The sequence below is a fragment of the Garra rufa genome, chromosome 24 (genome assembly GCF_049309525.1).
Source record: "Garra rufa chromosome 24, GarRuf1.0, whole genome shotgun sequence".
NCBI lineage: Eukaryota > Metazoa > Chordata > Actinopteri > Cypriniformes > Cyprinidae > Garra > Garra rufa.
Window position 1 is genome coordinate 11389177 of NC_133384.1, and position 60948 is coordinate 11450124.

General features: G+C 42.0%; 4 protein-coding genes across 4 annotated transcripts; all 4 read right to left on the bottom strand.

The window, feature by feature from the left end:
- Positions 1–7275: 7275 nt before the first annotated feature.
- LOC141300638 (E3 ubiquitin/ISG15 ligase TRIM25-like) lies at positions 7276–11722 on the bottom strand. Its single transcript, XM_073830933.1, has 6 exons — positions 11140–11722; positions 10720–10815; positions 10329–10552; positions 9937–10109; positions 9776–9835; positions 7276–9582 (listed from the first exon to the last, which is right to left on the bottom strand). Exons 1-6 carry the CDS (start codon positions 11719–11721, stop codon positions 9041–9043), a joined length of 1677 nt encoding a protein of 558 aa, XP_073687034.1. The 5' UTR covers position 11722; the 3' UTR covers positions 7276–9040.
- Positions 11723–27077: 15355 nt separating this feature from the next.
- On the bottom strand, positions 27078–33120 carry LOC141300204 (tripartite motif-containing protein 16-like). The gene is made up of 6 exons (XM_073830537.1): positions 32539–33120; positions 32355–32450; positions 31956–32189; positions 28120–28267; positions 27959–28018; positions 27078–27783 (listed from the first exon to the last, which is right to left on the bottom strand). The coding sequence occupies exons 1-6, from the start codon at positions 33118–33120 to the stop codon at positions 27212–27214; spliced, it is 1692 nt and encodes a 563-aa protein (XP_073686638.1). The 3' UTR covers positions 27078–27211.
- A 9182-nt stretch (positions 33121–42302) lies between these two features.
- On the bottom strand, positions 42303–45343 carry LOC141300713 (tripartite motif-containing protein 16-like). The gene is made up of 6 exons (XM_073831013.1): positions 44758–45343; positions 44253–44348; positions 43852–44085; positions 43456–43603; positions 43296–43355; positions 42303–43102 (listed from the first exon to the last, which is right to left on the bottom strand). The coding sequence occupies exons 1-6, from the start codon at positions 45337–45339 to the stop codon at positions 42534–42536; spliced, it is 1689 nt and encodes a 562-aa protein (XP_073687114.1). The 5' UTR covers positions 45340–45343; the 3' UTR covers positions 42303–42533.
- Positions 45344–49370: 4027 nt separating this feature from the next.
- On the bottom strand, positions 49371–52486 carry LOC141300712 (tripartite motif-containing protein 16-like protein). Its single transcript, XM_073831012.1, has 6 exons — positions 51895–52486; positions 51594–51689; positions 51193–51426; positions 50835–50991; positions 50674–50733; positions 49371–50488 (listed from the first exon to the last, which is right to left on the bottom strand). Exons 1-6 carry the CDS (start codon positions 52474–52476, stop codon positions 49917–49919), a joined length of 1701 nt encoding a protein of 566 aa, XP_073687113.1. The 5' UTR covers positions 52477–52486; the 3' UTR covers positions 49371–49916.
- Between the last annotated feature and the right edge of the window lie 8462 nt (positions 52487–60948).

The following is a 60948-nucleotide window of genomic DNA, read 5'->3' on the forward strand; positions in this document are numbered from 1 at the left end:
CTCATCCTGCCCTGCACTTCTCATGCGTGTTGGTCTTGTTTTAATCAGAGTGTGCATTTGTCTTCAGTGTTGCCAGATTGGGTGGTTTTGAATTTGATTGTGCAGGTAAAAATAGGCGGGTGGACAAAATTTGGTCTGGTTCAAGCTCAGTTTGGCGGTTTTTAAACATCTGAATTATACAGGCTAATTGGGTAACAAACAAACCCAAATGTGCATGCACTGCATCCAATCAGTCATCACAACGTTACTAAACACACACTGCATGATGATTGGTTTTTAGCGTGATAACGGATTACACCTGATTACAGCGAGATGACACGAAGGCTCTAATATCACTGCAACTTCGAAACCACAGTTTAGAAATTCGAAATCGAAACTAAATATATGGGTCTATACTTTCTTGTCTTTTTTTTTTTTAATGGTTCAGATAAGCCCTTAAAGTAATAATAATAATGCATTTTATTTATACTGCGCTTTTCTTGCACCCAAAGCGCTACAAGTATAATGCAATACAAAGTACATCCTTAGAATTGCACAACACAAAGCTGCTGGACTTGAATTAGGTTTTACTGTGCAAAGTTCTGTATGTTCTACAATGTACTTCACGAAGGACTTCATCTAGTTCTGTGTGAAATTGAAGTGCGACATGAAGGTAAGCGCATTATTGCTGTTCATTTTTAATTCGGATTATCATACAGTCTGTATCAATGAATGACACAGTTTGACTGTGATGGTGTGTGCATGAACAAGTGTGAAATACCTGATAATTAAAATCTGAATAATTTGTTCTCAAGAATTATTCACAGTATTTTGAAGTGCCTATGGTAACAATCATGCCTATTCATTATCGTGATATATCACATTACCGAACACCGCTGTTTCGCTCAATTCATTCTTCAGACTGAAGGAGTAAACCAGTGTTGGGAATTTCACCCAAGGAAATTTCAGATGACAATTACAGTTTGTTCCAACAATGAAATGTGTGAGATGTAGTTCCCACAATAAACATGCATTTTTAAAAACAAAAATATAGCAACCTCTGCTGAGTCTCTCACTGCTGGATCTCTGTGTTTGTGTTTCCTCGTGTGTGTTTCTCGTGTCACGTGATCAGAGCGAGCGACGTCTCCTAGGAAATACTTGTTTGTGTAATTCCCTGGCGATTACTGGAGCCGCTCCTCATTAGTTGAGTTTATACTCTCTCCTGTGTGTCTCATATAGTCACTGGATTGCTCTGGTTTGGTCTTCATTGCAGTGCTGCTCTTCTGCTCTCTCTCAGCTTTACAGGAGTTTATCAGTCTCTGAACACCAGTCTCACCTGTGGGTTACTGTCACAGCGAGGTCATCCCATCATTTATCGCTCTGTGGATTTATTCTCTTGACAGTTTTCTCTGTCTTTGAGTTTTAATATAGATTAGTCCTCATTTCTTTCCTCTGTAGTTTGGTCATTCCTCTATCACTCTCTGACAGAAAAATCAGGCTAATCCTGGAGCCAGCAGGAAGAACACTTCCACTCTTCAATGCTGATTCACATAAAATCAACTAAATCAACTCAATTCAACCAGTCGAGTCAGTGAGGAGATTTGTCTGATTTGTCATATCATGTTTATTTGTATAGCACTTTTCACAATGCATATCATGTCAAAGCAGCTTTACAGAAAGTGCATGTTTTAAATGCTACACTCATGAAGACAGAGGAGCCTTTGAAAAAGAAAAAAACTGATAATGATGTATTGGAGAAAATTTCTGAGAATCTTCAAACTTTTCAATGAAACTCAGCCTCTGGCAATGTAATGTAAATCTCCTCATGACAATAATATACAGCTCTAAGATCATACTAATCAGTTAATATAAATATAATATCTGGCAGGTTTTGAATGTCCATCCAAAGTTGACATCATTGAAGTCTTCAGTGGCATCATCTGCAAATGAGACTGTGTCCAATCCGAGTCTCCATCTGTGTGTCTTTACCTCGTTACGTTAAACTGGCCTGTCAATCATTTTGTCACAGTTAACATCCTCCACATTTAATTTAATTTATCATCCTGCCGTATTGGAGAGAAAAGTAGCACGTTGATCTGCCATTCGTGGGTCTTTCATGCCAAAAACTCATATTTCCGGCATAATGATGCATTTAAAAGTTAATGAGCAAGCGGTGTTTATAAAAGTTCACATTGCTGTTGCAGATAAAATATAACACAGATAAGATTAAATAAATATTTTTTTGCCAGGTTAAATGTTGATTATTAATAACTTAATCCCCTTTTTCATTTCATCTTTCTCACAAATGTGTCTGAGCATTTTCCTTCCAGCAGATGGCACTAATAGTCAATTTACTGTCACACCTGCTGTAGTCACGATGTTAGGTGCAAGATGTTGGAATCATTAGACACAGTCTGATCATGCATTTGTGATGTTTGATCTCTTCTATAGCACTTTACAATACAAATATTCAGTGCAGAATTCATTATGTTGCTGAAATAAATGAAAGCATGCTGCATACAGGTTATGAGTTCAGTGGGAGAGAGCTAGGACTTTGTTGCATGGGGTTTACAACATGATGAGTATCCTCTCCTGTCTGAACATGCTAATCTGATTGATCTAGAGTGTGTGTGTGTGTGTGTGTGTGTGTGTGTGTGTGTGTGTGTGTGTGTGTGTGTGTGTGTGTGTGTGTGTGTGTGTGTGTGTACCTGGTATTCATCACGTTGTGGGGACCAAATGTCCCCACAAGGATAGGAATACCAGTAGATTTTGACCTTGTGGGGACATTTCTCAGGTCCCCATGAGGAAACAGGCTTATAAATCATGCACAATGAGTTTTTTTGATGAAGTAAAAGTGTGCACAATCTCCTGTGAGGGCTAGGTTTAGGTGTAGGGTAGGTGTAGGACGATAGAAAGTACGGTTTGTACAGTATAAAAACCATTACGCCTATGGAATGTCCCCATAAAACATGTAAACCCAACATGTGTGTGTGTTGCAGCTTTTCTGCAGTGTCTTTTCATACTCTGTACTGCTGTTGATTTTCTCCACAGCGATTTCTGTTCGCCAGAAATTCTGATTTTTACAGGTGCGATGTCATCAAAGACATTCTTAACTTTTGAGTCAAAGGACTCCAGGAGAAGATCAACAGAGTCTGCAGAAATGCTTGGCATTGAAGATATAGCCTTCATAAATAGCACACTAGTGTTATTGTTAATGCATCTCTTCCTGACAGAGACAGATCTACATTCATTAGGAGCAGAGATCAATATATCAAAGAAAATGCAGAAGTGATCAGATAGTGCTACATCCTTGATAACAGTGGATGAAATGTTTAGACCCTTACTGATGAGTAAATCAAGAGTGTGTCCACGATTGTGTGTGGGTCCATCCACATGCTGAATCAGGTCAAACGTGTTCAAAACCATTATAATTTCTTTTGTAGCTTTGCTTTCTGCATTGTCTATGTGAACATTAAAATCCCCTGCAATAGCCAAACTCTGAACAAATCATTGATAGCAGTTCTGTGAACTCTTCAACAAAGACTGGACAGTATTTTGGGGGCCTGTAAATAATGATAAATAGAATGCGTGGGGGACCTTTCAGTACAATCCCTAGATATTCAAAAGACATGTACTGACCAAATGACACTTGCTTGCATTGATAAACATCTTTAAAAAGACCAGCTACACCACCACCTCTCTTGACAGCTCTGCAGACACTCATGAAAGTAAAGTTAGGAGGGGCTGCTTCATTGAGGACTGTTGCACTGCAGCTGTCTTCTAGCCATGTTTCATTTAGAAACATAAAATCCAGGTTGTTTGTGGTTATAAAATCATTGATCAGAAGTGATTTATTTTTAAAAATGCTAGCTTGATGGCATTACTTTTTGTCTCTAGAGCAATCTTAGTTTGATGCAGAATAGGCCTCAGATTAGATGGGTCAACCGTACGGCTTGAGATGGCCTTAGACTTTCTATCACATATTAAAACAGAAATAGGGAAAGCTACAGGCACACTGGGTTCCCGCTTGTTCTGTAAACATTGCTGAGTGTTGCTGTTATCATAGCGGGGACCCTACTCATATCACTGAGAGCTGTTATCAGTTGTTTTTGGTTCACTCACAGCAGACACAGGAGGGTTTGAGCCTGGCGTTGTGGCAGCGGCCGGAGAGCTCTCACTGGAGGAGGAGGGTGAGCTGGGCCCACAGGCTTTGGTGGTTGGGGTGCCCGCCGTTTTTTAGTTGATAACTGGGGGCTTGCAGCAAAAGAGTGGGAGAGTCTGGTTCCAGCATATACCAGTTCCTCCATTTTCTGTGAGAAGCTTAGAAGTGGAGATGCTGGAGAGAGGGATAATGTGTCTGGTGAATGGAGCTCTGGCTCTGGTGTTTCCGGTGGCTGAAAAATGTTGTCGTTCTTCGGTGCTGAGTCTTGGAGCTGTTGTAGTATGTCACAGTCTGTCTGTGATGAGCTCTGTGGGCAGGGCTCAGCCAGAAAAGTGTCCATAAGCAGTGCTTGTTGTGGCTGTGTGGTGTTGTCAGTGTCCTTGTTGGTTGTGTTGACCATATGATGACTCTGAAGCTGATAAGATGTCCTGTCGTCACGCATACACTGTCCAAGTGTGTGTGTGCCATTCATGTTGGGTAGACTGGCACATTCCACTGATGGATGCCGGAGTGAAAAATAGATGTTGTCTTTTAGCACTCTCGCACCAAGTTTGTCCAGTTTGAACAGTTGTCTATGGCCCCAGAAAAGATTGAAGTTGTCAATGAAGTTGACTCCTTTTAGACTGCAGGTTCTTTGTAGCCAGGTATTCAGTCCAAGCAACCGTGAAAACATGTTAGTTCCCCTTGCTGGGAGTGGTCCACTGATGAACGACTGAATTTCAAGTCTTTGAAGTGTTTCAATGAGTTCACCAAAATCCTTCTTTAGGAGTTCTGACTGCTCTTTCCGAATATCGTTCTTTCCCACATGGATGATGATTCGATTTGCAGTCTTGTGTTTCATTAGAATGTTCCGAAGTTCCTTGTTCACATCAGAGACGGTTGCTTGAGGAAAGCGGCATGTAGTTGTAGTTCTGCTACTGATATTTCTGATAATGGAGTCACCCACTATGAGAGTCCTGGGCTCGGCTGCGCTCTGAGCTGAGTGCCGCTGTCTGCTCGACCTTGCACGCCTGTTTGTAGCGATGTTAGCAGCTGGCTGATACGATCCATGTTCAGTCACATTTGGGGATTCCTCACCCACATTCATTAATGCTTCAAATCTGTTTTCAAGCAGTAAAGGGGGTGGTAAAACACCAGTTTTTGCAAGCCTTGTCATAGCTATATCTGGGGTAGAGGATGCTACCGCAGCAATACGAGATACTCTTGACAGTCTAATGTCTCGAGTGCCTTTGGGTCTCGCTCCCTATTTTTGCCATCGATTTGTGTGTCGATCAGTTTTGGCTTGTTCCTCTACACTTATAAACTGTCGATATTGACTAGATTCACAGGACTCACCGGCTGTATGCTGAGGGGGTCCGTGATGATGATCTTCTGTGTGTTCCGCCTGTTTTGGAAGTCCAGCAAGTAATTTTGTTTCTAAAACCACGATCCTTTGTAGAAGTCTGTGGCAGTTTGTGCAGCAAGTAGATTCTAGAAGAGGCATTTTTCTTTCTTGTCTGTTGAAAGTAGGCAGCTGTGTTTTCCCGTCTCCGGAATGTAAGCTGCTGGCAGTGGGAGGCAAAAAGTCTCCTTTTTCGTAATGTTTGTATCAAAAATGTGTTGTCTGAGCGCTGTGCTGATATGCTGAAGTTAAAATCTTAGAAAAATATGAGAAAAGTTCATAAGCAGGGAGCAGAGCGCTGAGCAGTAAGCAAAAGCGTCCGAACAGTAGCAAAGCCGGAAGCAGACCTTTAGGACATTTAAGTAATTTTTATAAATATGCTTAGAAAAAAAACATTACTGGTGTGCATCTTGAGACAAAAAAAGGCACTGATATATTTTAAGATCAATCAGTGCAAGTTTCTTTCAGCTGAAACAGCTCAGACTTACATTTTAGTCTAGGACTAGGCTTAAGCCCTGTCTGTGAAACCGGAGGTTAAAGTTTAAATGCAGAGAAACACTCAGCTGTGTATTATTTGAGTATTTGGTTGTCTATTTTTCTGAAATGCCACTTGTGTTAGAGTTATCAGATTTAATTGGGTGTGTAAATTCAATTAATGTGCATGGTGTGTATTTAGAGATAAATTGTTGTGATGTTTGCTGCTGATAATGAATGAATGTGGAACTAATAACAAATATGGTGTTAGTTGCTGTTAAAGAGAGAATATAATTAGCAATGCTATACCAAAACATAATGCTTGGTCAAAGGTTGGATAGGGTTGGTCCAGGGGCCTGTACCATGAAGCCGGATTAGCTGGCTAGCCAGGTAAGTTTCAGTTTAGTTTGCACCAATCCTGGGTTTTAGGTACCATGAATGTGGCTTGGCTTTTAGCAGCGTTCATTGCCATAGTAACTTACACTCCACGGCTAACCTGCTCCAGGGCAGGTTATGTTCTGGATTAAAGATCTAAAACTGACATCGGACACAAAAAACGTCACTTCCCTTAGTTTCTCGTGCTGCAAATTAAAGGTCACTAGTAAAAAAATTAATTAGTAAATAAAATTTTGACAAATAATGGTCTGGCTTTAATGATAATTACTTATAGTTATTTTATATGATTTATATAATTATTAATCCATTACACACAAGCAATTTTAGTTTAAGAGTTATTGTGAATTATTTATTTTAAATGATGTTAATATATACAGATCGTATGTAATATAAATAAGGTGTAGAATCAATGTATGTATATATATATATATATGTAACCCTGGACCACAAAACCAATTAAATTTTACCAAACTGAAATGTATACATCATATGAAAGCTCAATAAATAAGCTTTCTATTGATGTATTGTTTGTTAGGATAGGACAATGTTTGGTCGAGATACATCTATTTGAAAATCTGGAATCTGAGGGTGCAAAAAAAATCTAAATACTGAGAAAATCACCTTTAAAGTTTTTTTCAAATTAAGTTCTTAACAATGCATATAACTAATCAAAAATTACATTTTGATATATTTACAGTAGGAATTTTACAAAAAATCTTCATGGAACATGATCTTTACTTAATTTGCTAATGATTTTTGGCATAAAAGAAAAATCAATAATTTTGACCCATACAATGTATTTTTGGCTATTGCTACAAATATACCCCAGTGACTAAAGACTGGTTACTTAAATACACTTAACACGATTCACTTGTGAGTGCACTGATAGAGCAAGATAATATATTTTATTTGTACTCTTTTATAAACAAGTAATTTTTTTAAGTTTAAATGCGTTTAAATTCATCATATTCTTCAATCTCTTAAACTTTAGCTTACTCGTTAACATTCAACCAAGGCTTGTGATTGGCTGTTTACCACTGATGTCACACATTCATGTGCATGTGCTCCACAAACTCAGGATCAAAACCTGAGTTGACAAAGAAAGTTGATGATCAGCATCATGGTACCAACAAAGCTGGATGGGAGTGGTTTAGTTTTGTCAACTCGAAATTAATCCTGTAACTCTGAATTTGTTTAACTACCATCATGGTATAGGCCCCAGGTGAAGCAGGGTTTATTAACAAAAGGTAAACAGAAAAAAACAGGAAACAAGAGCATGGTCATTGATGACTAACAAGCACTGAAACACAGGGGTATATACACACAATAGGTGCGTTCGAGATGCACTACACTAGCCTGCCGCCGGCTGGCGAGAGCAGCCGCTTGCAGTCGGGGGAGGAGTGAAGAGACGGCCGTCAAGTCGGACACTTATAGACGATGAGACTGTATTTCAAACATACACAAAAAAAAGGAATAAAGAAAAAGAAGAAATGAAACTACATAAGATAAATAAATAAAAGAAAAAAGTTACCCTATCATTTATTCTATATGCTACAATCGTTTTGCTTTTTTGTTGATCATATCAAGTATGTGAGTTACTTTAATGTAATGAAATATGACGCTTATTATTTGTATCTTGGTTTTGTAGTTAGCTATAGGACATTTTTCAATTTTTATAAGCAGTTTATTCAGTGTAGTGAAGCCTCTCACAACATCCATTAAAAAACGGCCTCTGGTTGACCAGTTTTTTTTTTTTTTAACTCTTATACAATAAGAATATATATTTACCATATCGCCTAGTCTTCATTTTTATCAATAATGTTTTGTTTGAATATCAGATATTCGATATAAAGATTGATTACACACGTGAACTTTTTTAAGAAAAACACGCAGCACACGTCGTGCTTGTCATCACATAATCTGACCAATGAGAATAAAGTGTGTCGTCATCAAGGCTTTCGCAGTCGGTTTTAAGCAACTGCAGCGCCTGACCTCTGCGACTGCTCTCGTTTTGCTCTCACGTTACTTTGATGGCACACGTGATCGAAAGGCGGCTGCAGCGCCGATCAAAGTCGGACAAATGATCTTACCAGAATGCATTGTTTTGTAAGGCGGCAGCCGATTTCTTTCGGCGCCGCATTAAGTCGAACGCACCTATTATAATGAGGAAACAGGGAGGGTGGAGCTAATGAATTACCATGACAACAAATAAGGGGTAACCATGTAAACAAATAGTGTAACAAATGCAACAAGGTAAACAGGAAATAAACACAAGAAGAGAACAGAAAACACTTCATCTTAAAAGTCCTTAAGATGGGAACACAAGACTGGGATCGTGACACAATGGCCCGGTTTCACAGACAGGGCTTAGACTAAGCCAGGATTAGGCCATAGTTCAATTAGGACATTTAAGTCATTTTTATAAACATGCTTAGAAAAAAACATTACTGGTGTTTAATTGAGACAAAACAAAGGCACTGATATATTTTAAAATCAATCAGTGCAATTTTATTTTAGTTGAAACAGCTCAGACTTACATTTTAGTCTAGGACTAGGCTTAAACCTTGTCTGTGAAACTGGGGGAATAAGTCTGTCTTCAAATCTAAGTCAAGTCTTGAGTCAGATGTTCAGAAGTCAGAGACACAGACTCAAGTTTTCATCGCTGCTGTTAGGTCACACAGTTTCACTGATGATCCAGAACCAACAATAAACCCAGGATAGAGCGTCTGAGTGAATGTGGTGTGTTCTGTGTGGATGAGGCTCATTGTGTCAGAGACGCTGTAGAAGGACAGAGTTCCTGCTCTGTGATCCACAAACACTCCTATTCTACCAATAATGGACTTCACAGGGAGAGTAGCCTTTCTCTTATTGTGTATGAATAAATATCTGGAGGGAGAGCAGGCAAAACTCCAGGACTGATCATTACCTCCAAACACACACTCATCACCCTGTCTCTTCCTGCTGATGCTCTTATATGACACTGATATAAACACATCTCCACTCCACTCCAGCTCCCAGTAACAGCGTCCACACACACTCTCTCTACACAACACCTGACGCACACCAACAAATCTGTCTGGATGATCAGGATACGGCTGGACTGTTTTAGTGCCAGTAGCTGCTCTGTTTCTCTCAGACAGACAGATCTCTTTATTCACTGTGTTTGGATCCAGAGTCAGAAACCTGAAATCTGATGAAGATAAAATAAGACTTATTTCATGAAGTTCACACAAACAAACTCTTTCCAAATACATACAGTACATGTTTAGTTTTGATATGTTTACAGTGTTTTTAATAGCACTGTGTCTGTGTAGTTTTGTTAACTCCAGTGTCATATTATACAGTAATTTTAGTCACTCTGTGTGTGTTTCATAGTGTCTTACATTGCAGGAACTCTGGCCTGGACTTCAGTTCTTTGATGGGAATAATTTCGCTGTATGTTACTGTGGACATAAAGACACATCATTATTGTGATTCTCATGTGAAACATGGATCTCTCCCATATTGTTTTTAATAGTTTCTTCTGTGTAATGTGACACATTACCTCTGCCAGATATCTGTTCAATCTCTACTTTGCAGAAATCCTCCAGTTTTTCTTTTAGTTTAGAGACAGATTTTCCCATATCTTTGAAAGAGAACTGAGAACTGATGCTGATGGACTGCTCTGTAGATTCAGGAGAAATGGAGAAACTCTGCAGGAGACAAAAATACAACAAGCTTGTTTTTTTCCTCAATTTTAAAATCTTGTGTAATGCACTTATGCCTAATCTAATACTAATGTAAATACTCCAGTAATTAGCTCCATACACAGGTTTATTCCAGACACACTGAAACACATGAGAATCTCCAGTGTGTTTGTCAGATCTGTGTCACAGCAGGATGTGTCTCAAGTCCACTATGGTCCTGTTCTTCTAGATGTCTGTTACCTGCAGGAACTGGATGTGATCCTGTGTGTGTGAAAGCTGCTCCAGCTCAGCGTCTCTCCTCCTCAGATCATTGATCTCCTGCTCCAGTCGCTCCAGTCGTCCTTCAGCTCGAATCACTGCTCGCTTTTCCTGATCTCTGATCAGCCGTATCAGCTCAGAGCGGCTTCTCTCAATGGAGCGGATGAGCTCAGTAAAGATCCTCTCACTGTCCTCCACTGCTGTCTGTGCAGAGCACTGTTAGAAACACAGCACAATCAGCTCTTACTCAACATCAGTCTATCAGCTCTATATGAGTCTAATGTCTATACATCTATGAGTCTAATGTCTATACATCTATGAGTCTAATGAGTCTAAGAATGGCTCTTCAGTCTATCAGCTCTTGTTCTTCTGCACAAACTCACCTTATAAGAGTCCACAGTCTTTCTCAGCTCCTCAAGTTCTTTCTCTCTCTCCTGGATTCTCTTGCGATATTTCATTTGTGTCTCTTTCAGAATACTCTGTCAAAATTCACACAAATACACCAGCAATATTACACAAACTTGATAAAAAAGTTTGTCAAGTCAAACTTTAGGTTGGTTTAAGAAAGCCTAGGCTTCAAGTTTGAAAGTTGAAAGCAGTTTGCTTCAATCTGACTTTATTGGCATTTCGTTTCATGCCCTGATAACAGCTTTACACAATATGCAGTCTTTCCTGTCAAACACTAACCAGCGGCTAATGACAGACATTCTTTAGTCTTTAGATTGATAAAACAGTCCAAAGTCAGTGTTATTAGGATCTAAACAATAATGAGTCAGATTGTTTTAATGTGCTTGAGCTCATACCTGTTTGTCAGTCCTCTCTGCTTCAGCTGTCACAGTCTCATGGTTCTTGTGTTCCTCCATCATACACAGATAACAAATGCAGCGCTGGTCGGTTCGACAGTAGAGTTTCAGCTGTTCGTCGTGTTTTGAGCAGATCATCTCTCGTAGTCGTCCGCTGGCATCGGTCAGTTTGTGTTTCTTACTTCTGAACCAACTCTCATGTTGTTGCAGGTGATTCTGACAGTAAGAGTTCAGACACACCAGACAGGACTTGACAGCTTTGTGTTTGGTCCCAGTACAGACGTCACACTCCACGTCTCCAGATCCGGCGTCACCGTCGGCGGTTTGGAGTCTGGTCTTCTTCAGGTTCTCCAGCATTTCAGCCAGCAGTACATTGGTAGCTAAAGCAGGTCTGGGACTGAAGGTCTGTCTGCACTGAGGGCAGCTGTAGACTCCCTTCTGATCCTCCTCATTCCAGCAGTCTGTAATACAGCTCTTACAGTAACTGTGTCCACAGGGAATGGTCACTGGGTCCTTCAGCAGATCCAGACACACTGGACACGTGAACTGGTCCTGAGCCACTGGAATACTGGCTTCTGCCATTGTGTGTGAGTTTGTGTCAGAGAAACAGAGACAGAGGGACCGTCTACAGCTCTTCACTTTCACTTTCACTTACTAGAAAATGTGAAGTTATTTCCTGGTTTAGTGTTTGAGAGACGTGTGCAAAACTATGGGGCAATCCAACTTATCCAACTTATCATCTGGAGGAGTGCAGTTAAAGACATTCAAGATCAGAATTTATATTTATGAATTACTGCTTTTCTTTCATTGTGTTTTGTTCAGTAAAGATGAATCATTTTCATTTACACTGAATGAGATTAAGATTTAAATCTCACAGTGATGTTGGTGAATGTGAAGCGCCCCCTGCTGGAGACAGATGCATGTGTTCAGTGGTTACTCACACAGAGAGCAGGTTTGGACAGCAGAGGATCTCAACCAGAGTGAAGGAAACACATCTGGATGAATGAATGAGGCCTTGACATGGAGATCACACAATCATTTTCTGTTTGCTAATCTATTAACTGAATCATTTTTTTTGATTTACCATGTGATTGAACTGAATTATTTACATGATCTCACTGATTGAGCTTGTGTGAAATGTATATACTGTATAATTATTGAGTTATATCTGCAGTATCAAGAGATTCATTAAAAATTGTGACTGCAGATAAGAGAGAAGACAAGCTAATCATTTAAGGCAAACTTATTCATTACTTATTGTGAAAATGCCTGCACAATCCTTTAAAGAGATACTTCCCCCAAAAATGAAAATTACCCCATGATTTACTCATTCTCAAGCTCTATTCTAGGTGAATATGACTTTATTCTTTCAAATAAATTTAATTGGAGTTACATTAAAAAATATCCTGGCTCTTCCAAGCTTTATAATGGCAGTCAATGGGTGTTATTTTTCAATGGTCCAAAAGAACAGCAATAAAATGCATCAATACATCATACAAAGTGTTCCACACGGCTCCAGGGGTGAATAAAGGCCTCCTGAAGCAAATCAATGCATTTTACCCGTATTTAAAACTTTCATGTACATCACTTCACAACAGAGCTTGCGTTGTTTGACTGATGAAACAAAGCTGTGTCTGAGCTCATGAAAAGGGTGTTTTACAGCTCTGGTTCTTTAGGTCATAAAACATGGACATGTACATTTAATCATTTAGCAAGTACTTTTATCCTAAACGACTCACAAATGACTCGGACAACTCAGGAAAGCCACCATCTACACAAAACTAGATCTACGAAGTGCCTACAATCTGGTCAGAATCAAAGCAGGTAATGAATGGAAAACTGCCTTCCTCACCACTAGGGGGCACTATGAATATCAGGTCATGCCCTACGGCCTTGCCAACTCACCAGCTGTCTTTCAGTCCTTCATCACCGAAATCTTCAAAGACATCTTACACCACTATGTCATTGCCTACATTGACGACATCTTGATCTATTCCCGGACGGAACAGGAACATGTCAACCATGTCCGCACAGTACTCACCAGCAGTGTTGGGCACGTACCTTTAAAAAAGTAATTAGTTATAGTTACTAGTTACTTCTCACAAATAGTAACCGAGTTAGTAACTGAATTACATCATTATAAAAGTAACTAATTACCAGGCAAAGTAACTATTGCGTTACTTAAAAAGAATATTTTAATATAATTGTAAAATAAATATAAAACATTGTACATGAATCTACACTATTTTAATGTTGTTGTGGGACAACGTGAGAGACAACTATCAAATTCAACATATTATTATAAATATTATCATTACTATAGTGGAACAATAAAGCACAATAGATGGTTTAGAACTTTTAATTTCGTTATCACCTGCGTAGTGCGACTGACCGTGCGATTGCTTCTGTGTGAACACTCGCACTACTCTGCCTCTGATTGGCAAACAATAGAAATGTACTCAATCTAAGCCAATCGTCGCGTTCTCAGTTACACCGCATTTACAGACACACCAATCATCATCGCTGCATGGTTTTGTGTCCCGCCCCAGCCCCGAACACACACAAAAAACACACACACAGAGAAAAAGAGGTGCTATGGCTGAGAGAGACGCTGCTCGCATGAAAACCGCTTCAGTGTTCTCAGTTTTAGTAACGCGCATTTTCTTGTCAGTAACGGTAACGGCGTTGTAACGGGGGAACAGTAATTCGTTTGATTACTCGTTACTGAAAAAAGTATCGCCGTTAGTAACGCCGTTTATTTATAGCGCCGTTATTCACTTCACTGCTCACCAGACTACTAGACAACCAACTATACGGTAAAGCAGAGAAGTGTGAATTTCATGTCAAGCAGACATCATTTCTAGGATACCACATCAGTCACCAAGGAGTAAAAATGGATGAGGGTAAGGTGAAGGCAGTCACCGAATGGCCCACCACCATTAAAGAACTCCAACGCTTCCTGGGTTTTGCAAACTTCTACAGACGGTTCATCCGTAACTACAGTACTGTAGCCGCACCACTAACCTCCCTTCTCAAAAAACAACCCAAGAAGTTGAATTGGACTCAAGAAGCTGACCACGCCTTCACTGCTCTAAAAAACAGATTCACCACGGCCCCCATCTTAAAACACCCAGACCCCATTCTACCCTTCATCATGGAAGTAGATGCCTCTGACTGTGGAATTGGAGCAGTGTTATCACAACGTCATGGTCAACCTAGTAAGCTTTTCCCCTGCGCATTCTTCTCCAGGAAACTCACTCCCGCCGAAAGCAACTATGACATTGGTAACAAGGAGTTACTTTCTACCTGCCATAGAGGAATGGAGACACTGGCTGGAGGGGGCCATTCACCCAAGTCAAGTCAAGTCAAGTCAAACTTTATTAAAATCCCTTACGAGCAATTTAAATGCAGCCACGATCAGAAACAGACAGACTCATACAATAAATAAACATAAATATCACATACCCTAACAAATTTCCTCAAGAACCATTTAAAAACCTAATTGCACAAGGGACAAATGAGTATTTATATCGATTACTTTTCATCTTTGGCAATCTATATCGGGAACCAGAAGGAAGCATAGAGAACTCTGAAAACAGGAAATGATCATTATTAGCTAGCACAGTTCTAGCCCGACTCAAAACATTTCTATTAAACAATGATGACAAATTTCTTTGCTCTTTACCTATGATCTTTCCACTAAGTGTGACAATTCTATTTAAAGCACTTTTATATTTAACACTGAGATTACCAAACCAACAACTAATAGAAAAGGACAAAACAGACTCAATGTAAGACTTATAGAACATTTCCATTAATGTCTTATCTATATTAAATGATCTTAATTTTCTTAAACAATATAGCCGTTGCTGTCCCTTTTTACATAATACCTCAGTATTCACATCAAAGCTCAATTTGTTGTCAATAATGGTCCCTAGATATTTATAACTGTCCACACAATCCACCTTCACACCACTAATAAAAGTATCCTGGGAAGAGTGTGCTTTTGCTCTAAAATCGATTATCATGTCTTTTGTCTTAGACACATTTAATTGCAAACAGGTATCATCACACCATTCAACAAAATCGTCGATCACTGACCCATGACATATTTCATTATTTTCCAAAAGACTCACAATGGCTGTATCATCAGCAAACTTTAAGAAAAACGTCTCAGGTTACGTATGTAACCCTGGTTCCCTGAGGGAACGAGACACTGCGTCCTGAAACGCTGTGGGGAACGCCATTGGCGGGCCGCACTCTGAGTCATAGTCCAACGTCCAATGAGAAACGGGAGTGACGTCACAGGCGCGGTGACGTCATCGACCAGGAAGTATAAAAGCACGTGCGTTTGAAGCTGGTGTCAGCTCATAGGCATGAAGCGAGCGCAGCAGGGATGCGGGAATTATGGTCCGAGACGCAGTGTCTCGTTCCCTCAGGGAACCAGGGTTACATACGTAACCTGAGACGTTCCCTTCCGGGAACTCTACACTGCGTCCTGAAACGCTGTGGGGAACGAGGTATCAACGCCCCCATAATTTCCGCACCCTGCCTAGTGTCTGCTAGAACAAGGGGGAAAAAACAGCGTTATAATACAATACAAACCTCAGCCTGGGAATCTGCCAGGACATGGGTGGTAGTACATCTCTGACTGTGGAGCCCACCAGATCAGAGGGAAAGGAGACCTCGGCCCTCGATCCCACGAGGTCCTGTCATCCTTCGTCTGGTCTCGCAAGACCGAGAAGGGACAGTGTCTAAAAATACTTACCTGATGAGACACTGTGGTGACTCCGCCTGGTGGTCTTGCCAGGACGCGAGTGGTAATACATCTCTGTCTGTGATCCATCACCAGACAAGAGGGAAAATGAACCTCGGCCCTCAGGCACTCGAGGAGAAGTGGCGATCCATTGTCTGCATTTCAGCCAGTACAAGAGGGACGCAAGAAGTGCCTGGTGACCTTGCCAGGGCACTGGAATTCATCTCTGTCTGTGATCAGTCACCAGACAAGAGGGATAGAGTAGGCCTCGGCCTTAGGCACGCGAGGCTAGGGTTCTCAACCGCTGCCTGTCATCAGACTAGTGCAGGGGGAGAAAAAAGCTCCTCGGCCCTCGGGCGTACGAGGAGAGATGGTGGTCCTTTGTCTGCATTACAGCCAGTACAAGAGGGACACGAGAAGTGCCTGGTGACCTTGCCAGGGCACTGGAATTCATCTCTGTCTGTGATCCACCACCAGACAAGAGGGATAAGAGACCTCGGCCTTCAGGCACACGAGGATAGGGTTCTCGACCGCTGCCTGTCACACGACCAGTGCAGGGGGAGAAATGCTCCTCGGCCCTCGGGCACTCGAGGAGAAGTGGCGATCCATTGTCTGCGTTACAGCCAGTAGAAGAGGGACGCAAGAAGTGCCTGGTGACCTTGCCAGGGCACTGGAATTCATCTCTGTCTGTGATCAGCCACCAGACAAGAGGGATAGAATAGGCCTCGGCCTTCAGGCACACGAGGCTAGGGTTCTCAACCACTGCCTGTCACCAGACCAGCGCAGGGGGAGAAAGTGTTCCTCGGGCACGCGAGGAGAGATAGTGGTCCTTTGTCTGCATTACAGCCAGCACAAGAGGGACACAAGAAGTGCCTGGTGATTTTGCCAGGGCACTGGAATTCATCTCTGTCTGTGATCCACCACCAGACGAGAGGGATAAAAAGACCTCGGCCCTCAGGCACACGAGGATAAGGTTCTCAACCGCTGCCTGTCACACGACCAGTGCAGGGGGAGAAATGCTCCTCGGCCCTCAGGCACACGAGGAGAAATGGTAGTCCGTTGTCTGCGTACAGCCAGTACAAGAGGGACATAGGAAGTGCCTGGTGATCCTGCCAGGACACTGGAACTCATCTCTGTCTGTGATCAACCACCAGACACGAGGAATACAGGCCTCGGCCCTCGGGCACACGAGGCTGGAAGGAATATAGAGGAGAGTCATACGCCTTTGTCTGGGGAACTTGCCAGAACAAAAGGGGTAAAAACTCTTTTCCTTACTCGAAGGAAAGCGCCTTTTTGACCTCTTGAGCCTAGCCTTTGTGCTAGGGCTGAAAGATGACTGAGCCCGGAGTGGCTCTGAGGTCTAGTTCGTAGAATCTGACGAACGTAAGAGGTGAGGACCAACCCGCCGCACTGCAGATGTCCTGGATCGGGACACCTGCCATCAGAGCTCTGGAGGCTGCGACGCCTCGAGTTGAATGAGCCTTGACTCCCACCGGGGATGGGAGACCAGAGGACTCGTATGCAGTAGAGATGGCATCAACGATCCACTTACTGATAGTAGGCTTGGAAGCCGGGCACCCCCTCTTAGGGGGGCCGTAACAGACGAACAATTGCTCTGATTTACGCCACAGGGCAGCTCTGTGGACATAAGTGTCTAGTGCTCTTACTGGACACATTAAGTTATACTTCCTCTGGTCGTGCTCCACGAATGGAGGAGGATAAAACGCAAGCAGCGTTACTGGCTGTGGTGTTACTGAGGGGACCTTGGGTGTGTACCCAGCTCTTGGGTAGAGGAATGCTTTGGCCAACCCTGGGGCAAAGTCAATATAGGAAGGGGCCACTGAAAGGGCCTGCAGGTCACCGACTCTCTTAAGAGATGTTAGCGCCAACAGCAGTGCTGTTTTTAGGGTAAGCATCCGATCAGAGGCCTCCTCCAGAGGCTCGAAGGGGGGCTTACACAGCGCTTCTAGTACCACAGCCAAGTCCCATGTAGGGACTCTCGGTCTTGCACGAGGCCTCAGCCTGAGTGCACCGCGGAGGAAACGTGAGACCAGGGGGTTTCTGCCCACTGAAAGGCCGCCCTGAGGGGCGTGGTAAGCCGATATAGCCGCCACGTACACCTTCAGGGTGGAGTGAGCTAACCCAGCGGACAAACGAGTTTGCAGGAACTCCAGCACTGTACCAATCGGGCAGTGGACTGGGTCTGAGTGGCGTTCATGACACCATGACGCAAACAGGTTCCACTTTAGGCCATAAAGTTTCCTCGTAGAGGGAGCTCTGGATTGAAGGATGGTCTCAACAACCTCGGTTGGGAGACCAGCTTCTATGAGCTGTGCCCCCTCAGGGGCCACACCCATAGCTTCCACTTCTCTGGGTGGGGGTGGCAGATTGCGCCCCCAGCCTGAGAAAGAAGGTCCCTCCTGACGGGAATCTCCCATGGAGAGCCGTCTAGGAGGGTGATTATGTCCGAGAACCATACTCGGGCCGGCCAGTACGGGGCTACTAGCAGCAGCCGTACTCCGTACCGGCGTACTCTTTCCAGAACTCCCGGGAGCAGAGCGATCGAGGGAAAAGCGTACAGACGGAGCCTCGGCCACGTCTGTACCATGGCATCCAGTCCGAGAGGAGCTGGAGGAACTAGAGAGTACCAAAGGGGACATTGCGATGTCTCCTGAGTCGCAAAGAGGTCCACTTGGGCTTGACCAAAGACTCTCCATATCTGCTTCACCACCTCTGGGTGAAGCATCCATTCCCCGGGCCTCGGCCCCTGCCTTGACAGGACGTCTGCTCCCACATTGAGACGTCCAGGAATGTGAACTGCTCTCAATGAGAGAAGCTTCCCTTGTGACCACAAGATGATCTGGTACGCCAGCTTGTATAAGGGGCGTGAACGCAGACCTCCCTGGTGGTTTATGTAATAGACCACCGCAGTGTTGTCTGTGCGGACCAGCACGTGACGGTTTCTTAGGTCTGGAAGGAAATGCTTCAGAGCTAGGAACACTGCCAGCATTTCTAGGCAATTTATGTGCCAAGAGTGATGCCGGTCGTTCCATAGGCCTTGGGCGGAGCGGCCACTCATGACCGCTCCCCACCCGGTGAGGGATGCATCTGTCGCTACGCTAGCGTGGCGCGGCGGCAAGGAGCTCCCAGCACTGGACCTTGTGATAGGAACCAGGGCTTTTTCCACATGACCAAGGCACGTAGGCAACGCCGCGTGACCTTGATTTTGCGGAATGGGTTCCCCCTCGGGGAAAACCCTTTGGTTTTGAGCCACCACTGCAGTGGTCTCATGTACAGCAGTCCAAGAGGTATCACGTTGGATGCAGCTGCCATAAGACCTAACAGTACTTGGAACTGTTTGACAGTGAGTAGCAGGCCTAGCTTGACCGCATTTGCTGCAGTAAGGATTGACTCGATCCGAGCAGGTGACAATCGTGCCTGCATCGTGGTCGAATCCCAGATTACACCTAGATAAGTGGTTCTCTGTAATGGAGACAGCACACTTTTCTTGGCGTTGAGTCTCAACCCCAGCTTTTTCATGTGAGCAAGAACAACATCTCGATGTTGAGCCGCTAACTGTTCTGAACTGGCTAGGATGAGCCAGTCGTCTATGTAGGTGAGTATGCGGATGCCCTGGAGTCGCAGTGGAGCCAGAGCAGCATCCACACACTTCGTGAAAGTTCGGGGTGAGAGCGCTAGGCCGAACGGAAGAACTCTGTATTGGTAAGCTTTGCCCCTGAAAGCGAACCTGAGAAACTTCCGGTGTTGGGGAAGGATGGAGACGTGAAAGTACGCGTCTTTCAGATCTACCGTGACAAACCAGTCCTCGGACCTGATTTGATACACGACCTGTCTGACAGTCAACATTTTGAACTTCAGTTTTCTGACTGAGAGGTTTAGCTGTCTGAGATCTAAAATGGGCCGCAGGCCCCCATCCTTCTTGGGAACAATGAAGTACCGGCTGTAGAACCCGGATTCTCTGTGCTGAGGAGGGACCACCTCGATGGCCTCCTTCCTCAGGAGAGTGTGCACTTCTTGTTCTAATACCAGAGCCTGCTCGGGATTTACAATGGTAGGAAATACCCCGCTGAAAGGCGGCGGCTTGGCGCCGAATTGAATGGAATAACCTTTCTCTACAGTACGCAGGACCCACATAGAAATATTTGGCAGTAGTTTCCACGCTGCCAGAAATTCTACTAAGGGAACCAGCCTCTCGAGACTGGTCTCTGGATTTATTAGAGGAGCTAACTTGGTGACCTGTAGCAGCGAACTGGCAGGATGCACCTGAAGTGAGCGCTCTAGAGACCCCCGTGGGGGTGGCGAACTCTCTGGTTCCGCTACGTTTCCGGGCGGAAGGACCAGAGAATGATGTTCGCGGGAGACTGCCGCGCCCTGTAACACCGGCAGGGTTAGCTGACGAATCTCCTGAGGGCCCCGAAGAGAGGTGGTCACCGTACTCCTCAGAGGCGGTGAGGCACCTGGCTCTTCGAGAGGGGCTGCCCTCATTGGCCCTGGGCCACGACCATCAGGGCCGTTTAGCCGCGGCCCTCTTAGACTGTAGGACGACCCTCAGGTCGGGCCTAGTCTTCGAGGGCCCCGGCTTGGAGCGTTGCTGAGCCCGCCCTCTAGGCCGCGCCGGAGGGGCACGGGTAGCAACGCTCCTTTTCTGGGTCTCCCTGTGTGAGGAGCTGGAGTGCGGCTGGGGCTGCTCCCGTCCAGCAGCCCCAGAGGAGAAAGTGCGGTGAGGGAGGTAACGCTGGAACGCCGCTGCCTGCCTACGGGCCTCCTGGTGCCTGTTGACAACTGTGTCAACAGAGTCACCAAAGAGGCCGGAGGGGTGCAGGGGGGCGTCCAGGAGCGTGACCCTGTCCTTCTCCTTCATGTCGGACAGGGTCAGCCAGAGATGCCTCTCCGCGGCCACCAAGGCTGCCATAGACCGCCCAACAGCGCGGGCGTTCTCCTTGGTGGCCCGGAGCGCCAGATCAGCGGCCCTGCGCATCTCTGACACGCTCACCTCCTCGCCGTCACTAAGCTCCTTCAGCAGGTCGGCTTGGTATGCCTGGAGCACAGACATGGTGTGTAAACATGCACCAGCCTGACCTGCTGCCGCATAAGCCTTGCCCATCAAGCCTGATGTTACTTTTAATGGCTTGGTGGGCAAGGACGGAGCCTTCAGGGACGATGCCAGGCCGGGAGACAGATAGCTTGCTAGTGTCTGCTCGACCTGAGGCATCGCCCTGTAGCCGTATTCCTCCATCCCCCCCACATTACAGTAGTAATCTGAGGCGGGGGAGTAGAGACGTGAGGAATACGGCCTGTCCCACGACCTCGCGATCTCTTTATGGAGGTCGGGGAAAAAAGGAAGGCTCCGTCTGGGAGGTGCTGACCTAGCCCGCAGGAAGCGCTCATCAAGCCTGCTCGCCTGGGGCTCTGGATCTGGAGCGGGTGACCAGCTGATGTTAAGCTTGGCCACCGCACTCGTCAGCACCTCCACCAGCTCCTCATACTGGGGTGAACGGGGGGGCGGTTGTGGGAGGTCAACGCTCTCGATGTCAACCTCCTCAGAGGAAGACAGGAGAAGCGTTGACTCCTCCTCTCGGAGGGAAGGAACCGCAGTGCGGGCTTCCTCATCCAAGAGGAGGTCATACGATCCGCTGGGTGAGGAGAGAGATAGGGGATCACCCGTCTCAACTCCCTCCAGCAGATCTAGCTGCGAACCCCACGAGTGCAGCTGCCGCTCCGCCTCGACGGAAGCGGGGCCAGACCCACGGGGAACGCTGGTGAAAGCCCCCTCCTCAAAGAGGGCTTTCTGGGAACGGAGCAACCGCAGCGGCATCTGCTCGCACTGCGGGCAGTCAGCCCCCTCAAGGGCTGACTTAGCGTGCTCCGCTCCCAAGCAGACCACACATAGATCGTGTGTATCCCCACCAACAATGAAGCGTTGGCAGGGAGGGACACACCGTCTATGTGGCTGCTGAACCGCCTTAGAACGTTCGTTCTTAAAAGAACGTTTTCCCCCTGGCATTTTACTCAAATAAAAGTAGTGCAAACTGGCACTAAAAAACAGCAAAATGCAGATCAGACAGACAATAACACAGAGCGCTCTCGCTGAATGACAAAAGCTGACGCCAGCTTCAAACGCACGTGCTTTTATACTTCCTGGTCGATGACGTCACCGCGCCTGTGACGTCACTCCCGTTTCTCATTGGACGTTGGACTATGACTCAGAGTGCGGCCCGCCAATGGCGTTCCCCACAGCGTTTCAGGACGCAGTGTAGAGTTCCCGGAAGGGAACCTATTTTTATGCTAACTGATACAATCATTTGTGTATAAAATATATAATAAAGGGGACAAAACACAACCTTGAGGAGTTCCTACAGATGTTATTAAAGGAGTTGAGAAACTATCATTAACTCTCACTCGTTGAATTCTATCAGTTAAAAAGTCAAGAATCCAACCTACCAAATTAGGATCAAGACCAAAATTAGAAATGTACTTATCTGCTAAAATCTGTGGTTGTAATGAATTAAAAGCAGATGAAAAATCCACAAATAAAAGTTTGACATGTGTTTTGCTCCCCTCTAAGTGCTTTAAAACCAAATTTAGAAATGTTGCTGTTGCATCCTCAACACCTCGTTGTGTTCTATAAGCAAATTGGAGAGGATCTAAAAAAAAATTTGTTTTAGACAACAACTCCTCTTTTACCAGTTTCTAAAAACATTTCATTATTAAGGAAGTGAGAGCTATTGGCCTAAAATCATTAAGTGTTACTGCCTTTGCAGTTTTAGGCACAGGCACCACAGTGGCCTGTTTCCACAGTGTTGGGACTTTCTGGAGAGCAAAAGACCACTGAAAAATATTACAGAATACTGGTGCCAATTGTTCAGCACAAACCTTAACTAAATGCCCACCAAGATTATCTGGCCCAGGAGTTTTTGTCCTCTTACAACCCTTAAAAACTTTAATTACATCTAATTAATCAAAAAAAATATTATAATCACCATCACAACTCACATTAAAATTCATAGACTCCATTTTAAGACCAGTTTCAGGAGTATCAAAGCGTAAATAAAACCTGTTTAATTCCTCGGCCAATTGACTACTAGACTCATACCCAGGCAGCTGTATTTTCCTAGGCTCACACCCTTTAAATCCCGTTATAGCTGTCATTCCCTTCCAAACTGACCCCAAGTTATTCCTACTCAACTCTTCCTCTAAGTTTGTTTTATACTTTAACTTTGCTTTCCTCACTTCAACTTTAATCTCTTTCTGCAGTTTTAATCTTTTAACCAAGTCACCTTCATAAAATGCTCTACATCTTTCATTCATAAGTACTTTTAAGGATTTTGTAAACCATGGCTTGTTGTTTGGGAATATTTTGACAGTCTTAGAGGGAATAAGCATATCTTCACAAAACGAGATATAACCTACTGACAGCATCTGTAAGTTCATCTATTTCTGAGCAAGAATTGTAAAAAATGTTCCAGTCCGTACATTCCAGGCATCCTTGCAAAGATGCAGTGGACTCCTCAGACCATACTCTAATATTCTTCTTCTGTGGTTTTTCACTTTTTAAAACAGTTTTGTATACTGGGATAAGCAGCACTGTATTATGGTCTGCCGTCCCCACAGGAGGCTTGACAACAGACTTATATGCGCCTTTGATTGATCCATAGCAAAGGTCAAGAGTCTTATTAAAACGTGTGGGGCAAGTCACATATTGATAAAAGTTCCTTAAGCACTGCTTCATGGGACATTTATTAAAATCCCCCATAATTAAATTCGGAGCATCTGGGGAAATGCATTGCAGTTTGTGTACAACATTTCCAAGAGTCTCTGCTGCGTTTGCTTCCTTAGCCCTCGGATGAATATAGACCACGGTAACAAAAAGTTGTGGAAACTCCCGAGGAAGATACTGTGGCCGGAGTGATACAGAGAGTAGTTCAATGTCATTAGTACACACACTCTCTCTCACAATAACGGAACTACACCATTTATGGTTAATATATAGACAAACACCACCTCCTTGCTTTTTCCCCGTCACTCCACGGCAACGATCGGTACGAAAAGGAGTGCCAAATCCATCAATAATTACTGAATTATCAGGATCGTTGTTCTTTAACCATGACTCAGTAAGAGCCAAAATACAAGCATTCTTATAGTCATGTTGAAAATGTACCATTGCCTGTAGGTCGTCGATCTTATTCCTGAGGGACTGAACATTTGCCATGACGATAGACGGGAGAGGAGTACGGTTTAGCCGAGACCTCCTTAGCTTCACTCGTACCCCTCCTTTCTTCCCTCTCTTCCGCGTTTTTTGAGGGTTATGATCCCGTCTAACATACAATCCGTTGTCGCGAACACCGTTTCCATGCGATGAGCGTAAATCCACAGGATGACGAATATTATAAGGCCGATGCCACTGAAGGAGAAACTCTCTGTCGTATTGAATTCTCACCGGTTGTTTAGCAGGTGATGCTTTCAAACACGCAGGGAGAAGAAACAGCACCCACAATAAAACAATGGCCAACACATCCATTTGGCTTTAGTTGGTTTCCAACAACAAAGTCCAAAGAACTCCAAGGCAATCGCAAACAACTCTAAACAACTTTAAAAACTATTTAAAAGAACAACAAACAAACAAACGACACGGACTGTTTTCTGGTCTGCTGCTGGTCGCCACGTGCGCAGCGCCCTCTATGACTCATTCCAAGTCATCACCGATCACAAAAACCTGGAGTACATCAAAAGCGCCAAACACCTGAACTCCCGTTCTTCACAAGATTCAACTTCTCCGTCACTTACAGACCTGGCAGCAAAAACAGCAAAGCTGATGCACTTTCACAACGCCATGACCCATCCTCAAGCACGCTTCCTTCTGAACCCATCCTGCCTCAATCCGTCATCCTCGCTCCGGTGATCTGGGACTTCATGGAGGAACTTCAACAAGCACAACTACAAGAACCCACTCCTCCTAACTGTCCACCCAACAAACAGTACGTCCCAGAGAAACTGAGACAAAGAATTATTCAATGGGTCCATACTTCCATTAGCACCAGTCATCTAGGCATCTCACGCACCCTCCATCTTCTCCAAAATTCCTTTTGGTGGCTTTCCCTGTCCCACGACGTAACAAACTACGTAAAATACTGTCATGCTTGTGCCCAATCCAAGACCCCTGAGGAACTCCCTTCAGGCCTGCTCAAACCACTACCCATACCACAATGTCCTTGGTCACATCTATCCATTGATTTCATCACTGACTTACCTCCATCCAATAACTTTACTGTCATCCTTGTGATTGTTGATCACTTCTCCAAGTCCTGCCGCCTCATACCACTCAAAGGCCTACCCACTGCCATGGAAACTGCACTTGCCCTCTTCAATCATGTCTTTCGGGTTTATGGCCTACCTGAGGACATCGTCAGTGACAGAGGTACCCAATTCACTTCTCAAGTCTGGAAATCATTCTATTCTGTCAAATGTTGGACATAAATGTCAGTCTCACGTCAGGATACCACCCACAATCCAATGGACAGGTGGAACGCCTTAACCAGGAGATAGGACGTTACCTTCGCACTTACTGCCACAGAGAACAGCACCGCTGGTCCGAATTCCTACCTTGGGCGGAATATGCCCAAAACACTATCACCCACTCATCAACAGGTCTAACCCCCTTTCAGTGTGTCCTGGGGTTCCAACCCCCCATGTTCCCATGGTCTGGTGAACCTTCTTCGGTCCCCGCTGTGGACGAATGGAGAACGGGTCTGGCTCTCCACAAGGGACATCAAACTGCGGCTGCCCAGCAGGAAGCTCAGCCCAAGGTATGTCGGACCATTCAAAATCATAAGACAGATTAATGATGTCACCTACCAGCTTGAGCTTCCTGCTAACTATCTTATCTCTCCCTCCTTTCATGTGTCTCTCCTGAAACCGGTCCACCCGGATGCTGAGCCTGGATCTGAGGTCCCAGAGCCACCCCCACCCATGGACATTGATGATAACCCCGCATACAAGGTGAATATGTTGCTGGACTCAAGAAGGAGAAGGGGTCAGCCCCAATATCTGGTGGACTGGGAGGGCTACGGGCCTGAGGAGAGATCGTGGGTAGCCGCCCCAGACATCCTTGATCCGTCACTCATCGAGGAGTTCCATAGAGCCAGACCCGGCCCGACCAGCACCACGACCACAGGGACGGCCTCGTAGAGCGACTCCTGGGGGGGGGGGGGGATTCTGTAACGCCACGCCAGCAGAGGGAGCCCTCACCTGAGTATTGACTGCACTCGGCTTCCTCTTCTTCCTCTCTGACCACTTCCTGTTTGGTAGCTTTATAGCTACACATGTGCAGTTACTCCTCGCGAAGTATTACCAGTTTCACCTGCCTTACCAAGCGTTTTCTGATTGCCATTCTGACTGCTTACCTGTGTATAACTCTGCCTGTTGATGATCGTTTTACGTCTCTTGGATTTGCCCCTTTTGCCAAGTTTGCCTGATTGGACTGATATTCGTGTACGGACTCTCAGCCTGCCCTTTGACTACTCTCTTCGGATCATCCCTCTGTATGGTGACTGATTTGGACTGCTTATCTGGTTTGGACATTAACAGTAAGTCTTATCTGGTACCCAAAACTGAATGAACAGTTGTCTATCAGCCAAGAGTTTGACTGAGAAAAGTCAGAGAACAGCAGAAGCAGGAGACAACGTGATGATAAAAAGAGTTTATTGCATAATCTTAGTTGTGTATGTTTCAGTGCTCAGACTTCATCTGATAAACACAAATCCAGCAAATAATGATATCAAACTGATTCACAACATTCCATAAACCTTGAACTTCCATCACTATTCTCTCTTATCTCTTATTCATACAGACAAAACAGTTCATGAAACCCTATAATCATGAGATTGAATAATAATATAATTGCAGAAATATAAATATAAATGCATATTAAAAATAACAAGTGAATAAATGATCAAATAAGTAAAATTATGTAAATGATAAATTTAAAAACAATTAAATGATAAATTATATAAATGACTAATGACTATAAATGATTATATGATTAAATGATTATAAACTAATTAAAATGAAAAATAAGAACACAACACAAATGTATGATTGTTCTCTTGATGCAACACACACACAGTTTGTATTTGAGGATCCTTCATCTGCTATCAGGACAGCTAAAGAAACTGCAAGTTTCAAGAAAACACTTTTATCCTCAGCTGTCTTGCTTTAAACTGACTGACAGGATTGAGGTCGAACTCTGTAGTGATTAGTTTTTATGACTTATGTGTGACACGAGTCCAGTTCACAGACTCAAGTTTCCATCTCTGCTGTTAGGTCACACAGTTTCACTCTTGAGTCTACACCAAACCCAAACCCAGGATAGAGCGTCTGAGTGAATGTAGTGTGTTCTGTGTGGATGAGGCTCATTGTGTCAGAGACGCTGTAGAAGGACAGAGTTCCTGCTCTGTGATCCACAAACACTCCTATTCTATAAACACCATTCACTCCTACTCTACTGATGATGGGCTTCACAGGGAGAGCAGTCTTTCTCTTATTGTGCCAGAATGAGTAACTGGAGGGAGTGCATAACAAAGTCCAGGACTGATCATTATATCCAAACACACACTCATCACCCGATCCCTTCCCGCTGATGCTCTTATATGACACTGATGTAAACACACCATCATCTCCACTCCACTCCAGCTCCCAGTAACAGCATCCACACACACTCTCTCTACACAACACCTGACAATAATGAATAAATCTGTCTGGATGATCAGGATACGGCTGGACTGTTTTAGTGTAAATAGCCATTCTGTCTCCCTCAGACAGACGGATGTGTTTACTCACTGTGTTTGGATCCAGAGTCAGAAACCTGAAATCTGATTAAGATAAAATAAGACTTATTTCATGAACTTCCCACAAACGTACTCTTTCCAAATACATGTGATATGTTTACAGTCTTTTAATACCACTGTGTCTGTGTAGTTAGGTTAACTCCAGTGTGAAATTATACAGTCATTTTAGTCACTCTGTGTGTGTTTCATAGTGTCTTACATTGCAGCAACTCTGGCCTGGACTTGGGTTCTTTGAGGGCAATAATTTCGCTGCATGTTACTGTGGACATAAAGACACATCATTATTGTGATTCTCATGTGAAACAGGAATCTCTCCCATATTGTTTTTAATAGTTTCTTCTGTGTGATGTGACACATTACCTCTGCCAGATATCTGTTTAATCTCTTCTTTGCAGAAATTCTCCAGTTTTTCTTTCAGTTTAGAAACTAATTCTCCTATATCACTGAAAGAGAACTGAGAACTGATGGAGTTGGGCTGATCTGTAGATTCAGGAGAGATGGAGAAACTCTGCAGGAGACAAAAATACAACAAGCCTGTATTTTTTCCCCCTCAATTTTAAAATCTTGTGTGTAATGCACTTAGGCCTAATCTAATACTAATGTAAATACTCCAGTAATTAGCTCCATACACAAGTTTTCCAGACACACTGAAACACATGAGAATCGTCTCGGGTTACGTATGTAACCCTCGTTCCCCGAGGGAACGAGACGCTGCGTCATTCAAACGCTATGGGGAACGCCATTGGCAAGCCTCTCTCTGAACGTAGTCTACCAACCAATCAAAGGACAGGAGTGACGTCACCGGAGTGGTGACGTCATCGACCGGAAAGTATAAAGCATGTGCGTTTGAAGCCGGCTTCAGCTTCCAGGAATGAAGCGATGCGTGGCAGGAATGCGGAAATTATGGTCAATGATGCAGCGTCTCGTTCCCTCAGGGAACCAGGATTACATACGTAACCCGAGACGTTCCCTTCCGGGAACTCGGCTGCGTCATTCAAACGCTATGGGGAACGAGATGCCCACGCCCCCATAATTCCAAATCCCTGCCTAGTGTCTGCTAGGACAAGGGTGGAAAGAGTTGTGTCTGGTGAATCATGCCAGAACACAGCAACAGTCTCCGCCTGGGGAAATTGCCAGGACGCGAGTGGTAATACACCTCTGTCTGGGAAACAGCCAGAACAAGAGGGAAATAAATGTACCTTGGCCAGGGGAAATTGCCAGGATGCGAGGGATGAAGAATCTCTGCTTAGGTAAATTACTAGGACAAGAGTGGTAATACACCTCTGTCTGGGGAACTGCCAGAACAAGAGGGAGATAAATACACCTCAGCCTGGGAAACTGCCAGGACATGAGGGAAATCCTTGTCTGTCACTCAAGGACAGAAGAGCCTGGAGCGGCTCTCAGGTATAGCTCGTAGAGGCTGACAAATGTTAAAGGTGAGGACCAACCCGCAGCACTGCAGATGTCCTGTATAGGGACACCTGCTGCCAGAGCTTTGGAGGCAGCCAAGCCTCGAGTAGAGTGAGCCTTGACCCCCAAGGGTGATGGCAGGCCAGAGGACTCGTACGCAGTAGAAATGGCATCTACGATCCATCTACTGATAGTAGGTTTTGAAGCAGGGCACCCCCTCTTAGGGGGGCCGTAACAAACCAAAAGTTGCTCTGATTTACGCCACATGGCAGCTCTGTGGACATATGTGTCGAGTGCTCACACAGGACACATATAGTTGTGGAGAGTAAAAGGCCTGGAGTGTAACCGGCTGTTGTATTGCTGTCGGGACCTTCGGGACATACCCGGCTCTCGGGTACAAAAAGGCTTTGGCCAGACCAGGCGCAAAGTCAATATAAGAGGGGGCCACTGAAAAGGCCTGAAGGTCTCCTACTCTCTTTAGCGAGGTAAGCGCGAGCAGCAGCGCAGTCTTAATTGTAAGACAACGATCCGAAATCTCCTCTATAGGCTCAAATGGAGGTCTTCAATCGATAACGCCGCCACGTACTCCTTCAGGGTGGAGTGGGTTAGCCCTGTAGATTAGCGAGACTGCAAAAACTCCAGTACTGTACCTATCGGGCAGTGAACTGGGTCTAATTGGTGTTGGTTGCACCATGCAGTGAACAACTTCCATTTAAGGCCATAGAGTTTCCTTGTAGAGGGAGCTCTGGAATGAAGGATTGTCTCAGCAACTTCGGTTGAGAGACCAGCCTCTATGAGTTGTGCCCCCTCAGGAGCCACACCCATAGTTTCCAAATCTTGGGGCGGGGGTGAAAGATTAAGCCCCCGGCCTGCGAGAGGAGGTCCCTCCTGACGGGAATCTCCCATGGAGAGCCATCGAGGAGGGTGATTATGTCCGAGAACCATACTCGGGCCGGCCAGTACGGGACTACTAGTAGCAGCCGCACTCCATACCGGCGTACTCTTTACAGAACTCCGGGGAGCAGAGCGATCGGGGGAAAGGTGTACAGATGTAGCCTCGGCCACGTCTGTACCATCGCATCCAGACCCAGAGGAGCAGGAGGCACTAAGGAGAACCAGAGGGGACATTGCGATGTCTCTCAAGTTGCAAAGAGGTCCACTTGAGCCTGGCCAAACACTCTCCAAATCTGTTGCACCACCTCTGGGTGGAGCATCCAATCCCCGGGCCTTGGCCCCTGCCTTGACAGGACGTCTGATCCCGTATTGAGGTGTCCAGGGATGTGAACAGCTCTGAGCGAGTGAAGTTTTCCCTGTGACCACCGGAGGATATGGTACGCCAGCTTGCACTTCATTGACTGAGTTGCCGAACAGACCAGAAGGCTGCAGCGGGGCGTCCAGGAGGAGGACCCTGTCCTTTTCCTTCATATCGGACAGGGTCAGCCACAAGTGCCCCTCCGCCGCCAGAGCAAGATCGGCTGTGTGGCGCAACTCCGATACATTAACCTCCTGACTGTCATCTAATTCCTTCAGCAGGTCAGCCTGGTAGGCTTGCAAAATAGACATTGTGTGCAAGCATGCTCCAGCCTGACCTGCCGCCGTGTACCCCTTGCCCAACAAGCCCAATGTTATTTTAAGAGGCCTGGAGGGCAAGGAAGGAGCCTTCAGAGATGATGCCAGGCCAGGTGACAGATAGCCCGCAAGCGTCTGTTCAACCTGCGGCATCATCTTATAGCCACACTCTTCCATCCCCCCGACATTTCCATAATAGTTGGAGGAGGGAACGAAAAGGTGGGCTGAAAAGGGTTTTGGAAGGCTCCTTTTTTGGAGTGGTGACTATGTCCGCAGGAAGCGTTCGTCTAGTTTGCTTCGCTGTGGCTCATTAGTATGTTGTGCAGGCCAATTGATGTTTAATTTGTCAACTGCACGTGTCACCACCTCCAAAAGCTCCTCATACTGTGGGGACCGGGGGAGCGGTTGTGCACTTTCGTCAATGCTCTCCACATCAACCTCCTCCTCGGAAGATATGAGAAGCGCTGAGACCTCTTCCTGGTAGGAAGGAACCGCAGCGCAGGCTTCCTCATCCAGTAGAAGGTCATCCGATCTGTTAGGTGAGGAGGGAGATAGGGGATCACCCGTCTCCATACCCTCTAACAGATCGAGCTGCGAACCCCACGAGTGCAGCTGCCGTTCCGCCTCGGCGGAAGCGGGGCCAGACCCGAGGGGAACGCTGTTGAGGGCTCCCTCCTCAAAGAGAGCCCTCCGGGAGCGAAGCACCCGCAGTTGAAGGCGCTCACACTGCGGACAGCAAGCCCCCTCGAGGGCTGACTGTGCATGCTCCGCACCCAAGCAGACTACACACAGAACTTGTGTATCCCCACCAACAATGAAACGTTGGCAGGGAGGAACACACGCTCTGTGAGGCTGCTCAACCACTTTCTTAGATAAACTCTTTCCCCCTTTGGTTGACATGTCTACTCAAAATGAAGCTGTGCAAACTGGCACAAAAATCAGCAGACATGCAACAGACAGACAAACAGAGAGCGCTTCGCTGAATGACAAAAGCTGAAGCCGGCTTGAAACGCACGTGCTTTATACTTCCCGGTCGATGACGTCACTCCCGTCATCTGATTGGTTGGTAGACTACGTTCAGAGAGAGGCTCGCCAATGGCGTTCCCCATAGCGTTTGAATGACTCCGGAAGGGAACTCCAGTCTGTTTGTCAGATCTGTGTCACAGCAGGATGTGTCTCAAGTCCACTATGATCCTGTTCTTCTAGATGTCTGTTACCTGCAGGAACTGGATGTGATCCTGTGTGTGTGAAAGCTGCTCCAGCTCAGCGTCTCTCCTCCTCAGATCATTGATCTCCTGCTCCAGTCGCTCCAGTCGTCCTTCAGCTCGACTCACTGCTCGCTTTTCCTGATCTCTGATCAGCCGTATCAGCTCAGAGCGGCTTCTCTCAATGGAGCGGATGAGCTCAGTAAAGATCCTCTCACTGTCCTCCACTGCTGTCTGTGCAGAGCACTGTTAGAAACACAGCACAATCAGCTCTTACTCAACATCAGTCTATCAGCTCTATGAGTCTAATGTCTACACATCTATGAGTCTAATGTCTATACATCTATGAGTCTAATGAGTCTAAGAATGGCTCTTCAGTCTATCAGCTCTTGTTCTTCTGCACAAACTCACCTTATAAGAGTCCACAGTCTTTCTCAGCTCCTCAAGCTCTTTCTCTCTCTCCTGGATTCTCTTGCCATATTTCATTTGTGTCTCTTTCAGAATACTCTGTCAAATGTAGATTGATGAAAACAGTCTCAGTGTAATCAGGATCTGAATAATGAGTCAGATTGTTTTAATGTGCTTGAGCTCATACCTGTTTGTCAGTCCTCTCTGCTTCAGCTGTCACAGTCTCATGGTTCTTGTGTTCCTCCATCATACACAGATAACAAATGCAGCGCTGGTCAGTTCGACAATAGAGTTTCAGCTGTTCGTCGTGTTTTGAGCAGATCATCTCTCGTAGTCGTCCGCTGGCATCGGTCAGTTTGTGTTTCTTACTTCTGAACCAACTCTCATGTTGTTGCAGGTGATTCTGACAGTAAGAGTTCAGACACACCAGACAGGACTTGACAGCTTTGTGTTTGGTCCCAGTACAGACGTCACACTCCACGTCTCCAGATCCGGCGTCACCGTCGGCGGTTTGGAGTCTGGTCTTCTTCAGGTTCTCCAGCATTTCAGCCAGCAGTACATTGGTAGCTAAAGCAGGTCTGGGACTGAAGGTCTGTCTGCACTGAGGGCAGCTGTAGACTCCCTTCTGATCCTCCTCATTCCAGCAGTCTGTAATACAGCTCTTACAGTAACTGTGTCCACAGGCGGTCGCCACTGGATCCTTCAGCAGATCCAGACACACTGGACACGTGAACTGGTCCTGAGCCACTGGAATACTGGCTTCTGCCATTGTGTGTGAGTTTGTGTCAGAGAAACAGAGACAGAGGGACCGTCTACAGCTCTTCACTTTCACTTTCACTTACTAGAAAATGTGAAGTTATTTCCTGGTTTAGTGTTTGAGAGACGTGTGCAAAACTATGGGGCAATACAGCTTCTCTTATATCATCTGGAGGAGTGCAGTTAAAGACATTCAAGATTCAGAATTTATATTTATTAATTACTGCTTTTCTTTCATTGTGTTTTATACAGTAAATTCAATTCAATTCAATTCAAGTTTATTTGTATAGCGCTTTTCACAATACGAGTCGTTGCAAAGCGCTGTACAAAAGTTTAGGCTACTACAATATATTTAGTAATTTTAGTATTTAGTGGTGAATACTGTATGTCAAGTCGATGTACATATGATATAAATGTTAAAATCAGTAACTGTGTAATCGAACAGATGATGAACACTAATTGCAATGATTATGTGCTGTGATCAAACTTGTAAGAAAATTATGTAGTGCTGTATGTTGTTTCAAGGCTGGCATCATCTGCGGTCCTCTGAGGGGTCGGCATCATCTCTTCTTCTGAATCCAGACTGAATCTTGTGTAAACCCTAGTTACCACGGGATGGAAATCCCGTGGCAGAAACAGAGAAACAAATAGAGAAATAATTAGCGTAGCTGCTGTTCCAACTTCCAACCAAACAAAAATGATGTGTTTAGCCCAAGCTGAAGAATATTAATGTGCATTTGATCAGATGTAACTGAAGTACAACGTTATGAGATACATTATGTGAATGCTTGGCTAAAGAGATGAGTCTTTAATCTAGATTTAAACACAGAGAGTGTGTCTGAACCCCGAACGTTATCAGGAAGGCTATTCCAGAGTTTGGGAGCCAAATGAGAAAAGGCTCTCCCTCCTTTAGTGGACTTTGCTATCCTAGGTACTACTAAAAGTCCAGAGTTTTGCGACCTTAGGGAGCGTGAGGGATTGTAGCGTAGTAGGAGACTAGTTAGGTATGCAGGAGCTAAACCATTAAGGGCCTTATAGGTAAGAAGTATTATTTTGTAAGTGATACGGAACCTAATAGGTAGCCAGTGTAGAGACTGTAAAACTGGGGTAATATGATCATATTTTCTTGATCTGGTAAGGACTCTAGCAGCTGCATTTTGGACTACCTGTAGCTTATTTATTGAAGAAGCAGGACAACCACCTAGTAGTGCATTACAATAGTCCAGTCTAGACGTCATAAATGCATGAACTAACTTTTCTGCATCAGAAACAGGTAACATGTTCCGTAGCTTAGCAATGTTTCTAAGATGGAAGAATGCTGTTTTAGTAACATAGGAAATATGATTTTCAAAAGACAGGTTGCTGTCTAATATAACACACAGATTTTTGACTGTAGAGGAAACAACAGTACATCCGTCTAGTTGCAAGTTGTAGTTTAAGAGATTCTGTGTACTCTTTTTTGGTCCAATAAGTAATATCTCAGTCTTATCTGAATTTAACAGTAGAAAATTATTGGTCATCCAGTCTTTCACATTTTTAACACTGTTAACTTTGCTAAGTTAGAAGTTTCATCTGGTCTTGTTGAAATATATAGTTGAGTGTCATCAGCATAACAATGGAAACTAATCCCATATTTCCTAATAATATTACCAAGGGGTAACATGTAAATTGAAAATAGTAGAGGACCTAGGACAGATCCTTGTGGCACTCCATACTTTACTGGTGTTAGCTGCGATGACTCCCCATTTAAATACACAAAGTGATAGCGATCGGACAGGTATGATCTGAACCATCTTAATGCCTGCCCTTGAATACCTGTATAGTTTTGTAATCGATCTATGAGTATTTCATGATCTATAGTGTCGAACGCAGCACTAAGATCAAGTAAAACTAGCAATGAGACGCAGCCTTGATCTGCCGCAAGTAGCAAGTCGTTTGTGATTTTTACAAGTGCAGTTTCTGTGCTATGATGGGGCCTGAAACCTGACTGAAATTCTTCAAAGATATTATTATTTTGCAAGAAGGAGCACAATTGAGCAGACACAACTTTTTCTAGAATTTTAGACATAAATGGAAGATTAGAAATGGGTCTGTAATTTGCCAGTTCACTAGGGTCTAGCTGTGGTTTCTTAATAAGAGGTTTAATAACCGCTAGTTTGAATGGTTTTGGGACATGACCTAAAGATAACGATGAGTTAACAATATTAAGAAGCGGTACTTCTGCTACAGGTAACAACTCTTTTAGTAATTTAGTGGGTACAGGATCTAATAGGCATGTTGTTGGTTTAGATGTGGTGATAAGTTTATTTAATTCTTTCTGTTCTATAGTTGTAAAGCACTGGAGTTTTTCTTCGGGTGTAATGACTAATGTTGAAGTATCAGTTGCTGTAGTATCTATATTTGTTATTGTATTTCTAATGTTGTCTATTTTATCAGTAAAGAAATTCATAAAGACATTACTATTAAACTGTGCAGGAATATTCAGGTCAGGAGGTGTTTGGTTATTTGTTAATCTAGCCACTGTGCTAAATAAAAACCTTGGATTGTTTTGGTTTTTTTCTATGAGTTGGTGGATGTACTCGGCTCTAGCAGCTTTTAAAGCCCGTCTATAGCTGGACATACTGTTTTTCCATGCAATTTTAAAAACTTCTAAGTTAGTTTTTCTCCATTTACGCTCAAGATTACGAGTTTCTTTTTTTAGAGAATGGGTATTACTGTTGTACCATGGCGCAGTACGTTTTTCTCTAACCTTTTTTAGCTTGATTGGGGCAACAGCTTCTAATGTATTAGAGAAGATAGTGCCTATGTTACTAGTCATTTTGTCTAGTTCATGTTTATTTATGGGTGCACAGAGCAGTTGAGATAAATCAGGCAGGTTATTTGCGAATCTATCTTTGGTAGCAGGAACAATAGTTCTGCCCAGACGATAGCGCGGAGCTATATAGTTAACATCAGTGATACGCAGCATGCACGATACGAGGAAGTGATCGGTAACATCATCGCTTTGAGGTACGATATCTATATCAGTAAGATCAAGTCCGTGCGATATAATTAGATCTAGTGTATGATTAAAACGATGAGTGGGCCCAGTGACGTTTTGTTTGACTCCAAAAGAGTTTAACAGATCAGTAAACGCAAGTCCTAACGCATCATTTGTATTATCAACATGAATGTTAAAATCTCCAACAATTAATGCTTTATCAAAATTAACCAATAGGTCAGAAAGGAAATCTGCAAATTCTTTTAGGAAATCTGTATACGGCCCTGGAGGTCTATACACAGTAGCCAGAGCAAGAGATAGGAGAGATTTATTTTGCATATCTGACAGAGTAACATTAAGTAGGAGTACTTCAAATGAATTAAACCTGTACCCTGTTTTCTGAGTAACATTGAAAATATCACTATAAATTGTTGCAACACCACCGCCACGACCGATCTGACGGGGCTCATGTTTATAACAGTAGTTTGGTGGAGTAGACTCATTCAGACCAATAAAATCATTTGGTTTTAGCCAAGTTTCAGTCAAGCAGAGTACATCAAAACTATTATCTGTGATTATTTCGTTTACAATAAGTGCTTTGGGTGCGAGTGATCTGATATTTAGGAGCCCAAGCTTTAAAAATTGTTTTTGTTCATTTATTGTGCATTTTTCTGGTTTAATCACGATTAGATTTTTTCTAGATCCTTCATAAAATTTTTGTTTTGACCTCACTATTCGAGGAACAGACACAGTCTTTATAGATTGGACAGCACCAGTACTATCGTTTAAATGTGCATAACAAAAGCCATCATCGCAACTATTTGAAGAATTGCTTACTAGTCAAATGGAGCGCAGCGTCCTGGAGATGTTGTCCGACAGCAGTTCTGCTCCGACTCTGCTGGGGTGCAGGCCATCAGCGCGGTAAAGCCTAGGACGCTCCCAGAAAAGATTCCAATTATTAACAAAGAGCAGTTTCTAGTAAAGATGAATCATTTTCATTATTATGTGAAGCGCCCCCTGCTGGAGACAGATGCATGTGTTCAGTGGTTACTCACACAGAGAGCAGGTTTGGACAGCAGAGGATCTCAATCAGAGTGAAGGAAACACATCTGGATGAATGAATGAGGCCTGCTGATCATGAGAACTACAGACTCAGAATAATATTATTAAAGCAGGACTTTAGTTCTTAAGCCTAAAACAGAAATGTCTGATAGATGAGTAGTGTTTTAGAAACAGTCATTTTACAAGTTCTGTCAAATATGTGTATGGCTTTTTGTCTGTTTCTCCTAATACTGTGAGAATGTAGTTACAGAACAGGCCGCTTGTGAACTGTAATAGAAGCGAGTGCTTAGGGTTAAAGACCAAAAAATGATAATATAAGTTTGTTAGTCTCACTTTAGTATTTTCAGACAGGAGAGTGATGTCTTTAGTGTGAAATGAGATGTGGTTTGACTCCATGTGAGCGTAATATAAGTTCACAGAGCTGGAAGTTCAGTAGGAGGCTGTTGTCAATGTGGGTTTTGTTTCTGGTCTGGAAAAGCGTGAAGAAGTGCTCTTTCTCACAAGAAAAACTGGTAATGATGTATTGGATTAAAATTAATAAATGCTTGGCTCTTTCTCCAAACTCATCAGGGAAACTTTACCTCAATAATACACAACTCTAAGATCATATAAATCACATGGGCAGTTAAAGTAATGTATTTTAAGCTTCTATGTGTTATTACAGTTTGTGATTGTAATGATTACAATAAAAGGATGATATTCTGCCTTATAGAATGTCCATCTAAAGTTGGCATCACTGAAGTCTTTAATTGCATCATCCACAAATGAGACCAAACCAAACCAGAGCTGGTGCAATCTCCATCTGTTCTACAAACTGCATATAACCTCGGAACAAACGCTGAATCCTGTGCATGCAAATGCATATCCAGAGTGATATGTTTGTGAGACTTTGAGATCTGTGCAGAATTGCAGTTGAACTTTCTTCCAGCAGATGGTGCTAATGGTCTATTTACTTTCACATTTGCTGTAGACAAGATGTTTAGTAGCAAGATGCTGGAATCATGGTATTAAGACAGTGATGTTCTGTAATTAGGGTTGTGCCACATACAACAATTTGAACAAACATCCCAATATGATTTAATCTTAGACAGTTAAAGAAAAAAACAAGTTAACAGAAGGAAAACATAAAACTTAAAATAATTTGAAAGCTTGAAACATATTTTAATAAGTTCCAGATTGAGTTTGAGTATGGTTCTTCAAGCTTTTTTCAAGGTAAATTAAAAATACTTTTTCATTTTTTTCTATCATTCATAATTTATGTACACTGTGCATCAGCAAAAACTGTGATGAAATAAATGAATGATACATTTGTTTAGAGCTTCTATTCCACTATACTAGCTGCCTTAACCACAGCATAAAGACACAGGTCTATTCAGAATTATTAAACACAGCAAAATACAAAAAAAGAAATGAATGTGTTGAATGTGGCAATCTGAAGGCGTCTTGACGTCATCGGTGAACAGTTCTACTGTCAGAGTGTTTGAAGTGTTAGATGCCCATATGTACATAAACACTGAGCCTCACAGACTCCTGTATAAAACACCCATCAGATTTGTGACAATACTGAAATGTGCTCGTGCAAAAAGCTATTAGTGCGCTGCGAGCCCACAGTTTGTTTCACATTAATAATAACAGATTGGAGCATACCTGATGTACGATCCTGTATGTAATAATTGTCTTTACCTTGATTACAGCTGTCATCCATGAACACTTTACTAGTGAGAGAAGCTGGTTTGCCTTGTTCAGTCCCTATAGTCCAGTCCTGACTTCAACAGTGTTTAGAGAAATTGCCCATTTTTGACCAGATTTGAGGATGCTGTTTGGCAACATTTATGTCATGTCTTGAATTTAAACTGAACTTGACAAATGCTGACAGGCAGAAGACACATATATGACAAACATATATTTTGCCCATCATATTATGCACTTGTCAATTTATGTTATTTAAAATAAAATGTATTATTTTTTTGTGTGTGGCACCCTAGCACCCTCTATTGACCAGCCGCCTCTAGTATTAGACATTAACTTAGCCTGATCTCTTTCATAGCATTTTAAAATACAAATATTCTCAGCAGAATTCAGATGGGTCGGATATATTGCTAAAATAAAAGAAAGCATGCAGCATACAGGATATCAGTTCAGTGGGAGAAAGTTAGGGCCTTGATGCGTCATGTTCACACCATGATGAGCGTCCTATAAGCAATATATCTTTGTTGGAATGATTGCATTTTCCAGAAACTTAATAATATCTCGTAAATTTAAGTCAACACAAAGTCACTGTCACACCCCTGGACTGTGTTTGTTGTTTTCTTCCCATTGTGCCCATATTTGGTCATTTCCTGTTCCTGCCCTCGTTATGTCATTATTAGTTAATCGTTGTCACCTGTCTGTCTCATTATCAACCCTTTATAAGTTACACTCATTGTTGTATGGTCTTAAGTGTGCGTCCCTGTTGTATCACCTGTCTGGGTTAAAGTAAAGACTTTATTGTGACCTTTTGTCCTCGTACGCCTTCCTTCCTCACACGTACCGACAATCAGATTGACCAACATTTTGTCACTCCTTTACGTTGTGTTTATATTTTCTATCAATCATTTTAGGTGCAGCAATTTGTCATCATCAGCCTCTGTCTTCTTCCAGCAGGCCATTGACCATCATGTGTTTCCACTAAACAACTAAACCAACAATATTTGCAGCAGCGGCTAAATATGAAAATATATATTTCAAGTTGAACATTTCAAGTTTAAATGCAGAGAAAACACATGTGTGTATTATATGAGTGTGTGTGTATCTGGTTAACTCTTTATCTAATTCTGGACCCAGCATTAAACAGTACTGAATTGAAAGGTCACCTGTGTTAGAGTTATCAGATTTAACTGGATGTGTAATAAAATTGATGTGCATGCTGTTAAAGGAATAGTCCAGCCACAAATGAAAGATTTGGATTGTTAGGTAACTTTGGAGACCATCTGTCTTCCCAAATCTCCTCAACGACTAAAGAATTTGGGGATAAAGTGGTGCTTCCATCTAATCAATTGTTTTCTGTTTGTTTATTAATCCATATATTCACAATAGCACGTTAACTTTGATATTTTGAGTACCAGACAGTTATGTCTAATTGAGTAACAATGAGAGCATACAATCTGTCCATTAAAATAAATTTTAAGAATGAATTGTTTGTATCATGAGCCATCCATAAATAAAAAAACTTACACTTATCTAATATAGAGACAGATTAAACTGGTCTCTGAAAAAAACAGGAACATAAGAGGTGTGCTATACAGTAATGGAGGATGTATTTATATGTTTTTAATGCTTTGGAAATACAAAATGCGTTTTTGTCATTCCAGTAAATTCTTCTCTTCCGCATCACCGTCCTCCGCTATTATCAAGAGCACTGTGACGCATTTCTTCTGCTTGTGAACATGGCGCAGCGGAAGTGTGTTCTATGTCAGCAGCACCACACACAAGAGAAGAATCGTCACACGGACTGTTTTATTGATGTCCGAACTATGTTTTTCAGTTGTGTTGCTGTCTATGCAGAGTTCATCAAAAATAAATTAATTTGTGTTCTGAAGATGAACAAAGGTCTAACAGGTTTGGAATGACATGAGGGTGAGTAATTAATGAAAGAATTTTCATTTTTGGGTGAACTAACACTTTAACATAAAATAATGACAAACTAAGATTATAAATGTGAATCAATTTCCCTGACATAAGAATGATTCAACAGCAAAATGGATCTAAACATTAGCATCTAAAATGAGCAAATATGTCAAAAAAAAAAAGAAAAAAAGAACACTTAAGTAGTATAATTGGCATCTAATGCAATCAGAAATAGACTCACTTTCCTGGTGTCCTCATATCAATCAGTTGATAACTTCTCTTTCACATGAGAGTGACACAATGAACAAATCCAGATCCACCTGGATCATGTCAGAAATATCTGTTTTGTCTGGTATCTGAACAACTAGTCAGCTGGGTTATCGATACCCAAAACCCATGAACATCAAGACGTGTCTGGTACCCAAAACTGTACTAAGAGTCTTCTATCAACCAAGAGTTTGACTGAGAAAAGCCAGAGAAGAGCAGAAGCAGGAGACAAAGTGATTTTATTGTATAATGATGAGTTTTATGGTATCTTAGTTAACTCTCAGAGGGATTGGCATAGTAATGTACATGACAATGTTAATGTGTTTGGACTTGGTGGAATAGATCTGCTGCTGCTGTAGAGCAAGTACTGAGACTTACTACTGACAATACATCCATAACATGCTGCTGTGATCACGTGAGAAATACTGCTGCTGCACATATAACATACATGAAATATCCCCTATGTAGCATACACAAATCCCCATAGCAGATCTATACAGGTGGAGCTGGGGAAGGTGGAGGGTTTCTGAAGTGGCCAACTGCTACAGCAAGCACTATTCATATATATTTGAAACATCAAATTCTCCAAAACTGTTCACCAAGCTTACAATTAAATTTCATATTTGAAATCACCAATGAAATCTGACAACAACTGTCTCATAAATGTTGTTCCTTAAGGTCCAGTAGTGATAAAATTGGTTGTTTTTGATGCTAGAGCAGTTTTTGATGCTAGAGCAGCCAATGCGCAGTCATGAGCGCGAGTTTGCGAATGCTGCCTGTTTCCATAGCAACCGGGACTTCTAACGGCCATGATTTAACTAATCAATGATTGGCTCTTTCATTTAGAAGGCGGGGCTTATTCACCATATTGGCTGTTTCACTTTCTCCCATTCATAAATAATAGGAGTGCACAGTCTTCCTATATATATAAAGTCTTTGGTTATACCTATCAGACTCCGCCATCTAGAGTTTCATGCCAGAACTTTGTATTTGCATATGTTTCACTGCTCAGACTTTGTCCGATGAACACAAATTTAACAAGTAGTGCTATACCAAACTGATTCACAACAACATCCCATAAACCTTGAGTTTCCATTAACATTCCCATTTCATTCATACAGACAAAACAGTTCATAAAACCCCACAATTATAAGAGTAAACAATAATGTAAATGCATAGGCAACAAAAATAATAAGAAATATCTAATATGAAAACAAAAAAAAAGAAAAAAAATATCAAATAATTAAAATTATATGAATGATAAAAATATATAATTTATTAATTATATGGCCAATTTTTTTTAATTGATGATTAAATTATTATAAATGAATTAAAACAAGAAAAATAAAGACAACACAATTGTAAATGATTACTTTCTTGATGCAACACACAGAGTTTGCATTTGAGGATTGTTCACCTGCTATCAAGACAGCTATCAGGACTGAGGTCTGACCCTATATGACAGACTAACTGTAGTCAGAGTTTGTTTGTTTTGTTTGCTTGTTTTTTACTCAAGTTTCCATCTCTGCTGTTAGGTCACACAGTTTCACTCTTGAGTCTACACCAATCCCAAACCCAGGATAGAGCGTCTGAGTGAATGTGGTGTGTTCTGTGTGGATGAGGCTCATTGTGTCAGAGACGCTGTAGAAGGACAGAGTTCCTGCTCCGTGATCCACAAACACTCCTACTCTATAGACACCATTCACTCCTATTCTACTGATGATGGGCTTCACAGGGAGAGCAGTCTCTATGTTATTGTGTATGAATGAGTAACTGGAGGGAGTGCAGATCAAATTCCAGGACTGATCATTAAATCCAAACACACACTCATGACCCGATCCTTTCCTGCTGATGCTCTTATATGACACTGATATAAACACAACATCTCCACTCCACTCCAGCTCCCAGTAACAGCGTCCACACACACTCTCTCTACACAACACCTGACGCTTAGCCTCAAATCTGTCTGGATGATCAGGATACGGCTGGACTGTTTTAGTGACAGTAGCTGCTCTGTTTCTCTCAGACAGACAGATCTCTTTATTCACTGTGTTTGGATCCAGAGTCAGAAACCTGAAATCTGATGAAGATAAAATAAGACTTATTTCATAAAGCTGATACAAACATACTCTTTCCAAATACATACAGTACATGTTTAGTTTTGATATGTTTACAGTCTTTTTAATAGCACTGTGTCTGTGTAGTTTTGTTAACTCCAGTGTCATATTATACAGTAATTTTAGTCACTCTGTGTGTGTTTCATAGTGTCTTACATTGCAGGAACTCTGGCCTGGACTTGGGTTCTTTGAGGGCAATAATTTCGCTGCATGTTACTGTGGACATAAAGACACATCATTATTGTGATTCTCATGTGAAACATGAATCTATCCCATATTGTTTTAATAGTTTCTTCTGTGTAATGTGACACATTACCTCTGCCAGATATCTGTTCAATCTCTACTTTGCAGAAATCCTCCAGTTTTTCTTTCAGTTTAGAAACTAATTCTCCCATATCATTGAAAGAGAACTGAGAACTGATGGAGATGGGCTGCTCTGTAGATTCAGGAGAGATGGAGAAACTCTGCAGGAGACAAAAATACAACAAGCTTGTTTTTTGTTTAGTTTTTTTTCTCCCAATTTTAAAATCTTGTGTGTAATGCACTCAGGCCTAATCTAATACTAATGCAAATACTCCAGTAAGTAGCTCCATGCACAAGTTTTCCAGACACGCTGAAACACATGAGAATCTCCAGTGTGTTTGTCAGATCTGTGTCACAGCAGGATGTGTCTCAAGTCCACTATGATCCTGTTCTTCTAGATGTCTGTTACCTGCAGGAACTGGATGTGATCCTGTGTGTGTGAAAGCTGCTCCAGCTCAGCGTCTCTCCTCCTCAGATCATTGATCTCCTGCTCCAGTCGCTCCAGTCGTCCTTCAGCTCGACTCACTGCTCGCTTTTCCTGATCTCTGATCAGCCGTATCAGCTCAGAGCGGCTTCTCTCAATGGAGCGGATGAGCTCAGTAAAGATCCTCTCAGTGTCCTCCACTGCTGTCTGTGCAGAGCACTGTTAGAAACACAGCACAATCAGCTCTTACTCAACATCAGTCTATCAGCTCTATATGAGTCTAATGTCTACACATCTATGAGTCTAATGTCTACACATCTATGAGTCTAATGAGTCTAAGAATGGCTCTTCAGTCTATCAGCTCTTGTTCTTCTGCACAAACTCACCTTATAAGAGTCCACAGTCTTTCTCAGCTCCTCAAGCTCTTTCTGTCTCTCCTGGATTCTCTTGCGATATTTCATTTGTGTCTCTTTCAGAATACTCTGTCAAAATTCACACAAATACACCAGCAATATTACACAAACTTGATAAAAAAGTTTGTCAAGTCAAACTTTAGGTTGGCTTAAGAAAGTCTAGCCTGAAAGTTGGAAATAGTTTTAAAAGCTTGAAGTTTGAAAGTTGAAAGCAGTTTGCTTCATCCTCACTTTATTGTCATTTCGTTCCATGCCCTGATAACAGCTTTACACAATAAGCAGTCTTTCCTGTCAAACACTAACCAGCGGCTAATGACAGACAATCTTTAGTCACCTGCTGTGAAATTTAGTCTCATGTGTGAATGATTTACTCTCATTGTAGAGGTTTGTAAGCAGATTGATAAAACAGTCCAAAGTCAGTGTTATTAGGATCTAAACAACAATGAGTCAGATTGTTTTAATGTGCTTGAGCTCATACCTGTTTGTCAGTCCTCTCTGCTTCAGCTGTCACAGTCTCATGGTTCTTGTGTTCCTCCATCATACACAGATAACAAATGCAGCGCTGGTCGGTTCGACAGTAGAGTTTCAGCTGTTCGTCGTGTTTTGAGCAGATCATCTCTCGTAGTCGTCCGCTGGCATCGGTCAGTTTGTGTTTCTTACTTCTGAACCAACTCTCATGTTGTTGCAGGTGATTCTGACAGTAAGAGTTCAGACACACCAGACAGGACTTGACAGCTTTGTGTTTGGTCTCAGTACAGACGTCACACTCCACGTCTCCAGATCCGGCTTCACCGTCTGCGGTTTGGAGTCTGGTCTTCTTCAGGTTCTCCAGCATTTCAGCCAGCAGTACATTGGTAGCTAAAGCAGGTCTGGGACTGAAGGTCTGTCTGCACTGAGGGCAGCTGTAGACTCCCTTCTGATCCTCCTCATTCCAGCAGTCTGTAATACAGCTCTTACAGTAACTGTGTCCACAGGCGGTCGCCACTGGGTCCTTCAGCAGATCCAGACACACTGGACACGTGAACTGGTCCTGAGCCACTGGAATACTGGCTTCTGCCATTGTGTGTGAGTTTGTGTCAGAGAAACAGAGACTGAGGGACCGTCTACAGCTCTCCACTTTCACTTTCACTTACTAGAAAATGTGAAGTTATTTCCTGGTTTAGTGTTTGAGAGACGTGTGCAAAACTATGGGGCAATACAGCTTCTCTTATATCATCTGGAGGAGTGCAGTTAAAGACATTTAAGATTTTGAAATTAATCAAGAATTTATATTTATTCACATATTTTCTAAAAATCACATATTAACTACTCAAATTAATGACTGCTCTTCTTTCATTGTGTTTTATACAGTAAAGATGTATCATTTTCCTGAACTCTGAATGAGAAGAAGATTTGAAATGAAACTCACAGTGATGTTGGTGAATGTGAAGCGCCCCCTGCTGGAGACAGATGCATGTGTTCAGTGGTTACTCACACAGAGAGCAGGTTTGGACAGCAGAGGATCTCAACCAGAGTGAAGGAAACACATCTGGATGAATGAATGAGGCCTTGACATGGAGATCACACAATAATTTCCTGTTCAGTGTACTATTAATTTCCTGTACTGAATCATTTATTTGATTTACCATGTGATTGAACTGAATTATTTACATGATCTGACTGATTGAGCTTGTGTGAAATGTATAAACTGTATAATTATTGACTGATATCTGCAGTATCAAGAGATTGTGAGAGAAGACAAGCTAATCATTTAACATATGAACACACACACACACACACACACACACACACACGGAGCAGTGGGCAGCCATTGCTGCGGCGCCCAGGGAGCAGTTGGGGGATTGGTGCCTTGCTCAAGGGACTCACCTCAGTCGTGGTATTCACCTGAATTCTGGTTATTCACCTTCCCCACCTACAATCCCTGCCAGACCTGAGACTCGAACCCGCAACCTTTGGGTTACAAGTCCGACTCTCTAACCATTAGGCCACAGCTGCCCCGTGATACTTCCCCCAAAAATGAAAATTACCCCATGATTTACTCATTCTCAAGCTCTATTCTAGGTGAATATGACTTTATTCTTTCAAATAAATTTAATTGGAGTTACATTAAAAAAATCTCTTGGCTCTTCCAAGCTTTATAATGGCAGTGAATGGGTGTTATTTTTCAATAGTTCAAAAGAAGTCCAATAAAATGCATCAATCCATCATTCATATAAAATGTTCCACACGGCTCCAGGGGTGAATAAAGGCCTCCTGAAGCAAATCAATGCATTTTACCCATATTTAAAACTTTCATGTTCATCACTTCACAACGGAGCTTGTGTTGTGTGACTGATGAAACAAAGCTGTGTCTGAGCTCATGAAAAGGGTATTTTACAGCTCTGGTTCTTTAGGTCATAAAACATGGAAATTTACATTTAATCATTTAGCAAGCACTTTTATCCTAAACGACTCACAAATGTGACCCTGGAGCACAAAACCAGTCTTAAGTCACTGGGGTATATTTGTAGCAATAGCCAAAAATACCTAGTATGGGTCAAAATTATTGATTTTTCTTTTATGCCAAAAATCATTAGGGAATTAAGTAAAGATCATGTTCCATGAAGATTTTTTGTAAAATTCCTACTGTAAACATATCAAAATGTACATTTTGATTAGTAATATGCATTGCTAAGAACTTAATTTGGACAAATTTAAAGGTGATTTTCTCAGTATTTAGATTTTTTTGCACCCTCAGATTCCAGATTTTCAAATAGATGCATCTCGGCCAAATATTGTCCTATCCTAACAAACCATACATCAATAGAAAGCTTATTTATTGAGCTTTCATATGATGTATACATCTCAGTTTTGTAAAATTTAACCTTATGACTGGTTTTGTGATCCAGGGTCACAAATGAGAACAATAAAAGCAATCAAACCAGCAAAAGAGCAACAATATTTAAATGCTGTGACAAGTCCTTATTAGCCTAATGCAGTATATGGAGCAATGTTTTTAATAAATAAAAAGAAAACAAGTGACAGAATAGAAATAGAACAGAATGAACAAGTGTAGATGGAAGAGAATTATTAAGAAATTGTCTTATACAATCTCAAAATGCTGCCCCTGTGTATGTAAACTAGCGTGATATAATAATATAACTTGAATTTCTCAAATAAAGACGGCGGTTTAAAGCAATATTTTATAAAATCAAGCAAATTCACAGAAATATTGCTGTATATGAACAAAGAAAGCAGAGAGCATCAAGAGTCTGCTAACATGACAGCAAGGGACAATGAAGGGAAATACGATAGACAGAACAGAACACTGTTTCATAACAATCTCCATACCTCTACGACTCAAGCTGATTTTTCTGGTCTGCTTTTTAATAATCAGTCTGCCAGAATACAGAGAACACTGTTAAACACACGGATGGAGTAAAGTTACTGAATACAATGTTTTATTAAAAGACAACACAGAGGACCGCTTGAGTATCAGACACTTATCAACTGTGGATTATTTACTGAAGCATTGTTTAGAGACACGTGCAAAGAAAATAGTGCCTCCATAACATCCATGACTTGTGATGTCTGACTTTAAGTGTAGTTGAAAGTGTTATTCAAGACCTATTTCTTTGAGTCAAAGATAATAACCAGAGAAAATGATAATAAACAGTTGAAACTGAAGCTGATACAGCTCTTTATTTCATGTTGGATGTTGAACATCCGGATTCTGATGCATCTAAAGCATTAGAAAAGCATGCATTTCATATTTTAATGGTTTCATGCTGTTTTTATCATGATAAAAACAGCATGAAACCATTAAAATATGAAATTTAACATGTTAAAACATACTGAAATGGACATCTGTAGTCTTTTCTTTGTCTGATAAAAAGCTACATCTGAATCCCTGTATTGTATGTTTGAAAATCAGGAAATAAGAGTTATTTCACTCAGACGTTCATTTGAAATATAGGGTTGTCAGAAAAAAATTAATCTGTTATCTGGTTTAGTTGTATTTTAAAAGCATCTCTTTCTTTAAAACATTGTGTCATATTTATTTGGTAGCTTGATTCTCCTTTTGTCATGTTTTGAAAACATATTTATCAGGTTTATAAAAGTAGTGTGAACCTTTGTAGAAATCATGAAAGTAAACCTGATATATATAACAAAAGAGAACTGATTAATGACATTGTGTCAGAACACAGTGGGCATGAACCTGTATTTGGTAATCTTTTATTCCAATTGTGAAGCTATAAAGTGAAGTACAAATATAGGATATCTGATTTGGGGTAAAAGTTGGAAAATTGGCTTACACATGTGTGCTGACCTCAACTGCTGACAGACACGGATTAAACTGCTCTGTGAAAATGTGTCACATTGTTTGTTGACTGTAAATGTTCTGTTTTTGTATTTTTATATCTAACGTGAAAGGAACATAAGAGGTGTGCTTAAAGGATGAAGGGTGTATTCATACGGTTTAATGCTTTGGAAATACAAAATGTATTTGTGTCATTGCAGTAAAGCTATTATATTAATAATTAAAGAATTTATTTGAGAGAGAAATTCTTACAGCCCAAAACATTCACTGCCAAAAAAAAGTGATAGAGAAGGACTGTTTTTAGCTCCAGAAAATTAAAATAATGACAATCTAAGATTATAAATGTGAATCAATTTCTCTGACAGGAGAATGATATAACAGGAAAATGGATCAAAACATGACAAATACAATAAAATATGTCAACAAAAAAAAACTCTAATGTTTAACATTAAACCTCTAGCATCTAATGTAATCAGAAAAAGACTCACTTGTCTTCAACTTCTAATATCAATCTGCTGATAACTACTCTTTCACACAAATATCAGTTTTTGTCTGATATCCAAACCACTATTGATCAGGGTTGTTGATTACCAAAACACATTAACAGCAAGTCTTATCTGGTACCCAAAACTGAATGAACAGTTGTCTATCAGCCAAGAGTTTGACTGAGAAAAGTCAGAGAACAGCAGAAGCAGGAGACAACGTGATGATAAAAAGAGTTTATTGTATAATCTTAGTTGTGTATGTTTCAGTGCTCAGACTTCATCTGATGAACACAAATCCAGCAAAAAATGATATCAAACTGATTCACAACATCCCATAAACCTTGAACTTCCATCACCATTCTCTCTTATCTCTTATTCATACAGACAAAACAGTTCATGAAACCCTATAATCATGAGATTGAACAATAATATAAATGCAGAAATATAAATATAAATGCATATTAAAAATAACAAGTGAATAAATGATCAAATAAGTAAAATTATGTAAATGATAAATTATAAAAACAATTAAATGATAAATTATATAAATGGCTAAGGACTATAAATGATTATATGATGAAATGATTATAAACTAATTAAAATGAAAAATAAGAACACAACACAAATGTATGTTTGCTCTCTTGATGTAACACACACAGAGTTTGCATTTGAGGATCTTTCATCTGCTATCAGGACAGCTAGAGAAACACTGCAAGTTTCCAGAAAACACTTTTACCCTCAGCTGTCTGTCTTTAAACTGACTGACAGGATTGAGGTCGAACTCTATATGACAGAGTGATTGTAGTGATTCGTTTTTATGACTTATGTTTGACTCAAGTCCAGTTCACAGACTCAAGTTTCCATCTCTGCTGTTAGATCACACAGTTTCACAGATGATCCAGGAACAATCCCAAACCCAGGATAGAGCGTCTGAGTGAATGTGGTGTGTTCTGTGTGGATGAGGCTCATTGTGTCAGAGACGCTGTAGAAGGACAGAGTTCCTGCTCCGTGATCCACAAACACTCCTATTCTATAGACACCATTCACTCCTATTCTACTGATGATGGGCTTCACACGGAGATCAGTCTGTATGTTATTGTGTCTGAATGAGTAACTGGAGGAAGTGCAGAACAAAGTCCAGGACTGATCATTAAATCCAAACAAACACTCAATACCCGATCCCTTCCTGCTGATGCTCTTATATGACACTGATATAGACACACCTATATCTCCACTCCACTCCAGCTCCCAGTAACAGCGTCCACACACACTCTCTCTACACAACACCTGGCAATAATGAATAAATCTGTCTGGATGATCAGGATACGGCTGGACTGTTTCAGTGTAAATAGCCATTCTGTTTCTCTCAGACAGACGGATGTGTTTATTCACTGTGTTTGGATCCAGAGTCAGAAACCTGAAATCTGATGAAGATAAAATAAGACTTATTTCATGAAGTTCACACAAACATACTCTTTCCAATTACATACATTTAAATTTATATATGTTTACAGTGTTTTTATTAGCACTGTGTCTGTGTAGTTTAGTTTACTCCAGTGTCAAATTATAGTAATTTTAGTCACTCTGTGTGTGTTTCATAGTGTCTTACATTGCAGGAACTCTGGCCTGGCCTTCGGTTCTTTGAGGGCAATAATTTCGCTGTATGTTACTGTGGACATAAAGACACATCATTATTGTGATTCCCATGTGAAACATGGATCTATCCCATATTGTTTTTAATAGTTTCTTCTGTGTGATATGACACATTACCTCTGCCAGATATCTGTTCAATCTCTTCTTTGCAGAAATCCTCCAGTTTTTCTTTTAGTTTAGAGACAGATTTCTCCATATCATTGAAAGAGAACTGAGAACTGATGCTGATGGGCTGCTCTGTAGATTCAGGAGAGATGGAGAAAGACTGGAAACTCTGCAGGAGACAAAAACACAACAAGCTTGTTTTTATTTATTGTCTAATAATAATGTAAATACTCCAGTAATTGGCTCCATACACAGGTTTATTCCAGACACACTGAAACACATGAGAATCTCCAGTCTGTTTGTCAGATCTGTGTCACAGCAGGATGTGTCTCAAGTCCACTATGATCCTGTTCTTCTAGATGTCTGTTACCTGCAGGAACTGGATGTGATCCTGTGTGTGTGAAAGCTGCTCCAGCTCAGCGTCTCTCCTCCTCAGATCATTGATCTCCTGCTCCAGTCGCTCCAGTCGTCCTTCAGCTCGACTCACTGCTCGCTTTTCCTGATCTCTGATCAGCCGTATCAGCTCAGAGCGGCTTCTCTCAATGGAGCGGATGAGCTCAGTAAAGATCCTCTCAGTGTCCTCCACTGCTGTCTGTGCAGAGCACTGTTAGAAACACAGCACAATCAGCTCTTACTCAACATCAGTCTATCAGCTCTATATGAGTCTAATGTCTACACATCTATGAGTCTAATGTCTACACATCTATGAGTCTAATGAGTCTAAGAATGGCTCTTCAGTCTATCAGCTCTTGTTCTTCTGCACAAACTCACCTTATAAGAGTCCACAGTCTTTCTCAGCTCCTCAAGCTCTTTCTCTCTCTCCTGGATTCTCTTGCGATATTTCATTTGTGTCTCTTTCAGAATACTCTGTCAAAATTCACACAAACACATCAGCAATATTACAACCAGTATAAAAAATAAATATAACTAGATAAAAATGTTTGTCAAGTCAAACTTTAGGTTGGTTTAAGAAAGTCTAGGCTTCAAGTTTGAAAGTAAACAATCCAAAGTCAGTGTTATTAGGATCTAAACAATAATCCGTCAGATTGTTTTAATGTGCTTGAGCTCATACCTGTTTGTCAGTCCTCTCTGCTTCAGCTGTCACAGTCTCATGGTTCTTGTGTTCCTCCATCATACACAGATAACAAATGCAGCGCTGGTCGGTTCGACAGTAGAGTTTCAGCTGTTCGTCGTGTTTTGAGCAGATCATCTCTCGTAGTCGTCCGCTGGCATCGGTCAGTTTGTGTTTCTTACTTCTGAACCAACTCTCATGTTGTTGCAGGTGATTCTGACAGTAAGAGTTCAGACACACCAGACAGGACTTGACAGCTTTGTGTTTGGTCTCAGTACAGACGTCACACTCCACGTCTCCAGATCCGGCTTCACCGTCGGCGGTTTGGAGTCTGGTCTTCTTCAGGTTCTCCAGCATTTCAGCCAGCAGTACATTGGTAGCTAAAGCAGGTCTGGGACTGAAGGTCTGTCTGCACTGAGGGCAGCTGTAGACTCCCTTCTGATCCTCCTCATTCCAGCAGTCTGTAATACAGCTCTTACAGTAACTGTGTCCACAGGCGGTCGCCACTGGGTCCTTCAGCAGATCCAGACACACTGGACACGTGAACTGGTCCTGAGCCACTGGAATACTGGCTTCTGCCATTGTGTGTGAGTTTGTGTCAGAGAAACAGAGACTGAGGGACCGTCTACAGCTCTTCACTTTCACTTTCACTTACTAGAAAATGTGAAGTTATTTCCTGGTTTAGTGTTTGAGAGACGTGTGCAAAACTATGGGCAATCCAACTTATCCAACTTATCATCTGGAGGAGTGCAGTTAAAGACATTCAAGATCAGAATTTATATTTATGAATTACTGCTTTTCTTTCATTGTGTTTTGTTCAGTAAAGATGAATCATTTTCATTTACACTGAATGAGATTAAGATTTAAATCTCACAGTGATGTTGGTGAATGTGAAGCGCCCCCTGCTGGAGACAGATGCATGTGTTCAGTGGTTACTCACACAGAGAGCAGGTTTGGACAGCAGAGGATCTCAACCAGAGTGAAGGAAACACATCTGGATGAATGAATGAGGCCTTGACATGGAGATCACACAATCATTTTCTGTTTGCTAATCTATTAACTGAATCATTTTTTTGATTTACCATGTGATTGAACTGAATTATTTACATGATCTCACTGATTGAGCTTGTGTGAAATGTATATACTGTATAATTATTGAGTTATATCTGCAGTATCAAGAGATTCATTAAAAATTGTGACTGCAGATAAGAGAGAAGACAAGCTAATCATTTAAGGCAAACTTATTCATTACTTATTGTGAAAATGCCTGCACAAGCCTTTAAAGAGATACTTCCCCCAAAAATGAAAATTACCCCATGATTTACTCATTCTCAAGCTCTATTCTAGGTGAATATGACTTTATTCTTTCAAATAAATTTAATTGGAGTTACATTAAAAAATATCCTGGCTCTTCCAAGCTTTATAATGGCAGTGAATGGGTGTTATTTTTCAATGGTCCAAAAGAACACCAATAAAATGCATCAATACATCATACAAAGTGTTCCACACGGCTCCAGGGGTGAATAAAGGCCTCCTGAAGCAAATCAATGCATTTTACCCATATTTAAAACTTTCATGTTCATCACTTCACAACAGAGCTTGCGTTGTTTGACTGATGAAACAAAGCTGTGTCTGAGCTCATGAAAAGGGTGTTTTACAGCTCTGGTTCTTTAGGTCATAAAACATGGACATGTACATTTAATCATTTAGCAAGCACTTTTATCCTAAACAACTCACAAATGACTCGGACAACTCAGGAAAGCCACCATCTACACAAAACTAGATCTACGAAGTGCCTACAATCTGGTCAGAATCAAAGCAGGTAATGAATGGAAAACTGCCTTCCTCACCACTAGGGGGCACTATGAATATCAGGTCATGCCCTACGGCCTTGCCAACTCACCAGCTGTCTTTCAGTCCTTCATCACCGAAATCTTCAAAGACATCTTACACCACTATGTCATTGCCTACATTGACGACATATTGATCTATTCCCGGACAGAACAGGAACATGTCAACCATGTCCGCACAGTACTCACCAGCAGTGTTGGGCACGTACCTTTAAAAAAGTAATTAGTTATAGTTATTGGTTACTTCTCACAAATAGTAACCGAGTTAGTAACTGAATTACATCATTATAAAAGTAACTAATTACCAGGCAAAGTAACTATTGCGTTACTTAAAAAAATATTTTAATATAATTGTAAAATAAATATAAAACATTGTACATGAATCTACACTATTTTAATGTTGTTGTGGGACAACGTGAGAGACAACTATCAAATTCAACATATTATTATAAATATTATCATTACTATAGTGGAACAATAAAGCACAATAGATGGTTTAGAACTTTTAATTTCGTTATCACCTGCGTAGTGCGACTGACCGTGCGATTGCTTCTGTGTGAACACTCGCACTACTCTGCCTCTGATTGGCAAACAATAGAAATGTACTCAATCTAAGCCAATCGTCGCGTTCTCAGTTACACCGCATTTACAGACACACCAATCATCATCGCTGCATGGTTTTGTGTCCCGCCCCTGCCCCGAACACACACAAAAAACACACACACAGAGAAAAAGAGGTGCTATGGCTGAGAGAGACGCTGCTCGCATGAAAACCGCTTCAGTGTTCTCAGTTTTAGTAACGCGCATTTTCTTGTCAGTAACGGTAACGGCGTTGTAACGGGGGGAACAGTAATTCGTTTGATTACTCGTTACTGAAAAAAGTATCGCCGTTAGTAACACCGTTTATTTATAGCGCCGTTATTCACTTCACTGCTCACCAGACTACTAGACAACCAACTATACGGTAAAGCAGAGAAGTGTGAATTTCATGTCAAGCAGACATCATTTCTAGGATACCACATCAGTCACCAAGGAGTAAAAATGGATGAGGGTAAGGTGAAGGCAGTCACCGAATGGCCCACCACCATTAAAGAACTCCAACGCTTCCTGGGTTTTGCAAACTTCTACAGACGGTTCATCCGTAACTACAGTACTGTAGCCGCACCACTAACCTCCCTTCTCAAAAAACAACCCAAGAAGTTGAATTGGACTCAAGAAGCTGACCACGCCTTCACTGCTCTAAAAAACAGATTCACCACGGCCCCCATCTTAAAACACCCAGACCCCATTCTACCCTTCATCATGGAAGTAGATGCCTCTGACTGTGGAATTGGAGCAGTGTTATCACAACGTCATGGTCAACCCAGTAAGCTTTTCCCCTGCGCATTCTTCTCCAGGAAACCAGGCCCGGTTCCAGAACTAAATCACTGAGGGTGCTTCCTAAATTAATGAGGGTGCTCTAACATTATACCATCATAGTCGACATAGGGCGCGACACTGATGGCGCGCGTTGCTATTTTAAAATCAAAATACTTCATTTTTGTATGTAATGGCAAATTGATTATACTTTCGTTTTTTTATTAACTTAATTTAGAAAAAAAACGTTTGGAGCATTTTTGTTCGTAAAATATAAGTTTTTATTTTATTTTATTATTATTATTTTTAAGGAACAGCGCCCAGTGGTAGACTGATCAGTCTGTTAATTTCATCAGTTTGCCTACTCATCACGATTTGCATAAAATCTATAGATATGAAATAGTTCAAGTATAAAACAATGTTAGTTTAAACGTTAAACCTAGAGATAAATGTGCGGTATTATAGGCGCATATCCAATAGTTTGTGCAGAGAGTGGAAGCTGAAGACGCAGGACATTTTTTTCAGTGGAAGCAATTTAAAATTATCTGTCATTTTTGCTCACAAAGGTAAGAGTAGGTTAATACATCATTCGGTACTGTAAAGGGTGTACTTTTATTTGTGTGCACTTAAAAAAAATGTATACAATAGTTTTAAATTATTATTTAACGAAATAAAACAAATAGAAAACAAAAACTCTCTCATTATGTAATCCGAAAAGATAAATTTCTCTTTAAAGGCGCGTCCAAAATGGATTTTTGTTACACTGACTCAGAATTTACACTAGTTTATTAATATATAATTTAAATAAGCTTTACTCTTTCTGGCCCGGCACATTCAGTGTTATTTATTTACCTTTGTGGCAATTTTCAGCATATTGTGTGCTTGAGCGCGGATCTGTTCCAGCTGCGCTGCAGTCCGTGCCCGGTCTCGAAAGTGAAACCGAAAGTGAAGTCTCCTGTTGTTTCCACCAGCGCGGCATATTTTTCTTCACCATAATTTATGGATGTCTAAAATATTAAAATAAGGAGAAACCTAAAACAGATAAAACCGGTGCCCGTCCGCCTCTGAACTTTGACGTGAAAATTGGCCTGAAGCCCAGCAACTAGAGGTGTAAAAAAGTCGGGCTAGTCGGCCGAGGCTGAAATGCAACGCTCTAATTGACTGCTTTGATGCGTTACAATATGGTAGGGCATTGTTTTAATGCTTACAGCAGAAAAATAAATGTTTTTTTAATGATCACTCACTGGATTGTTATCTAAATCTGCAATAAAATGACATTATTACAGCTTTAATTGAGGGTGCTATTGATTTCGTTTGAGGGTGCTTAGCACCCTCAAGCACCCCCGTAGAACCGGGCCTGCAGGAAACTCACTCCCGCCGAAAGCAACTATGACATTGGTAACAAGGAGTTACTTTCTACCTGCCATAGAGGAATGGAGACACTGGCTGGAGGGGGCCATTCACCCAAGTCAAGTCAAGTCAAGTCAAACTTTATTAAAATCCCTTACGAGCAATTTAAATGCAGCCACGATCAGAAACAGACAGACTCATACAATACATAAACATAAATATCACATACCCTAACAAATTTTCTCAAGAACCATTTAAAAACCTAATTGCACAAGGGACAAATGAGTATTTATATCGATTACTTTTCATCTTTGGCAATCTATATCGGGAACCAGAAGGAAGCATAGAGAACTCTGAAAACAGGAAATGATCATTATTAGCTAGCACAGTTCTAGCCCGACTCAAAACATTTCTATTAAACAATGATGACAAATTTCTTTGCTCTTTACCTATGATCTTTCCACTAAGTGTGACAATTCTATTTAAAGCACTTTTATATTTAACACTGAGATTACCAAACCAACAACTAATAGAAAAGGACAAAACAGACTCAATGTAAGACTTATAGAACATTTCCATTAATGTCTTATCTATATTAAATGATCTTAATTTTCTTAAACAATATAGCCGTTGCTGTCCCTTTTTACATAATACCTCAGTATTCACATCAAAGCTCAATTTGTTGTCAATAATGGTCCCTAGATATTTATAACTGTCCACACAATCCACCTTCACACCACTAATAAAAGTATCCTGGGAAGAGTGTACTTTTGCTCTAAAATCGATTATCATGTCTTTTGTCTTAGACACATTCAATTGCAAACAGGCATCATCACACCATTCAACAAAATCGTCGATCACTGACCCATGACATATTTCATTATTTTCCAAAAGACTCACAATGGCTGTATCATCAGCATATATAATAAAGGGGACAAAACACAGCCTTGAGGAGTTCCTACAGATGTGATTAAAGGAGTTGAGAAACTATCATTAACTCTCACTCGTTGAATTCTATCAGTTAAAAAGTCAAGAATCCAACCTACCAAATTAGGATCAAGACCAAAATTAGAAATTAACTTATCTGCTAAAATCTGTGGTTGTAATGAATTAAAAGCAGATGAAAAATCCACAAATAAAAGTTTGACATGTGTTTTGCTCCTTTCTAAGTGCTTTAAAACCAAATTTAGAAATGTTGCTGTTGCATCCTCAACACCTCGTTGTGTTCTAGAAGCAAATTGGAGAGGATCTAAAAAAAATTTTGTTTTAGACAACAACTCCTCTTTTACCAGTTTCTCAAAACATTTCATTATTAAGGAAGTGAGAGCTATTGGCCTAAAATCATTAAGTGTTACTGCCTTTGCAGTTTTAGGCACAGGCACCACAGTGGCCTGTTTCCACAGTGTCGGGACTTTCTGGAGAGCAAAAGACCACTGAAAAATATTACAGAATACTGGTGCCAATTGTTCAGCACAAACCTTAACTAAATGCCCACCAAGATTATCTGGCCCAGGAAGTTTTTGTCCTCTTACAACCCTTAAAAACTTTAATTACATCTAATTAATCAAAAAAAATATTATAATCACCATCACAACTCACATTAAAATTCATAGACTCCATTTTAAGACCAGTTTCAGGAGTATCAAAGCATAAATAAAACCTGTTTAATTCCTCGGCCAATTGACTACTAGACTCATACCCAGGCAGCTGTATTTTCCTAGGCTCACACCCTTTAAATCCCGTTATAGCTATCATTCCCTTCCAAACTGACCCCAAGTTATTCCTACTCAACTCTTCCTCTAAGTTTGTTTTATACTTTAACTTTGCTTTCCTCACTTCAACTTTAATCTCTTTCTGCAGTTTTAATCTTTTAACCAAGTCACCTTCATAAAATGCTCTACATCTTTCATTCATAAGTACTTTTAAGGATTTTGTAAACCATGGCTTGTTGTTTGGGAATATTTTGACAGTCTTAGAGGGGATAAGCATATCTTCACAAAACGAGATATAACCTACTGACAGCATCTGTAAGTTCATCTATTTCTGAGCAAGAATTGTAAAAAATGTTCCAGTCTGTATATTCCAGGCATCCTTGCAAAGATGCAGTGGACTCCTCAGACCATACTCTAATATTCTTCTTCTGTGGTTTTTCACTTTTTAAAACAGTTTTGTATACTGGGATAAGCAGCACTGTATTATGGTCTGCCGTCCCCACAGGAGGCTTGACAACAGACTTATATGCGCCTTTGATTGATCCATAGCAAAGGTCAAGAGTCTTATTAAAACGTGTGGGGCAAGTCACATATTGATAAAAGTTCCTTAAGCACTGCTTCATGGGACATTTATTAAAATCCCCCATAATTAAATTCGGAGCATCTGGGGAAATGCATTGCAGTTTGTGTACAACATTTCCAAGAGTCTCTGCTGCGTTTGCTTCGTTAGCCCTCGGATGAATATAGACCACGGTAACAAAAAGTTGTGGAAACTCCCGAGGAAGATACTGTGGCCGGAGTGATACAGAGAGTAGTTCAATGTCATTAGTACACACACTCTCTCTCACAATAACGGAACTACACCATTTATGGTTAATATATAGACAAACACCACCTCCTTGCTTTTTCCCCGTCACTCCAGGGCAACGATCGGTACGAAAAGGAGTGCCAAATCCATCAATAATTACTGAATTATCAGAATCGTTGTTCTTTAACCATGACTCAGTAAGAGCCAAAATACAAGCATTCTTATAGTCATGTTGAAAATGTACCATTGCCTGTAGGTCGTCGATCTTATTCCTGAGGGACTGAACATTTGCCATGACGATAGACGGGAGAGGAGTACGGTTTAGCCGAGACCTCCTTAGCTTCACTCGTACCCCTCCTTTCTTCCCTCTCTTCCGCGTTTTTTGAGGGTTATGATCCCGTCTAACATACAATCCGTTGTCGCGAACACCGTTTCCATGCGATGAGCGTAAATCCACAGGATGACGAATATTATAAGGCCGATGCCACTGAAGGAGAAACTCTCTGTCGTATTGAATTCTCACCGGTTGTTTAGCAGGTGATGCTTTCAAACACGCAGGGAGAAGAAACAGCACCCACAATAAAACAATGGCCAACACATCCATTTGGCTTTAGTTGGTTTCCAACAACAAAGTCCAAAGAACTCCAAGGCAAGCGCAAACAACTCTAAACAACTTTAAAAACTATTTAAAAGAACAACAAACAAACAAACGACACGGACTGTTTTCTGGTCTGCTGCTGGTCGCCACATGTGCAGCGCCCTCTATGACTCATTCCAAGTCATCACCGATCACAAAAACCTGGAGTACATCAAAAGCGCCAAACACCTGAACTCCCGTCAAGCCCGTTGGTCATTGTTCTTCACAAGATTCAACTTCTCCGTCACTTACAGACCTGGCAGCAAAAACAGCAAAGCTGATGCACTTTCACAATGCCATGACCCATCCTCAAGCACGCTTCCTTCTGAACCCATCCTGCCTCAATCCGTCATCCTCGCTCCGGTGATCTGGGACTTCATGGAGGAACTTCAACAAGCACAACTACAAGAACCCACTTCTCCTAACTGTCCACCCAACAAACAGTACGTCCCAGAGAAACTCAGACAAAGAATTATTCAATGGGTCCATACTTCCATCAGCACCAGTCATCCAGGCATCTCACGCACCCTCCATCTTCTCCAAAATTCCTTTTGGTGGCTTTCCCTGTCCCACGACGTAACAAACTACGTAAAATACTGTCATGCTTGTGCCCAATCCAAGACCCCTGAGGAACTCCCTTCAGGCCTGCTCAAACCACTACCCATACCACAATGTCCTTGGTCACATCTATCCATTGATTTCATCACTGACTTACCTCCATCCAATAACTTTACTGTCATCCTTGCGATTGTTGATCACTTCTCCAAGTCCTGCCGCCTCATACCACTCAAAGGCCTACCCACTGCCATGGAAACTGCACTTGCCCTCTTCAATCATGTCTTTCGGGTTTATGGCCTACCTGAGGACATTGTCAGTGACAGAGGTACCCAATTCACTTCTCAAGTCTGGAAATCATTCTGTCAAATGCTGGACATAAATGTCAGTCTCACGTCAGGATACCACCCACAATCCAATGGACAGGTGGAACGCCTCAACCAGGAGATAGGACGTTACCTTCGCACTTACTGCCACAGAGAACAGCACCGCTGGTCCGAATTCCTACCTTGGGCGGAATATGCCCAAAACTCTATCACCCACTCATCCACAGGTCTAACCCCCTTTCAGTGTGTCCTGGGGTTCCAACCCCCCATGTTCCCATGGTCTGGTGAACCTTCTTCGGTCCCCTCTGTGGACGAATGGATGCATCGTAGTGAGAGGGTGTGGGACAGTGCTCACGTCCGTCTGCAAAGGGCCCTCAGGAATCAGGAGATTCAGGCCAATCGACAACGTCGCCCACATCCTCCCTACCAACCAGGAGAACGGGTCTGGCTCTCCACGAGG

What these genes read in the sequence shown, in the direction of transcription:
- LOC141300638 (XM_073830933.1), bottom strand. Translation starts at nt 11,721, where the DNA reads ATGGCAGAAGCCAGTATTCCAGTGGCTCAGGACCAGTTCACGTGTCCA. An exon ending in AGACTGTGGACTCTTATAAG is followed by an intron (nt 10,553 to 10,719) that starts GTGAGTTTGTGC and finishes TGTTTCTAACAG; the next exon opens with TGCTCTGCACAGACAGCAGT. An exon ending in CAGGCCAGAGTTCCTGCAAT is followed by an intron (nt 9,583 to 9,775) that starts GTAAGACACTAT and finishes TATCTTCATCAG; the next exon opens with ATTTCAGGTTTCTGACTCTG.
- LOC141300204 (XM_073830537.1), bottom strand. Translation starts at nt 33,120, where the DNA reads ATGGCAGAAGCCAGTATTCCAGTGGCTCAGGACCAGTTCACGTGTCCA. An exon ending in CAGAGAGGACTGACAAACAG is followed by an intron (nt 32,451 to 32,538) that starts GTATGAGCTCAA and finishes TACATTTGACAG; the next exon opens with AGTATTCTGAAAGAGACACA. An exon ending in TAAACAGATATCTGGCAGAG is followed by an intron (nt 28,019 to 28,119) that starts GTAATGTGTCAC and finishes TTATGTCCACAG; the next exon opens with TAACATGCAGCGAAATTATT.
- LOC141300713 (XM_073831013.1), bottom strand. Translation starts at nt 45,339, where the DNA reads ATGGCAGAAGCCAGTATTCCAGTGGCTCAGGACCAGTTCACGTGTCCA. An exon ending in CAGAGAGGACTGACAAACAG is followed by an intron (nt 44,349 to 44,757) that starts GTATGAGCTCAA and finishes GAATTTTGACAG; the next exon opens with AGTATTCTGAAAGAGACACA. An exon ending in ATCACATCCAGTTCCTGCAG is followed by an intron (nt 43,604 to 43,851) that starts GTAACAGACATC and finishes TGTCTCCTGCAG; the next exon opens with AGTTTCTCCATCTCTCCTGA.
- LOC141300712 (XM_073831012.1), bottom strand. Translation starts at nt 52,476, where the DNA reads ATGGCAGAAGCCAGTATTCCAGTGGCTCAGGACCAGTTCACGTGTCCA. An exon ending in AGACTGTGGACTCTTATAAG is followed by an intron (nt 51,427 to 51,593) that starts GTGAGTTTGTGC and finishes TGTTTCTAACAG; the next exon opens with TGCTCTGCACAGACAGCAGT. An exon ending in CAGGCCAGAGTTCCTGCAAT is followed by an intron (nt 50,489 to 50,673) that starts GTAAGACACTAT and finishes TATCTTCATCAG; the next exon opens with ATTTCAGGTTTCTGACTCTG.